The sequence below is a fragment of the Jaculus jaculus genome, chromosome 12 (assembly GCF_020740685.1).
Source record: "Jaculus jaculus isolate mJacJac1 chromosome 12, mJacJac1.mat.Y.cur, whole genome shotgun sequence".
Taxonomy (NCBI): domain Eukaryota; kingdom Metazoa; phylum Chordata; class Mammalia; order Rodentia; family Dipodidae; genus Jaculus; species Jaculus jaculus.
The window spans coordinates 74,531,626-74,585,806 of NC_059113.1; the positions used below are offsets into that span (position 1 = coordinate 74,531,626).

The 54,181-nt window shown below is 40.7% G+C and overlaps 1 protein-coding gene across 1 annotated transcript; it reads left to right on the forward strand.

The window, feature by feature from the left end:
* Positions 1 to 14,126: 14,126 nt before the first annotated feature.
* Positions 14,127 to 40,277, forward strand: Slc25a31 (solute carrier family 25 member 31). The gene is made up of 6 exons (XM_004657094.1): positions 14,127 to 14,367; positions 28,819 to 28,946; positions 34,232 to 34,349; positions 34,920 to 35,074; positions 36,605 to 36,730; positions 40,077 to 40,277. The coding sequence occupies exons 1-6, from the start codon at positions 14,127 to 14,129 to the stop codon at positions 40,275 to 40,277; spliced, it is 969 nt and encodes a 322-aa protein (XP_004657151.1).
* The last annotated feature ends 13,904 nt before the right edge of the window (positions 40,278 to 54,181 follow it).

Genomic DNA, 54,181 nt, shown 5'->3' on the forward strand with positions numbered 1-54,181 from the left:
AGACTACATAGTAAAGTCTAGGTCAGCCTGGACTAGAGCAAGGCCCTACCTTGAAAAACCAAAATGAGCTGGAAGACAAGACAGAAGAAACTGATTGGGCATCCAAAAACTGCTAAGTTCAAAAACTCATGTGAACAGAATATGATGGAACTATGGGACATCCTAAAACAATGAAACATCTAACTCATGGGTATACCAGTAGGGGAAGAAATTCAGTCCAGAGGCATAGAAAATATTTGACAAAATTATTGAAGAAAATGTCTCAATCTCATAAATGAGAGGCCCATCCAGACACAAGACGATCAAAGAACACCAAACACACAGGATCAAAGAAGAAACTCTGTAAAACACATCTCTGAAAACAAAAAGAGAATGCCAAAAGCAGCAAGAGAGAAACAACTCATTACATACAAAGACAATTCCATCAGAGTTACCTGAGATTTCTCAATGGAAACCCTGAAAGTCAGAAGGGCCTGAAATGGAACACTTCAATGTCTAAAACATTGTGGCTTCCAGGCTAGAGAGATGGCTTAGTGGTTAAGGAGTTTGCCCTGCAAAGTCAAAGGACCCAGGTTCAATTCCCCAGGACCCATGTAAGCCAGATGCACAAGGTGCTGCATGCATCTGGAGCTTATTTCCAGTGGCTGAAAGCCTTCTCCCTCTCTCTTTCCTTCTCTCTCTTTTTTTTTTCTCTCTCTCTCTTAAGATAAACTATGCCTTCCAACCCAAACTACTGTACCCAGCAAAAATAAAAAACCCTTCTAACAGATAATGAAGGGAATGAAAAAAATCAGCTATATATATAAACACAAATCCAAACCTATAGGGAATAATCCACATACAAGAGTCAACCAATCTCAAGAGCCTACAAGAAAAAGACCACAATAACCAAAACTAGAGCAGACTCAAAAAAAAGTATAAAGCCCAAGAAAGCACCAAACCTCATAAAGCACTCCTTCATCGCAGGGATTAAATTGAACCTCACAGTTATAAATTTAAATATTAATGGTCTTAACTCACCCATCAAAAGACACAGGCTAACGTCCGGTCAAGATGGGGACCGCCTAGCAGCACTACAGACAGCAAGGAAAACATAGGCAAGTATTCAAGGGAAATTAGAAATTTTTTGCAAGAGGGAGGGCACAGATTAGGGTAAAAGAGGTAACCACACACCCCCGCGACACACGTCACCACCCCACCCGCCAAACCTGAGGCATCAGGCGTGGCCGGGCGCCCCGGCGCGCCCCACAACCCCCGCGCCCCACAACCCCCGCGCACCCCGCCCCCGTCTCCCCCCGCGCACCCCACCCTCCCTATCCACACACAGCAGGGGCGCCCAGAGCACCCCGTGGCTTCCCATGCCCCGGGCACACAGGCGTGCCCCACGACCCCGCACGCCCGGAGACCCCTGCACCCCACACCCGCACGCCTCAAACCCCCCCCACACGGGTTGCGCCCCCCCCCGCGCGCCCACTCCGCCCCCCCCCATGTGCATCCAGAGCGCCCCGCGGCATCCCGTGCCCCTTCTTACCTCAGGGTGCTCCACGCGACCCGTGATCCCCTCCCCCGCGTGAACCGCCCCCGCCCCCACCCCAGCGAGTACAGAGCACCCATGGCGTCCCGCGTCGAACCGCGCCCCCCCCCCGCACTCCGTGCTCCTAGCCACCCCACTGTGCACCGCACCCCTGCGCGCCCCGCGCCCCCCGCGCCCCCACCCCTACGCACCCCAGGGCATCCAGCACCCCCGAACCCCTTGCGCCCCATGGCGCCCCCTGCCCCCCGCTCCCCGCCCCGGCGCCTCCCACCCCCCTCACTCTGCGTGCCCCTCGTCCCCCCGCCACACACGGCCCACGCGTCCTGAGCGCACCCCTGAGTGCCCAGGCATGCCCCGCGACCCCCGAGCCACACCCTCGCGCACCTCGCACCCCTCCCAGCGCCCCGCCCCCCACCGCACATCTTGAGCCCCAGCATGCCTCAGCATGCCCCAGCCCCGCGCAACCCCCGTGACCACCCTGCGCGCCCCGCTCCCCCCAGCGCATCCAGAGCACCCCATGGCGTCCTGTGGCTTCCCGCATCCCGGTGTAACCCGCGCCACCTCCCGCGTCGCACCCCGTGCCCCCCACACACCCTGAGACCCCCGCACCCCCCACGCGCCTCGTGCCCCTAGCCCCCCATGCACCGCGGCATCCCACGCGTCCCGCGCCTCCCGCACGCTCCCCCACGCCCCCCTGCGCGCCCCGTGCCCCCCCCCGCATGCCCCACACAACCCCTGCGCCCCCCAGGCGCCCCACGCCCGCCCACGCCCTGCACACTCCCCCTGCGCGAACAACCCCCCGCGACCACAGTGGGCCCTTGCCCCCCCAGACTGACCAGACCGCCCCACACCACCCACCCCTCCAGGGCACCCCACCCTGTGCCCCCTGAGCCCTCCTGCCTCCCGCACGCACCACCCTGATTGCCCGGTGCCCCAGCGCGCCCCGTGCCGCCCCGCCGCGTGCCCCACTCGCTCCATACACCCCGTCGCACCCTGCACCCCCCGTCCGCTCACCCACCCACACACCCTCTGCACATCCTGCGTGGCTGTGCTCTGATTGGGCACCCACCAGTCACACCTGCCAGCCTGCTGCACTGAAGTTGAGACCTCCTACCTCGCCCTTGTTCTCTGATCCTGTGAGTAGACCAGCCACGTGGTGCTCGGTTCGCAGGCCTGTGGGGGCCCCCCATGCTGTGAATAGGTGGCTGCCAGATCCCCTGCTGCTGTGCTCACATCACTTGCCGCAGGTCAGCCCCTGCTGTGTCTTGATTCCGTACCCACATCATCTGCCTCTCCACTACAATTGCACGTGCAGCAGGCCCACTCCCACAGCAAGAGCCACACAAGTCCACACTGAGTCACTAGTGCCAGCGCAGATGCCATCCTCTACCTGTACATCGCCATCCATCCCCCACCCCCCTGAGGCGGGAGAGCACAGACTGTTTACAGACCCCAGTGTACCCAGCCAGAGTCTGGGCACCTTCAGGGCTTGCTACCTCAGTCCCCTTTCAAGCTGAAAGGCAGGCAGCTTAGGTGCATTACTGGGTGAGAATTTAGGCAACTTTGGTGCCCCTGTCAGGCTATAGATAGGCGGCTTTGCCAAGAGTTAGCAAAAATCCAGGCTGCTTGCAACTGCCCCAGACTGCTTTGGATTCGCATTAAGCTAGATCACAGGCTGCTCCACCCACCTACCTGCCCATACACTGACATGGGTAGACCACAGCGCAAAAGAAACAACACGAAAAATAAAATGGAAGAAAACCCAGACAGATCACCCAGTCCAACAAGGATCACAACTAACCAAAACATAGAAGAGTGTTTAGGATCAGAACATCAAGTGGAAACAATGAACAATGCAACCCTGACCAAACTACTGCTAGAACTGACAGGAAAGATACAAAGGATAGATAATCGTATGGATGCTACCATCACTAAGCTAGAGCAATATGATAAGACACTGGAAGGAATTGAAAGAGAGCTAAGAGAGTTGAGGGAGAGTGAAAAAAAAGAGGACCTTAAAAATCAGCTGGCCATACTAAATGAAACTATAAAGAAATGCAAGGATGATTTCCAAGAATCATCAAGAAAATCAGAAAATGAGACAAAAAGGGAGCTGGACAAAGCGATGGAAGTGATACATCGGAAAGTAGTAGAAAATGCAAACTTAATTGAACAAGTCCAAAACTCACTAGAGGCTCTCAAGAATAGAGTCAGCGAAGTGGAAGATAGAAATTCTGATTTGGAAGATAGGATGGAAGAAACAGTTCGAGAGTCCAAAAATTTCAGTAAGTTCAAAAGTTCCTGTGAACAGAACATGAGAGAATTGTGGGAAACACTTAAACGTCCTAATATCAGAATCATTGGAATACCAGAAGAAGAAGAATTTCAGACCAAAGGCATGGAGAACCTATTTAACACAATAATTGAAGAAAACTTCCCCTGTCTCTTAAAAGAAAGGCCCATCAAGATTCAAGAAGCAAACAGAACTCCTAACCGACTAGACCAAAGGAGAAACTCCCCAAGACATATTATCATTAAGACTCTAAACATTGACACCAAGGAAAAAAATCCTAAAAGCAGCTAGGGAAAAATAGCACACCAGTTTCAAAGGAAACCCCATCAGAATTACTTCAGACTTCTCAATGGAAACCCTGAAAGCTAGAAGGGCCTGGAATGAAACTCTCCAAATTCTAAGAAACTATGGCTTACAACCCAAACTACACTACCCTGCAAAAGTCTCCCTTATAGTAGATGGTGAAAGGAAAACTTTCCATGACAAAACTCAGCTTTACAATTATATGAACACAAAACCAAACCTACAGAAAGTACTCCAGGAAATTCTCCACAGAGAAGAAACAAATAACCAAACGCAAATGCCTACAAGAAGCAGATCACAGCAACCAAACCCAGAGGACATAGAAGAAAAAAAAAATTAAATTCCATGGAAATGCCAACACACCTCTACCACCACAACATGACAGGGATCAAATCAAATCTCACAGTCATCACCCTAAACATTAATGGCCTTAATTCACCCATCGAGAGACACAGGCTAACAGGGTGGATCAAAAAATTAGACCCCTCAATCTGCTGCCTTCAAGAAACCCACCTTACCACTAAAGACAGAAACCTCCTCAGGGTGAAAGGGTGGAAAACAATATTCCAGGCAAATGGGAATAAGAAACAAGCAGGTGTAGCTATATTAATATCAGATAAAGTTGACTTCAAACCAAAAACAATCAAAAAAGACAAAGAAGGCTACTTCCTACTTATAAAGGGAACAATCCACCAAGAGGATATTACAATCATAAATCTGTATGCACCAAACACAGGGGCACCACAGTTCATAAAACAAAACCTACTTGACAATAAAACAGAAATAACCACCAACACCATCATAGCTGGGGACTTCAACACACCATTATCAGTAATAGACAGATCATCCAAACAGAAGCTCAACAGGGAAGTAAGAGAGCTCAACAAAAACATAGAGCACTTAGACCTAACAGACATCTACAGAACTTTCCATCCCAAATCCACAGACTACACATTCTTCTCAGCAGCCCATGGAACATTCTCCAAAATAGACCATATACTGGGTCACAAAGATACCCTCCACATATTTAGGAAAATTGACATAATTCCCTGCATGATATCAGATCATAATGCTATATTCCTAGAAATCAACAACAAAAAAACCAACAAGAACCCCAACGGCAACTGGAAACTGAATAGCACACTCTTAAACAATAAATGGATAGTGGATGAAATAAAAAATGAAATTGCAAAATTCCTGGAATTGAATGACAATGAGAACACATCATACCAAAACTTATGGGACACAATGAAGGCAGTCCTCAGGGGAAAATTTATAGCACTCAATGCCTTCATAAAAAAGACAGAAAGATCCCAAATCAATAGCCTAACCAACCACCTAAAGGCATTGGAAAAACAAGAAAAATCCAACCCAAAGAGCTCCAGAAGGAAAGAAATAATTAAAATCAGAGCAGAAATTAATGAAATGGAAACCAAGGAAACAATTAAGGCAATTGACAAAACAAAGAGCTGGTTCTTTGAAAAAATAAACAAGATTGACAAACCTCTGGCCAATTTGATCAAGCAAAAAAAGGAGAGACTCCAAATTAACAAAATTCAAAATGAAAAAGGAGAGATCACAACAGACATCAGTGAAATTGGCAGAATCATCAGGACTTATTTCAAAAACCTCTACTCCACAAAACTGGAAAATGTGGGGGAGATGGATAAATTCCTGGATGCATATCATCTACCATAGCTAAACTCAGAGCAGATCAATCACCTCAATGAACCCATCACACTCATGGAGATTGAAAAAGTAATAAAAAACCTCCCAAAAAAGAAGAGTCCAGGACCAGATGGATTCCCAGCCAAATTTTATCAAACCTTCATGGAAGAACTCAAACCAATCTTCCTAAAACTGTGCCACACAATTGAAGAACAGGGAAAGCTACCCAACTACTTATATGAAGCTAGTATCACCCTAATCCCAAACCAGGCAGAGAGGCCACAAGAAAAGAAAACTATCAGCCTATTTCCCTAATGAACATAGACGCAAAGATCCTCAACAAAATACTCACAAACTAAATCCAACAACACATCAAAAGCATTATCCACCTTGACCAAGTGGGATTTATCCCAGGAACACAAGGGTGGTTCAACATACGAAAATCTGTCAATGTAATACACCATATAAACAAGCTTAAACATAAAAATCACATGATCATTTCGATAGATGCAGAAAAGGCCTTTGACAAGATACAACATCACTTCATGATCAAAACATTGGAGAGAATCGGCATGACAGGTTCACATCTTACCATAATAAAGGCAATATACAAAGCTCCAAAGGCCCAAATAATATTTAATGGAGAGAGACTGGATGAATTCCCATTGAGATCAGGAACAAGACAGGGATGTCCTCTCTCACCTCTGCTTTTCATTATAGTTCTGGAAGTCCTAGCCCAAGCAATAGGGCAGGAGAAGGAAATAAAAGGGATACAATTTGGAAAGGAAGAAGTTAAGTTAGCTCTATCCGCTGATGACATGATTGTATATGTAAGAGACCCGAGAGACTCCATCCCAAAACTCCTGAAGGTGATTAACTCCTATAGCAAAGTAGCAGGATACAAAATCAATGCACAAAAATTGGTAGCATTTCTGTATGCAAATGACAAAGACACAGAAAAAGAAATAAAGGACATAGTCCCATTTTCAATAGCAACAAAAAAAATAAAATACCTTGGAATAATGTTAACCAAGGAAGTAAAAGATCTATACAATGAAAAAATAAAAACTCTCAAAAAAGAAATTGAGGAGGACTTGAAAAGATGGAAAGACCTCCCATGCTCCTGGATAGGCAGAATTAACATTGTGAAGATGACAATCCTACCAAAGGCAATATATAGATTTAACGCAATGCCAATTAAAATCCCTACAGTGTTCTTCACAGAGATAGAAAAAATGATCTCAAATTTCATATGGAAAGGCAGAAGGCCTCGCATATCCAAACATATCCTCAGCAAAAGAAACACCTCTGGTGGCATCACCATACCCGATATAAAGCTATATTACAAAGCCATAGTAATAAAAACAGCATGGTACTGGCATAAAATCAGGAGTATATACCAATGGAATAGACTTGAGGACCCGGATTTTGGTTCAAGCAACTATAGCTACTTGATATTCGACAAAGGCCCAAACAATATAGACTGGAAAAAAGATAGCATCTTCAACAAATAGTGCTGGACAAACTGGATAACCACATGCAGGAAACTAAAACTTGATCCACACATTTCACCATGCACAACACTCAAATCCAAATGGATCAAAGACCTCAACATAAGACCAGAAACTCGAAAATTACTGGAAGAAAATTTAGGAAGTACTTTCCATGATATAGGAATGGAAAAAGACTTCCTGAATAAAACCCCAGTGGCTCAAGTTCTTAAACAGTCACTCAACCATTGGGATCATATGAAGCTGAAGAGTTTCTTTACAGACAAGCATACAATAAGCAAAGCCAATAGAATACCCACAGAATGGGAGAAAATATTTGCAGGTTATCCAACTGATAGAGGCCTTATCTCTAGAATTTACAAAGAACTCAAAAGTCTAAACAATAAGAAGACAAATACCCCACTCACAAAATGGGGTACAGAGTTAAACAGGCAATTCACAGAGGAAGAGATACAAATGGCAAACACACACCTAAGAAAATGTTCATCATCCCTAATCATCAGAGAAAAGCAAATTAAAACAACTATGAGATTCCACCTTACCCCAATAAGGATAGCCAACATCAAAAGGTCAAATGAAAATAAATGCTGGCGAGGATGTGGAGAAGCAGGGACACTCATTCACTGTTGGTGGGAATGCAGGATGGTACAACCACTTTGGAAAGCAATATGGAGACTCCTGAAAAAGGTGGCTATAGAAATACCAACAGACCCAGTTATACCATTACTGGGCATCTACCCTAAAACCTTCAAACCAAAAGCCAGAGAGATTTGCTCAACCATGTTTGTAGCAGCTCAATTCGTAATAGCTAAAAGCTGGAATCAACCCAGATGTCCATCATTAGAAGAATGGATAACAAAGATGTGGTATATCTACACAATGGAATTCTATACAGCAGTAAGAAAAAACGACATAAAGAAATTTGAGGAAAAATGGTTGAACCTGGAACAGATCATTCTCAGCGAACTTACCCAATCACAGAGAAAAAATCGACACATAGTCTCACTCATCTGCAACACCTAACCTGAATCTGCCCAAGATGCCTTACATACCCAGCAAGCACCTCATGGACTAGACACTAAGATGGATGGGAGGGCGGGGAGGGAATCAAAGGGTGGAAAACAGTAATCCGGACATAAATGGCAATGGTACCATAAAATTCTACTTCCTAAAAGACAGACCAAATGGCTGAACCTTCACTAGACCCTTACAGGAAACACCTGAACTACAAGACACTGGAGAGGGTAGGATCAAAACTGACCTAAATCTTCTACATCTTCCCTCCCTCCCTCTCCCCCTCTCCCCTCTATCTCTCTCCTCTCTAACTCTTGTATATTAGTTATGTTTTTCCTCAATTTCTTAGTGGACACTGACCTGTAACCACCAGTTCCAGCTTGGGCCTACCATCCACAATGAGCTTTTGATCAGAGAAACCTACAAGGTTTCCCAAAACAATGACAGACTTCTGTCAGAGTACTTGATGACCCACCAAAGGCCAGTAGTAAGACCCTATTGCTGAAGACCCCATACACAGCTGACGTGTAAAATGGAATGACATGGCTGGAAGCCAGGAGAGAGTCAGTCCCCAGATAGTCAGCGTGTCTAGTGCCAGAAGGCGCTACATAGGCGACTGGGGGAAATGACCAAGAGCTGTCCAAGCAACACATTGTTTAACCTAATTAGCAACAAATAACCGGATGTGATGCCCACACAAGCGCAATAGTGGTACACAGCCATGGTGAGGAATCAATTGCTCTTGATTTGGCTAACTGATCCACTCAGTGGTACTAGACCCATAGCTGGAGCTGGGAAACAAATCAGAACCATACCCAAACACAAGCCCACTCTTCAATATCAAGCTACCATCAATCACAGGGTATAAGAGGGCCTAAATCTACCATACTGTCTATCAAAAAAGTAAGTCTTATCTCAATTTTCCGGGTGCTAACTTACTCTCCGTTGGAGAATCTGCTTCTCTTTTCCAGATAGATGCAGATCCTAAGAAGAGAGCTGCCCCAACATACCTCAAAAGGGGCCCAACTGAAACTAAGGACAACTAGTGAAATAAGCAAGGGTGATGTTTTCCTGTGAACCGGATACCAGCACAAAGGGGAAGGAGATCAACGCAGAGAAAAATCAACTCCTACCAAAGCAGAGAGCCAGAGCCTCAGAGGCCCCCAACACCTCAGCACTGAAGCAGACCAAAAATGAACCCAACATGGCTCAGGGAAATTTTGCGGAAGAGGGGGCGGAAAGAATGTCAGAGTCACATGTTGGGTCATGATTTGCAGAGACATTTATCATACCAATAACTGGGGGCTAACTCCACAATGCACGACCCATTTTCATTAACAAGGAGGGTCTAATGGGAAGGGGTAGATCACAGATGAGCCTAAATAATGCTACCAAACTGCCTGTATTTACTGAAAAGCAAACTAATAAATTAAATTTTAAAAAAAAATTAAAAAAGACACAGGCTATCAGGATGGATCAAAAAACTGGACCCTTCTATCTGCTGTCTTCAAGAAACCCACATCACCACTAAATGCCTCCTCAGTGTGAAAGGATGGAAAATGAGGTTCCAAGCAAATGGAAACAAGGAACAAGCAGTTGTTGCTATATTAATATCTGATAAAATAACTTTCAAACTGAAAGTAATCAAAAAGGACAAAGAAGGCCACTTCTTACTCATCAAGGGAATGATCCAACATAAGGACATCACAATTATAAATCTGTATCCACCAAACACAGGTGCACCATAGTTTATAAAACAAAACTTACTTGACAACAAAACAAATTAACCCCCAAGCCATCATAGCCAAATTGACCCTATTTGCAGATGATGTGATGCAATAAATGTGACCTGAAAGTCTCACCACAAAACTTCTAAAGATGATTAATTCCTTCAGCCATGTGGCAGGATACAAAAATCAACACACAAAAACAGCCTTAGCCAGGAGTGGCAGTACATGCCTTTAATCCCAGCACTCGGGAGGCAGAGGTAGGAGGACTGCAATGAGTTTGAGGCCACCCTGAGAATACAGAGTGTAACCATGTTTATAGCTTCTCAATTCATAATAGCTAAGAACTGGAATTGACCCAGTTACCCCATCACTGGATGAATGGATAATGATGTTGTGGTACATAAACACAATGGAATTCTACTCAGCAGTAAAAAAAGAAAATGATACAATGAAATTTATAGGAAAAATGGATGAACTTAGAGCAGATCATACTCAGTAAACACACACAACCACAGAAAGACAAATGCTGCATGTTCTCATTCATCTGGGGTTCCTAACCTGGATCAGCTTGAGTTGCTGGCATACCTGATAAGCAATTTGAGGCCCAGATAATGGGGATGGAAAGGCTTGAGGGAGGGGAAGGGTAGTATAGGGTGAAATAAACTCAAAATGGACTGGTACCATAGAAACCTTTCTCCTTGAATGTAGACTAAGAGATTTAATCCTCAACAGGTGTATATAGGGATCATCTGAAAAGAAGGGGACCTGAAGAGGGTGTGATGATGCCTAACCTTAAAAAAAAATTGGCTCTGACCTGTAACTCCCAGTACCAGAAATTGTTGCTACCCACATTGAGCTGTTGATCAGAGATCTACGAAGTCACTAGAACAGGACAGCCTTCTGTCAAAGCACTTGATTACTTGAGGTAAAAGGCTAGACCCTATTGCTGAAGATACCATGTGCTACTGATATAGAACATGGAGAGGACCTGGCTGGAATCCAGAAGAGAGCCAGTACCCAGACAGCCCGTTTAGTGCTGGAAAGTGCTACATGAGCTGCTAGGAGAAAGTGGCTAACAATGTTGTGAGGAAGCAGTGGTCTAAGCTACTCGGAAGCAACCAGCCTGACAAGAAGTATCCACCAATGCCATGGTGGCACACAGCCTTGGTGGGTAACCAATGGCTTTCTGATTTGCTAAGAGATCCCATCAGTGGAACTGCAAACCAGGTCAGAATCCTACAAACACAAAGATTATCCTCTCCAATGTCAAGCTCCCACTAGTCTTTGGCTAAAAGAGGGGCTACATCCATCATGATCTCCCTAAATTAATAATGCTTACCCAATTTGACCTCTGCTGACTTCACTTTCCATTGGAGAATCTGTTTTTCTTTTTCAGAAGATAATGAGACCCAAGGAAATAAACCACCTCTCACATTTCAGCCAAGGCCCAGATGAAACCATACAGGAATTGGGGGAAAGAGCAAGAGTGCTACTTCCATGGTGAGCCTGATAATCAGCACTAGGGTAAATGAGGCAGATGCTGAGGATACTCAACACATACCAAAGTAGAAATCCAGAGGCTCCTAAGAGCTCATCACTGAAGTAGACTTAAACTCACACCCCCAAGGCTCAGAGAATGTTGCAGAACAGGGGGTATAAAGATTGTAAGAACCACAAGTTGGGATGTCATACCCAGATACTTCCATATCTGACTGTTGCTCCACAACCCCATGGGGAATACCAGCAACCCCACTGAGGAGGACTACAGTGGAAGGGGGGCAGGGAGGAGGGAAAAGATAGTACCAACACATGATGCATCCATACAAAGTAAAGTATGTTCTTAATTTAAAAATATACCTCATTTCAATCTGGAGAGATTGCTTAATGGTTAAAGGCACTTCCTTGCAAAGCCTGAAGGCCCAAGTTCAATTCCCTAGTACCCACATAAAGCCAAATGCAAAAAGCGGTGCATATATCTGCAGTTAATTTGAAGCAGCAAAAGGCCCTGGCACACCCATTCTTATATTCATAGTCTCTCTTTCAAAATAAAATATTCTGTGCTGGGGAGATAGCCCAGCAGTTAAAGGCACTTGCTTCTAAAGCCTGTCAGCCCAGGTTTGGCCAAAGTTCAAATCCCCAGTACCCACATAAAGGCAGATCCACAACATGGTACATGCATCTAGAATGTGTTTGCAGTGGCAAGAGGCCCTAGTACAACCATTCATTCTTATTCTCACTCTTTCTCTTTCCCTCCCTCCTTTTCTCTCCCTCTCTCTATCTCCTAAAACAAAAGAAAGAAAAAAACACACTTCTGCATAGGCACTTTCACTTGTGTCTTCCTTGTTTGGATGGACATATAAAAATGAGTTTACTATCAAAAGGAATATGCTGTAATGCCAACTGTCAAGTCAAATGTGAGGTACAGTAAGGAAGAAAAATGCCTTGGAGAAGTAGGGCATGGTGGCATACCATATGCCTTTAATCCCAACTCTTGGGAAGCAGAGGTTGGAGGATCACTGTGAGTTCAAGGCCATCCTGAGACTACATAGTGAATTCCAGGTCAGCCTGGGCTAGAGTGAGACCCTATCTCAAAAACCAGAAAATAAACTATTATCCTGAGAAGCAGCAGAACATTTCTGTTTCTGTCTCCAGGGGTACTTAGGTCCCCTGTGACCAGAGATGGATTTTTACTTTAAAAAGGACAAGCTTAATTGGAGTCTGACTCAACTAATATCTCCCCTAGTTTCCCTTGTGTGATTTTTAATGCTTTGCACACCTAAAAGAAACCTAAACCCCTTCATTTTACATATTTTTACAAATAAAAAGGTGTTCATTTCTGGAAATTGCTAAAGACTTCACAAAGATTTTCAGTTCAGTGCAGTGAGAAGACTAAATTATTTTAAAGTCTGGGAATAAAAATTAATGCAAGTACTTCAGAGTCATTTGACAGCAACAGGTGACATGGAGGAAGAACTCAGCTGAGTAGGAAGCAGCTCCAAATGGATGGCAGCGTGGAACTTGGCAGCTAGCTCCATGTACAGTAACCAAAATACTATCAAGATTCCTGGTATGGAATCCTTGGCTATATGTGGCTCTTTTACTATGGACATTTTTAGTAAGAATATAGCACTATTTAAAATAGTAATGAAAAATTAGGACATAAAGTTCAAAAAAGCCAAAACTCCATCCATCTCAAAATAAATGTTTTTCGAAGTTCTCTATAAGTTGTACAGTTAGAAATAAGGCCGATTTTCTTCTAAAAACACCAAACAAGCATTACAAAGCAACTAGAAATACATATGTGCTACCACAGAGGGATCATCAGGTTATAATTTAAAATTTTAAAGTCCAATATAAGAAAAGTAACCAACATTTTGTACAGGTTAAATGTATACCTGCAGAACCTGCTAGAAGAGGTCATTTGGATTTGATACTAACTTCCAGGTGAGTTCTCAAAATGTGGTGTGAAGGACCATTTCCTATCATTGAGACTCTTTCAGAAACTGATGTTGAGACTTGTCTTTTTCACTTTTACTCTGTCTTGATGACACAGTGTAGTTTTCTCGTTAAGTGTATAACATTGCAAAAGTGGGGGAAAAGCTGTAATGTTTAACTGCTTTTGTTAAGTCAGGTATTGAATTTCTAAGAGGTGCAGGGGTCACTTAGAGAACTAAAGTACATTCTATAAATCCCACATGGTTGGTTAACGTTCTGTTCAAATTTCAGCTGATGAATTTGTTACATGGAGGAAAACTTAAAAAGACCCTCCTACAAACTCACCTCTCAAAACGCGCCTATCCATGCGCGCTAATCCAACCAAGCACAAAGTCCTACACTGCGCATGTGCGTCTGCGGCCACGTGTTGGGCATCACGTGTCAGGCGGCTAGCTGCAGGAGGCCGTTAGAGGCGCCTGCGCAGCTCCTAGGCTCTCCCAGCGTGCTTAGCGCCACCTTCCCGCCAGCGTTGCTGAAGTAGTTCTCTGCCTCACGTCGTCATCGTAGTCGTTGTACACGTCGTCGTAGCTTCAGCCTTGGTTTTGAACGGCCGCCCGTGTTTCCCAGAGTCTGCCGTCATGCATTCTGATCCTCCCAGAAAGCCCGGGAAGAAGGCGGACAAGAGGCTGTTTGACCCCGTGTCATTCGGGAAGGACCTGCTGGCGGGCGGCATCGCGGCCGCCGTGTCCAAGACTGCGGTGGCGCCCATCGAGCGGGTGAAGCTGCTGCTGCAGGTGCAGGCCTCGTCCAAGCAGATCCGCCCCGAGGCGCGCTACAAGGGCATGCTGGACTGCCTGGTGCGGATTCCCCGCGAGCAGGGTGCGTACGCGGCCGGGGCCTCCACAGAAGGGACCACGGGTGGGCGTGCAGCTGGGCAGGGCCGTCCGTGGCGGTTAGCAGCCTGAAAACTGACCTGCTGTCTGTCCTCCCCTGCTGGTGGTGTCAGCGTGGTTTACACCTTTACCCCTGTGTCCCCCCACACAAGGAAGCTGACTTCCAGCGTCCACAGACCCTCTGTTGGAAGCTAACTGTTGCTTAAATATCTAGTAGATGAGGAGTAATATTTTTATTTGAGACAGATGGAAAGTATGTGTGTTATTGGCATGCCAGGGCCCTGCCACTGCAAACAAATTCCCTATGCATACTCCACTTTGTGCATCTGATTTACGTGGGCACCGGGGAATTGAACCTAGGCTAGCAGTCTTTGCAAAGAAGCAAGTGCTTTTGACCGCCAAGCCATATTTCCAGTCCCCTAGAAGTAATATTTTTGTTTGTTTGAGGTTTTTTGTTTGTTTGTTTGGTTGGTTGGTTGGGTTTTTGTTGTTGTTGTTGTTTTTGTTTGTTTTGTTTACTGAAGAGGGTCTTACACTCAGATTAAAGGCGTGCACTACCACCCCCAGCAGTAGTAATATTTTTAAACTGTATTGTTGGGCTCAGGGATGGCTCAGTGGTTTAAGAACGTTTTCTTGGGCTGGAGAGATGGCTTAGCGGTTAAGCGCTTGCCTGTGAAGCCTAAGGACCCCGGTTCGAGGCTCAGTTCCCCAGGTCCCACGTTAGCCAGATGCACAAGGGGGCGCACACGTCTGGAATTCGTTTGCAGAGGCTGGAAGCCCTGGCGCGCCCATTCTCTCTCTCTCCCTCTGTCTTTCTCTCTGTGTCTGTCACTTCCAAAATAAATAAATAAAAATTTAAAAAAAAAAAAAGAACGTTTTCTTCCAAAGCCTACTGGCCCAGGTTTATTCCCCAATAGCAGAAAGAGACCACACTCATTCTTTCTTTCTCTCTCTTTCTTCCTTCCTGTCTTTCTCTTTCTCTCAAATAAACATATTTTTCAAAAACTATGTTATGCAAAAAAGCCTGACCAAAATGCAAAACTTAAGTACACTACAGTATTACTGGATTCTTTTTTGCTGCAGCAACAGCAGTCCCTGTATTTAAATGTTGATTTTTTATTCATCATGGCATTTTTTTCTTTAATACTGAAATTATTTGAAAAATAAATATGAGGACTGGGGAGATGACTCAATGGTTTAAAGACCCTTGCCAAAGGTACAGGCCAGGTTCAATTCCCTACTGCCCACATAAAAGCACAAAGTGTCAGATGTATCTAGAATTTGACCAGAGCAAAGAAAATTTTGCAAGACAAAAATTTTTTTAAAATTCATTTTTAAAAAGATGAAAATGGCCTGGTGTGGTGGCGCACGCCTTTAATCCCAGCACTTGGGAGGCAGAGGTAGGAGGATCACTGTGAGTTCAAGGCCACCCTGAGACTCCATAGTGAATTCCAGGTCAGCCTGGGCTAGAATGAGACCCTACCTTGAAAAACCAAAACAAAAAAAAAAAAGATGAAAATGACTTGTTAACTGCTGCTGAAAAATGATTCCTAAGTTAACTGATGAAATAAGCTTATCAGAAAGCTTGTGTCGGGCTGGAGAGATGGCTTAGCAGTGAAACGCTTGCCTGTGAAGCCTGAGGACCCCGGTTGAAGGCTCGATTCTCCAGGACCCACGTTAGCCAGATGCACAAGGGGGTGCATGCGTCTGGAGTTCGGTTTGCAGTGGCTGGAGGCCCTGGCGCGCCCATTCTCTCTCTCTCTGTCACTCTCAAATAAGTAAAAATAAACAAAAAATTTAAAAAAAAAAAAGAAAGCTTGTGCCATATTTGAGATCCATAGAAAAATCTGTATGAAGTTAGGAAAGAAAATAGACTTACTTATACTGTTTATTGTACATTCAGAACAAGAAATGAAGTGTTTTCAACTCCAGGCAGCTCAGTAGGGTCATCTCAAAATATTTTTTTTTGAAAGTTTGGGAAAGGGGATGCTGGAGAGATGGCTCAGCAGTTAAAGGCACTTTCTTGTAAAGCTTGCCAGACTGGATTCTATTCCCCAGTATACACATACACTGGCACATGTGACACATAGCAGGAGGCCATGATGCACCCGTATTCATTCATTCATGTTCATTTTCTCTCCCAAATAAAGTTAAAGTATACTGTCTCAAGCCAAGTATGGTGGCATTTGAGCCAAAAATGTGTTAACCAGTTTAGGCAACATATCAAGACACCTCATTATAAAAAATAAAATGGAGCTGGAGAGATGGCTCAGCAGTTAAGTTGCTTGCCTACAAGGCCTAATGACTGCAGTTTGATTCCCCAGTATCCACATAAAGCCAGATGCACAAAGTGACACATTCATCTAAAGTTTGTTTGCAGTGGCTAAATGCCCTAGCATGTGTTTTCTCTCTCCCTCCCTCCCTCTTTCCCTCTATCCTCCTTTCTTCTCTCTCTGCTTGAAAATAAATAAATATTTTTTAAAAATAAAATGGAGGAAAAAAAACAGGGAGCATTTTCTTCCTAGGGATGTGGTACAGCTCAAGGTAAAATCTTAATGCAAGCCTAAACTGCATTTAGAATGCTCTTCTGGAGGCTGGGGCAGGAGAATCTGCCTGGACTGCATTTAGAGGCCTTACTAGAAAAAGGATCGTTGTCCATGTGGTGAGCTAAGCTCAGATACCTCCCCCTTCCTGCTCATTTTACCAAAGTAAGTTTTCCCATTTCCCTCAATGTTGAGCCCATCTCTCCTTGGTCTATCATTATTCTAAGACTCAGAGAAGAATGAGCTTCTTGATTGTTAATGTGTGTGCTTTAAGCATTCAGGTAAAGTATTCTGCTCAGATTGTGCTTACCAGTGCTAATATATCTTTTATCTTAAAAGTTTGGGAGTTGTTTTGGAATATTAAAACCAAATGTCCAAAATGCAGGCCTTCGAATAAGATTCTTGTAACTTAATTTTAAGTGCTGTTCTGGTCCCTGTTTTCACCTTCCAAGACACAACGATCTTGTTATTATCTAGTCTTTTATATAGTCATTGTTAAGAATACATTGTACTATAGCCTATGCTAAAGGATCAGTAATTCACAACATGGAGAATATTGCCATCTAGAGGCATTTTTAAAACATGTTGGGGGAATTTTATTTGTGTGTTGAATACAGTGAAATATAATTTCAAATTGTAATGAAATTAAGTATAAGGGTCAGGAATGTTATATGTCATGCTCCTATTCACAGGTCAGTTCTACCTCATTACATCCTAAAAACCTCATGAATCTTGTCTTTTTTTGGTTTATTTATTTATTTTGGTTTTTCAAGGTAGGGTCTCACTCTAGCCTAGGCTGACCTGGAATTCACTATGGAGTCTCAGGGTGACCTCAAACTTATGACAATCCTCCTACCTCTGCCTCCCGAGTGCTGGGATTAAAGGTGTGTGCCACCACGCCCGGCTTCATTTATTTATTTTTTGAGACATGGTGTCATGTAGCCAAGGCTAGCCACAAGTTCACCTTGCAGCTGAAGCTATCTTTGAACTCATGATCTTACTAGCCCCATCTCCTGGATACTCTCATGACAAGTTTGTGCTACAACACCTGATCCAAATCATATCTGTGATTTATCTCACTTGAGTCTTTAATGTCACAAATTCTATTTATGATTCTCTAAGCCTAACACCTAGCTCAAATTTAGTTGTAAACATAAACTGTCTGGGCTATAACTACAGTGATTCCAATATAATTCAGAATTTTACAAAGAGTTGCTCATCCGGAAAATTCATGTAACTATTCTGTATTTAATATTTGGTCTCTCTATATGATATGTATTTTAACTGTTGGACTGAAGGTAGTTGTATATTTGTATATATGCAAAATGTTTATTAAATAAGCCCTTTTTTCAAAACATCAGTGTATAGCTTAATAACCATAGATTCATTATAAGTACAGACAAACATATGACTTATGTGTAGGTCATAGTAATGGCTTTCCAATTTTTAAAATACCTCAAATTAAATAATTAATATAAATAATATGATTGGGCTGGAAAGATGACTTAGCCATTAAAAGCACTTGCTTGCAATGGCTGCTGGCCCAGGTTCGATTCCTCGGGACCCTCATAAAGCCAGATGCACACAGAGGTCTATCATCTAGAGTTTATTTACAGCTGCAAAAAGTTCTGGATTACCCATACTCACTCTTTCTTTGTCTTGTCTCACAAATAAATAAATAATATAATTTAATTTATAGGGTGGGGGAGATGGCTTAGTGGTTAAGGTGCTTGCCTAACGACCCGAATTTGATTCCTCAGTACCCACATAAAGCCAGATATATGCATCTAGAATTTGTTTGCAGTAGCTGGAGGCCCTAGCACCCCCATCCTATCCCTCGGTCTCTCTTTCCCCCTGCCTTGATTGCAAATAAATAAAAATAGGGCTGGAGAGATGGTTTCACAGTTAAAGCACATGCCTGCAAAGCCTAAGGACCCAGGTTCAAGTCCTCAGAACCCAGATGCACATGGTGACAAATGCATATGAAGTTTGTCTGCAGTGGCCAGAGGTCCTGATGCACCCATTCTCTCCCCTATTTAATAATTTTAATTTTTTTAAAAAAAAAATGAAAATAGGGCTGGGAGATAGCTTAGCAGTTAAGGTACTTGAGTGAGAAGCCTAAGGACCCATGTTCTACTCTCCAGATCCCACACAGGCCAGACATGCAAGGTCATAAATGTGCACAAGGTGGCACATGGTTCTGGAGTTTGATTGCAGTAGCTGGAGGCCTTGGCATACCAAGTCTGTCTCTTTCTCTTTCTCTCTTTTACTCATAAAAAAATTTTAGGCCAGGCGTGGTGGCGCACGCCTTTAATCCCAGCACTCGGGAGGCAGAGGTAGGAGGATCGCTGTGAGTTCAAGGCCACCCTGAGACTACAGAGTTAATTCCAGGTCAGCCTGGACCAGAGTGAGACCCTACCTCGAAAAAAAAAAATTAAATAATATAATTAATAAAATACAAACAATAATAATAATGAATTCCTTTAATTTTTATTTTTATATGAAAGTTGGAGACATTATATGATTTTTTTTGGTTCTTTGAGGTAGGGTCTCACTCTAGCCCAGGCTGACCTGGAACTCACTATGCAGTCTCAGATTAGCTTTAAACTCATGGTAGTCCTCCTACTTCTGCCTCTACACGTGCACATGTGCACACACACACACACACGCGCACGCATACATGGGCACACTTGTGCCATGGGGTGAATGTAGAGGTTGGGACAACCTTGGAATGTTGGCCCTCTCCTTACATCTTACTTGAGATGGGTTCTTTCTTATTATTTGCTGTTGGGAAGGATAGACTACCTGAATTCTCCTGACTCCCCTCCCATGGCCATGGGCACATGTGCATGTGTCATTTTATGTCTGGCTTTACATGGGTGGTAGGAATCCAAATTCTGGCAGGATTAAAGTGCAAGTGCCTTTAACCGTGGCGTCCCAGCTCCAACATTTCAAATATGCATGCATGTATAAATAAATTTTAATTAAAATGATTGTTTCAGCCGGGCGTGGTGGCGCACATCTTTAATCCCAGCACACTCGGGAGGCAGAGATAGGAGGATCACTGTGAGTTCGAGGCCACCCTGAGACTACATAATGAATTCCAGGTCAGCCTGAGCTACAGTGAAACCTACTTCTGAAAACCAAGAAATAAAAATAAATAAATAAGAATAGAAGAGGAGCCTTTAATCCCAGCACTCGGGAGGCAGAGGTAGGAGGATTGCCATGGGTTCAAGGCTACCCTGAGACTCCATAGTGAATTCCACGTCAGCCTGGGCTACAGTGAAACCCTACCTCAAAAAAAATTTTTTTAAAAATAAATAACTAAAATAAAATGATTGTTTCGTTAGTTTTAAGTACAACCATTAAAAGATATAGCTTCATTTCTAAGAGCATATAAGAACTTATTAGTCTTTTAGGAGTTACTGAGCCAACTATAAGCCAACTTTGATCTGAACTAAAACAATTTTTCTAAAGGATAGAATAGAGAATATTTTTAATGTTGTAAAGTTTATCTTCATGGACACTATTTTGGGGTATGTTTTATTTATGTACCTAAGTATATAAATAAATAATCAACAAAATAAATCTTGGTGATATTTAATTACTAATTGGAACTAATACCTATGCTTGGGCCAGGTATAAGTTACATATTACAGAAAAGTGGCAGTCTTTAAAAAAAAAAGTGGGCCCAGACTGGCTGTGAACTTAGGATACTTCATATCTCTGCTGCCTAAGCCATGAAATTATAGATAAGCACTACCATCCCCCTCACGCCCATTTCTTTATACATATTAGGACACTATCCATTTATTCTTTACAAGGAAAGAATCAAAACACTTGGCAGTTGTATCACTTCTTTTTGCCCTTGTTTTATTGTAACCAAAAAATACTTCCTGAAATCAAGAATATATTTTTATGTAGAGGTAGTAAAAATTTAATAGCTCTAGTTCTAGAGTCTGATAGACATGGAATCAAACACTAGCCTTTCCCTTATCTTGTAACCTTCTACCTAATATAGTAGTTGTGAGGATTAAAGAGTAATGAATGTCAAAAAAACAACTGTGAGTGTTTAATCAGAATGTATGCATCCCTCAATTTATTTTGTTAGTATATTTGTAATAACCTTGCATTACACAGATCTGAGTATATGTATAGTATATGTGTGGTTTGGTGTTTATGATGGATGGTTTATGCACATATGTATGCAGATGCACATGTTCCAAGTGTGTACAAGCATATGCCAGAAAACAATGTCAGCTGTCCTTCTCTTACTCCTCATTCATGTATTATTTTCCTTGTAACAGGGTCTCTCCCTCAGCCTAGATCTGCTATCTGTCCACAAGTCCCAGTTATTCCCTAGTCTCTCCCACTGCACGTATGCATGCACACATGTGCAAGTACACACACACACACACACACACGAACTAAGGTTATAGCCATGTGTGGCCATGACCAACCTGGCTTTTGCTTTTTAACATGGGTTCTGGGGAGTTAAATTTGGCACTCTGTAGCCAGAGTCCCTTATGCTGAAGCAGCAAATGCTCTTAACAGCTAAACCATCTCTCTAGCCCACATTACACAAATTTTTGTATAATCTTCCTGAGGGAAACTGTGTAGTGCATAGTAAAGTATATCTGAATTAAAGCCATGAAACATGATCCCCAGGAATATTTATCAAGAAAAAGCATCCAGAAACTCACCTTGGGTTTCCTGCTTTACACTTTCATGAGGGACGTTAGAGTTTCTTACAGCTCATTATGCTTGAGAGAAGCAAAAAATAATATAAAACATTTGAATTATTATCTTGGATAAAGAAGTTGAAACATGGACTTTTTATTTATTTGAGGAGGGAGGGAAAGACAGAGAGAGAATGGGTGCTCCAGGGTCTCCAGCTGCTGCAAATGAAATCCAGACACATGTACCATCTGGCTTATGTGGGTCCTGGGGAATGGAATCGAACCTGAGTCCTTTGGCTTTGCAGGCAAGCATCTATGGAATAGAGTAGACTTCACAGGCAAATACTTTTAACCGCTAAGCCATCTCTTCAGCCCAAGATTTTCATCTATTTATTTATTCTGGGGGGAGAGAGAATTGGTATGCCAGGGCCTCAGCCACTGAAGTCAAACTCCAGACACTTGTGCCACCTAGTGGGCATGTATGACCTTGCACTTGCCTCAGCTTTGTGCATCTGGCTTATGTGGGATCCAGAGAGTCGAACATGGTTCCTTAGGCATTGCCAGCAAGCACCTTAACTGCTAAGCCATCTCTCCAGCTCCCCCCTCTCAATATTTTCTTTAGCAAACACTTTAGTTATAGTCTGTCATAGTCTCATGTTAATTTGCATGTGTCTGTCATTAAAACTTCCATGTACATTCATTCAGTACATTAGCCAAGTTATAAACCTCTATTCTAATACATAATATTCATCTTATAAAATAACTGTACAGTCATCATAATTACACAATTATAACTAATAACTCATAATCTGAAATCTATAACATATTGTTGCAGTTAGGTTCCCATTGCTGGCAGAAATCACCCAACCAATAGGAAAATGATGGCGTGAGCAGAGGGTGGACATCACCCCCTGGCCAACATAAGGTAGACAACAGCAACAGGAGAGTGTGCCAAACACTGGCAAGAGGAAACTGGCTATAAGACCAATAAGCCTGCCTCCAACAGTACACTACCTGCAGAAGGCATTAGTTCCCAAATCTCCATCAGCTGGGAACCTACCATTCAGAACACCTAAGTTTATGGGGGACATATGAATCAAACCACCACCACACACATCATGCCAGCAGCTGAATTTAGTCACCTCTAAAGTGATCCACAATGTATAAGCCATATGTGAAATGGGAATATTAGTGCCTTTCTTGTGTGTAACTTCTTAGAACCTATGTTATTGGCTTTTTTTAAGAGAACATCACATAGACACAAAGACACAAAGTATCGATTAAATCATCATATAGTTAGTACATTAGATATCCAGAATTTTGACCTTGTACTCCTTAAACAACATATAACTGTTCACATTTACCCAGTTATATTCCTACCCATCCTCAGATAAGAACCATTCTACTCTGCTTCTCTTGCACTATTTGAGGTTTTTTGTGCTTCCAAATGAAATTTAGGATTGTTTTTTCTATTCCTGTGAGGAATGCATTGGAATTTTAATGGAGATTGCATAAAATGTGTAGAATACTTTTGGTAAGATTGACATTTTCACAATATTGGTTCTTCCAATTCAAGCACATGGGATATTTTTCCATTGCCTTGTGTCTTCTGCAATTTCTTGCTTGAGTGCTTTAAAGTTCTCATTGTAGAGCTCCTTCATGTCCTTAGTTAAGTTTATTCCAAGTTACTTTATTTTTTTGAGACAATTGTGAATGGGAGAGATTCCCTGATTTCATTCTCCACATGCTTGGTGTTAGTATATTGCTTGGTGTTAGTATATAGAAAAGCTAGTGATTTCTGAGTATTTATTTTGTATCCTGCTATGTTGCTAAAAGTGTTTATCAGCTCTAACAGTTTGCTGGTAGAGTTTTTAGGATCTTCTATGTATAGAATCACATCATCTGCAAATAGTGATAATTTGATCACTTCCTTTCCAATTTATACCCCTTTTTTCAGTGTCTCTTGCCTTATGGCTATAGCTAAGATTTCCAGTACTATATTAAATAAAAGTGGGGACAGTAGACACCCTTGTTTTGTTCCTGGATTTAGTGGAAAAGCTTTGAGTTTTTCACCATTTAGTATTAAGTAGCTGTAATTATAATTGTCTGAATTTCTTTGGTATCTGTTGTAATGGTAGCTTTTCCATCTCAAATTTTATTAACTTTTGTCTCTTCTCTCTTTCTTCTGGTCAAATTGCTAAGGGTTTATCAATCTTGTTTATCCTTTCAAAGAACAAACTCTTTGCTTTGTTGATTCTTTGGATTGTTTTTTTGGTTTCTATTTCATTAATTTCTGCCCAAATCTTTATGATTTCTTCTCGTCTACTGATTTTTGGTTTGCCTTTTTCTTCTTTTTCCAAGGCCTTAAGGTAGAGCATTAAATGGCTTATATGTGAACTCTCTAATTTCTTAATATAGGCATTTAGAGCTATAAAGTTCCCTTTTAGGACTGCCTTCATGTTGTCCCAAAGGTTTTGGTTTGTTGTATTATCATTATCATTTGATTCTATGGATTTATTGATTTCCTTTTTTATTTCTTCAATGACCCATTGATCTTTCAATAGTGTACTGTTTAGTCTCCATGAATTTCTATATGGTCTGTAGCTTTTCTTGTTGCTGATTTGCAATTTAATCCCATTGTGGTCAGATAGAGTACAAGACATTATTTCAATTTTTCTATATTTATGTAATTTGCTTTGTGTCCTAATATATGGTCTGTTTTAGAGAATGTTCCATGTGCTACTGAGAAAAATGTATATTCTGCAGCATTTGGGTGGAATGTTCTGTAGATACCTGTTAGGTCCATTTGTTCCATGACATCATTTACATCAGATGTTTTTCTGTTTATTTTTGCCAGGATGACCTGTCAATTGATGAAAGTGGGGTATTGAAGTCTCCCACTACACTTGTATTTGATGTTATCTGTGACCTTCAGTCTAATAGTGTTTGGTTGATGAAACTGGGAACCCCCATGTTAGGTGCATATATGTTTAGGATTGTAATGTCCTCCTGCTGGAGTGTTCCTTTAATCAGTATAAAATGACCTTCTTTATCTTTCCTCACTAATGTTGGTTTGAAGTCTATTCTGTTAGATATTAGGATAGCAACCCCTGCATGTTTCCTAGGCCCATTAGCTTAAAATACTGTTTTCCATCCTTTCACCCTAAGGCAGTGTCTTTCTTTTATTGAGAGATGAGTTTCCTGGGGGCAACAAATGGCAGGATCCTGCCTTTTAATCCAGTGTGCAAGCCTGTGTCTTTTGGATGGTGCATTGAGGCCATTGATATTAAGAGTTATTATTGAAAGTTATGCATTTATTCTCACCATTCTTCTTGTTTTGTTGTGCTTCCTGTTTTCCCTTTACTCGTTTGTTTAGCTGTTATTTGAGTGTGGTTTGTTTTTTCCTGTTTCCTCCTGTGTGTGTGTGTGTTGCTTTCCCTTCGGCATTAAGAATTCCTTCAGGTATTTTCTGCAGAGCTGGTTTAGTTGTCATAAATTCCTTTAGCCTGTTTTTGTTGTGGAATGTCCTTATTTCTCCATCAATTTGGAGAGATAACTTTGCAGGATAAGGTAATCTTGGTTGACACTTGTTATCTTTGAGAACTTGGAATACATCATCCCTAACCCTTCTGGCTTTAGATTTTGTGTTGAGTAATCTGCAGTTATTCTGATGGGCTTGCCTTTGTAGGTGACTTGCATCTTCTCTCTAACTGCTTTCAATATATTTTCTTTGGTTTGTGTGTTTAGTAGTTTAATTATAACATGGTGAGGAGAGGTTCTTTCCAGATTTTATATGTTTGGTGTTCTAAAAGCTTCTTGTATCTGCATTTGTATTTCTTTCCCAATTTGGGGAAATTTTTCTTCTATGATTTTGTTGAAAACACATACTAAGCCTCTGGATTGAAATTCTTTTCCTGTTATACCATGAATTCTAATGTTTGATCTTTTCATAGTGTCCTGGATATCTTGCAATTCCCATTCATACCTTGCTATTAGCTTGTCTTTCTCTTTGTTGGACTGTATTAGATCTTCTACCTGTTCTTCTAGTTTAGATATTCTTTTTTTTTTTTTAAATTTATTTGAGAGCGACAGACACAGAGAGAAAGACAGATAGAGGGAGAGAGAGAGAATGGGCGCGCCAGGGCTTCCAGCCTCTGCAAACAAACTCCAGACGCGTGCGCCCCCTTGTGCATCTGGCTAACGTGGGACCTGGGGAACTGAGCCTCGAACCGGGGTCCTTAGGCTTCACAGGCAAGTGCTTAACCGCTAAGCCATCTCTCCAGCCCTAGTTTAGATATTCTTGTCTCTCCTTCATCCATTCTACTGGAGAGACTTTCCACAGAGTTTTTTATTTCATTGACTGTATTCTTTCAGAGCCAGGATTTCAGCCTGGTTTTTCTTCAGTATTTCTATTTCCTTACTCATGGCTTGTAATAACCTTTTTATTTCATTAAGCTGATTTCCTGTGTTCTCCTTGAGAAGTTTATTTTCTTTTTTGATTCCCTTCATTTCTTCTCTGATTTCTTTGAGCATAGATACCATCATTTTCCTGAAATCTTTGTCAGGCATTTCATCTAAAACAGTCTCATTGGTGATCATTTCTGATGGATTTATAGGTTTTTGGTGGGACTGTATTGTCTTGATTCTTTGAGTTTCTTGCATTATATTTTGCATCCTGAATTGATTTGATGCTTGGGTTTTCTACTTATCTGCAGTGTTCCCAGACGTGACACTCCACCTCTATATATCCTCAGAATATGAGTTCAAGGTGCCAGGTGTAGCTCTTGTCCCCCAGTTAAGCCATAGAAGTAATCCTAGGTGTTGAGTTTGCTTGCTAAGCAAGTATTCTAGTGGACTGGGTGGAATAATTTACGGGCAATTTCTAAACTTCAACTGGGTAACATACACAATCAATATAAACCAGCACAAAGTATGCAATTGTGGGGATTAAAACAAACAGTCATAAAAAGTCAAAATCCCTAAGGGTGTGTGTTGTTCTACACCCTTAATCTTGTCAGCTGGGAGGTAGAGATTTCTGGTCTGAATTGGGTTCCAGGTCAACCAGGATCTGGATCAGACCCTGCCCCCAATAATGACAGAAGCCAAAAAACAAAGGCCCTATACATAAAAAGCATCAAAGGCTACAGTATTCAACCCCCAAATACAGGTTATTTGAAAATGGTAAAGCCAACCATAACCAGCCCTGACAAGGAAAAAGAGATTAGCTCTTGTAGGACTGTATACCTGTTTTTCTTTGTTTGTTTTGTTTTGGTCAGTCAGCCACGTTACCTTTTGGGGTGGCTTCCAGTCTCACCAGTGCTGAGTGCCTGCCTGGACCCCTTCATGTTGTGCTGTGTCGCTGTACCTCTGATCTGCTCTGCTGGTTGTGCTCCCACTGGGGCCTGAATGCTGGAGATTCAGGGTTTTGATGATGGGGGATGAGAGAGTTCAGACTTCTGGAGTCACTTGCACTTTCAGTAGCTCTTTAGTTGATCTCACCTGTCTTTCCTTCAGATTCCTTAAGCAAGAAAGCTGATGAAGTTGAAAAATCTGTTGCTTGGTCTCTGGTGCTGCCACTGCTGCTGCTGCCACCGCCAGGTGCTCCTGGCAGGACGGCACTGGGCGGGCGAGCGGATCTCAGGCTGACATTGCCTGTGGGACTCTGGCCATTTTTCTCCTTTCTGGTAGATCTTGGTCTCTCAGGCTTCTCCGCTGTGTCTTAAGAATAACCTATACTCCCTCACTTTTCAGAAGAAGGGCGTATTTTGCTGGGGTTTTGCTTAAATCCCTCCTAGGCTGGTTTGTCGTGGCTCCTAAGCTGCCATCTTACCCAAAACTGTCTTTTTTTTTTTTTAATTTTGTTTTGTTTTATTTATTTGAGAGCAACAGACAGAGAAAGGCAGAGAGAGAAAGAGAGAGAGAGGGGGAGGGAGAATAGGCATGCCAGGGCCTCCAGCCACTGCAAACGAACTCCAGATGCATGTGCCTCCTTGTGTATCTGGCTTATGTGGGTACTGGGGAATTGAGCCTTGAACCAGGGTCCTTAGGCTACATAGGCAAGCGCTTAACCACTAAGCTATCTCTCCAGCCCTGTTTTTGTCTTTTTTTATAACAGACATTATAACAAAGTACCACATAAGCCAGATGCACAAGGTAACTCACGCACAACCTGGCGCACATGTCTAGAGTTTAATTACAGTGGCTAGAGGTCCTGGCATGACAATTCTCTCTCTCTCATACAAAAATAAAAATAATAAACATAAAAATTCTGTCCATCTTTTAAAATTTTTATGCATGTTCATATGAGTGTTGGTGTGCAAATGTATGTGGGTGTACATTCATGTGTGTGGAGGCCAGAGGTCAATGTTAAGTATCTTCTTCAATCACTCTCCACCTTGTTTATTAAGACAGGTTCTCTCAGTGAACTCATTAAGCCAGACTAGGTAGCCTGCAAGCCCTATAGGTACCCTACATTAGTCATCCCAGCACTAGGATTACAGGCATGTGCTTTTAGATGGGTGTGGAGGTTATGAGCTTACTTCTCATGATTTCATGGCAAGCATTTTAGTGACTAAGTCATCTACCTGGCCCCAGGTCATGTTCTAAATCAACTAACTTACTTCATTAAGTCTATAAAAAATTGGGGGCAGGAGAGCTGGCTAGGCAGATGTAGATGCTTGCTTAAAAAGCCTGATGGCCTAGGTTCAGTTCACCAATACTCATGTAAGCCAGATGCACAAAGTGGCACATGCATCTGATTTCATTTACAGTGGCAAAAGGCCCTGGTGTGCCTGTTCTTGTTATCTGTTTCTCTGTCCTTCACCCCTTTTTTCAAATGAATAAATAAAATATTTTTTAACCATAAAAATTTGAGCTCAGTGGACAAAGGCACTACCTTGCAAAGCCTACTGGCCCAGGTTCAATTCCCTAGCACCCATGTAAAGTTAGAGCATCCATTCCAACATGCCTACAACAATTGGAGGCAAAGCCAGGAGAATGCAAAGTTCATAGGTTAACTAATCTGATGTGGGTTTGCAGTCTAGCAGTTTGTTTACAGTGGCAAGATATTATCTCAAAGGAGGTAAAGAATAGACTCTTCAAAATACTTGTTCTCTGATCTCCACATGCATGCATGGTGCATGCACACATACAAATAAAATTTTTTAAACTATTAAAACAGTATATCTTTATACATTTGTATGTTTCTGTCTATAGGTTTCTTAAGTTATTGGCGTGGCAATTTGGCAAATGTTATTCGGTATTTTCCAACACAAGCTTTAAACTTCGCTTTTAAGGACAAATACAAACAACTATTCATGTCTGGAGTTAATAAAGAAAAACAGGTAATTACATTTTAGTACAAGATTTTCAAAGAAATAGGATTGTTTTATTTGGGGAATAAGTGCTCTAATGGTGGTAAAAAAAATTAAAAAATCAAAGTATGTTAACTGTTATAAAAATTACAATAGGTATTGTTACAAAAATATATAAAAAGTAATTAACAACTTTCACTAAGTCCCCATAACTAAGAAATAATTTGTCTAAAGGTAATATTTCTCTGAGTAAATATTAAATATAATTAGTATTTTATAATTACTACATAAAAACAAGTCTACCCACTTATTCCCTACCACTGGGGTATGTTTTTCCCTAAAGTAATACATTGATTCTTCTTTATGGGTAAAGATTTATTTAGCTGAGATTAAAGTGTATGAGAAGACTAAATCAAACAAAACAAGAAAATGGTAAGTTTATTAAGAAGTCTTTTTATGGGGCTGGAGAGATGGTTTAGTGATTAAGGCTCCTGCCTGCAAAGCCAAAGGACCCAGGTTCGATTTCCCCAGGACCCACATAAGCCAGATGTACAAGGTGGCACATGTGTCTGGAGTTCATATGCAGCAGCTAGATGCCCTGGCATACCTACCCTCTCCCTCTGTTTCTGTCTGTCTGTCTCTCTCTCTCTCTCTACTAGCCTCTTTCCCTCTCTCAAATAAATAAATAAAATAGGGGTTAGGAGATGGCTTAGCGGTTAAGGCACTTGCCTACATAGCCTAAAGACTCAGGTTTGGTTCCCCAGGAACCACATAAGCCAGATGCACAAGGTAGCACATGCTGTGGTTGCTTGTTTGCAGAGGCTGGAGGCCCTGGCACACTCATTCATTGTCTGACTCTGTCTCTCGCTCGCTCGCTCTCCCTCGCTCTCCCTCGCTCTCTCTCTCTCTCTCCCTCCCCCCTCCCCCTCCCTTTCCCCCTTCCTTCCTCCCTCCCTCCCTTCCTCCCTCTGCATCTTTCTTAAATAAATAAATTTTAAAATCATTTTAAACCCAATAATTTGTTTTTTATTTGATAGCGACAGACACAGAGAGAAAGACAGATAGAGGGAGAGAGAGAGAATGGGCGCGCCAGGGCTTCTAGCCTCTGCAAACGAACTCCAGATGCGTGCTCCCCCTTGTGCATCTGGCTAACGTGGGACCTGGGGAACCGAGCCTTGAACCGAGGTCCTTAGGTTTCACAGGCAAGCGCTTAACCACTAAGCCATCTCTCCAGCCCAAACCCAATAATTTTTAAATAAAGAATTATTTTTTTTGCTGGGTGTGGTGGCACATGCCTTTAATCCCAACACTTGGGAAGCAGATATAGGAGAAGCACCAAGAGTTCAAGACTACCCTGAGACTATATAGTGAATTCCAGGTCAGCCTGAGCTAAAATGAAACCCTACCTCGAAAAATTAGAACAGAAAATATTTCTTTAAATTATTTTATTTATTCATTTATTAGAGGGAGAGAGAAAGAGCCAGATTGGGTACAGAGAGAATGGGCATGTCAGGGCCTCTATTCACTGCAAATGAACCCCAGATGCATATGCCACCTTATGCATCTTATGTGGGTACTATGAGTGTGCCAAGGCCTTCTTCCACTGCAAATGAATTTCAGATAAATATGCCACTTTGTGCATCTGCTTTATGTGGGTACTGGAACATCAGGCTTTGTAAGCAAGCACCTTTCACTGCTGAGAAATCTTTCATATCTTTATATTTTCCTCCAAGCACACTAGTCCATTACCTTTAAAATCAACTCACAGTCTCAGCATATGAACAGAACATAGTCCGACTTTCCACCACGAGACTAATTCCAACAGAGTCTTTCCTTCCTATTAAAACTTTACAAGTCAAGCCTTCACAGTCCACAATTCTCTCTGCATTTGATTTTTCAAACTCTCAACAGAACAGCCCACCAAGCTCTGCTTATAACTTGTAAGTCTATTCCAGCCCAAGTCCAAATTCATATATATTCCTCCCACAAACATTTCAAAAGGCCAAAAACTACATGGTCATATTCATTGCAATAACAACCCCACTTCTCAGTACAATTTTCTGTTGTAGTTATTAGCTTCTCGTTGCTGGCACAAACGCATAACTAGATGTAGCTTATGAGAGGAAAGTGTTTATTTCAGGCTTATAGAGTCAAAGGGAAGCTTAATCATTGTGGAGGAAGCTGGCTCACCTCAGCATACATCCATAGCAGAGAGACAACAGCCAGCACAAGCACTCAACTCACAGGGCTCTCTGGACTCAACCCCAAAGTCCACCCCTGGTTACACACTTCCTCCAGCAGGGCTCCACCTCCCAAATGCTCTACTAGATGGGGACTAAGTAGGAAACATAATTACAAACACCTGAGTGTATCAGGACATTATGCTTCTTCATTTTTTTTCACAATTTTTTTCTTTTATAATATGTATATTGTGTATGTATGTGCCATGGTATGCACGTGGATGTCAGAGGACAACCTCAACATCTCAGTCCTCACCTACCTTTATTGAGACAAGGTATCTCTTGTTATTTTGACACTGTGAATGTCAAACTAGCTTGCCTGTACCAATTCTCCTGATTCCATCCCCCCTTCATACTATAAGCACACTGTGGTTATAAACACATGCAGTACTTATCTTCAACTTTACTTGGGTTCTGGAGATACAAACTCTGGTTTTGGTATACATGCAGTAAGTCCTCTTAACCACGAAGCAATCTCCTAGCCCACAATTTTTACTTTGTTAAGCAATTTTATTGAATACTTTTCATTGCCTTTTATGTTAGAGAAGAGTAAAATGGTAACTGGAAAAATTCATCAAACTTAAAATCAGATTTGGCCGGGCATGGTGCCTCACACCTTTCTTTATTTCCAGCACTTGGGAGGCAGAGATAGGATGATTGCCATGATTTGGAGACCACCCTGAGGCTCCATAGTGAATTCCAGGTCATCTTGGACTAGAGTGAGACCCTGACTTGAAAAACAAAACAAAATAAAAAATCAGAAAATTTGGATTTGAGTCATGCTTAAGGATCCACCTGTGGTCCATTCAGTAATCCAGTGGAAGCTAGTTGGAGGAAAACACACCAGTCAGCACACCTGACAGCCCCATCTGTAAATTACAATCCTCAACATAACAGCAGCTTCATGGATTAAGGCTTTGGAGACAGTCTAGTAAACACAAAGACTAGAAAGGATCCACACCTGCTAGAGTACCTGGTAAGAGGTCTGCCAGCTGCACCTCCACTGTAGACCCAGCAGAAGCAACATGATTGGGATCAAGTCCCACCATCCTTGAGACAGGCTTCACATCCCAGAGACTTAGCAGAAGGCCTTAACTTGCTGAAACAAGTCTATAAAGACTGTTAAGAGTTTGCTGGAGAGATTGCTTAGTGGTTAAGGCATTTGCCTGTGAGCCCAAGAATCCATGTTTGATTCCCCAGTACCTACATGTGTCTGGAGTTCATTTGCAATGGCTGGAGACCCTGGTGCACCCATTCTCTCTCTCTGCCCCCCTCCATAAATATTTTAAAAAGAGTTTGCTTCAAATGCAGAGAACAAAGCTGGGCATGGTGGTACACACCTGTAGTCCTAGCACTTGGGAGGCAGAAGGAGCACCACAAATCCAAGGCAAGCTTGATCTGTATAGAAATTTTAGGCCAACCAGAGCTGCATAGCAAGACCCTATCTCAAAACAAACAAACAAAACAATAAGCAACAGTAAGAAAGCAACAAATAACAAATGCCAAAGAATTAGACAAACATGTCTCCAAAGAAAACTGGTAAATCTTCAATAACTGACCCAAAGAAGTGGTTAAGACTATATTTTAAAACTATCTTTAAAAAAGCCCAGTGAGATGGAAGAGAACACAAGGAACTAAATGAATTTCAGAAAATAATGGGTGAGCAAGCTGAGCCTTTTACCTTTTCTTGAGATAAGGTCTCAGTACTATGTAGCCTAGGCTGACCTTCAGCTTGTAATGCTCCTGTTTCTTCCTCCCATATGCTGGTATTACAGTAGCTAACATTCATTTTTATTCATTCCCTCTCCCCCTTCTTCTTTACATTCCTTTCTTCCTCTCTCTGTCCTCATTTCCCCTTCACCTTCACCTTGACCTCTACCTTTCTCACCCTAACACTCCAGGGCTTTGTGGGTGGTAGACCAGTATTCTACCGCTCAGCTACATTCCCATCCCCTGAAATGAGAATTTACATGAAATAAAAACCATTAAAAATCCTTGAGTTGAAGAATATCATGAAAGAAATGAAGAACTCAAGCTACAATAGCTGATTTGATCATGAAAAAGAGAATTACTAAGCTCAAAAATCATCTTAAATTAGAAAAGAAAAATGGGATTGTAAAATTATAAAGAAAGAAATTATAAAGAAAGAGAATTACTGAGCTCAAAGATCATTTTAAATTAGAAAAGAAAAGAGGGATTGTAAAATTATAAAGAAAGCAAAAAGGATTTTGGTTACACCATCAAACACACACAAAGATAGGAATTATGGGAATATAAAGAGAAGCAGGGCGTGGTAGCACATGCCTTTAATCCCAACAGCCAGGAGGCAGAGGTAGGAGGATCTTTGTGAGTTCAAGGCCAGCCTGAGACTACATAATGAATTCCAGGTCAGCTTGGGCTACAGCAAGACCTTACCTCAAAAAACAAACAAACAAACAAAAAAGCCTACTTAAAATGATTATAAACTTTGCAAATGGGAGAAACTCATATATCAAAAACTAATCCTCAGAAGCATCAGACTCAAACTGTCAAAAGTCAAAAACTTGAAAGCATCAAGGAAGAAGAATTTCTTCATGTACACTTTTTACTCACCTCTATTTTTTGTTGACTGTTAATATAGCAATTCCTTATAGCCTTTCTATAGGTCAGTGATTCTTAACTGGGGATTCATGGATGCTTCAGGAATTTCTTAAACACACAAAAAATGTACTTTGTACATATGTGATTTTTTTCCCTTTGTAGAAAATAATAGTATAAATAACAAAAATGTATGCAGTTTAATGTGCTGATTATCTTATGTCTTTTGCTAATTTGGGCTGGTTTTGCTGATGAAAACATTAAAATATCCTGGAACTTCATTAGGTCAACATCTTAACTTTCTCAGATTACATAGTAAGAGAGGGCAAGGTCTGTGATACAGAATTATGTAATGGGGCATATGTTATCATACATGTTTATTTTATTAAAATAATTTAGACCTCTAAACTGTTTTACATTTGTGAAAAGAATTTACCAGCTATCTTAAACAGATCATATGGTTTAATAAAAAAAACTTTTAAAATTAATATGTTGCAGTTCTGGCGGTGGTTCTTGGCAAACCTGGCTTCTGGTGGAGCTGCAGGGGCAACATCCTTATGTGTAGTATACCCACTGGATTTTGCCCGAACTCGATTAGGCGTCGACATTGGGAAAGGTATATAAGTATTGACTCTTCTTTAAGTTTTGGTTAACTTGTGTATCAGCATTGTTATCAGATATAGCCTACAAATTTCGTTCTCAACCAAATGGTAGAATCATCCAGCCTAATGTGACTACTTTTTTCCTTCTCCTTAACAAAAAAAGATGAAGGGATTTCAACAAGAGTCAACACAAAGATTGCTTACAGTATTGCTAGTTTCCCATTCTCAAAGATCATCTGTAGATCCTATTTTTGTCTGCATTATAGTGGTTCCTCTCTGGGTGAGATGCACAATTCTTACCTTGGATTCCCTTTGCTTCTTCCTAAATGTCTTCTAGTAACATAATGCTTCAAGTCAGATTACTTGAATTATTTTTATAAGAGATTAATATTTTAGATATTATCTTTTAAAATATTGCTTAAAGCCTTAATTGTCCTTAAATGTTTGGAAGGATTTTAATTTGTGGCATCTAATTAGGAATATCTCTAGTTAGAAATTTCAGATAATTCTCACTATAACATGTTTTACTTATTTTGAGTTTGATATAGAAATGTTGCTAATAGTTTTAAATGGTTTTATTGTAGGTCCTGAGGAACGGCAGTTCAAGGGTTTAGGTGACTGTATTATGAAAATAGCAAAATCAGATGGAATTATTGGTTTATACCAAGGATTTGGTGTTTCAGTTCAGGGCATCATTGTTTACCGAGCCTCTTATTTTGGAGCTTATGACACCGTTAAGGTAATTTAGGGACTTGAACTTATATGTGTTAAATCATTTCTTCGTAGTGTCCTAATTAGTGTTCAGCAGATACACAACTGTTAAATCAAATGATACAGTAAAACAGACAAGAAGTTTCATTTAATCATGGCTTCCAGCTATAACCATTTTATGATTCTATGTATAAAGCATATATCAAAACATTAGATTTTTGAAGTGTTAACACTATATATCTTACGCCAAATGGAAAATATACCAGTTAGGCTTATGTCATCAAATATTCACCATATAGAAAGACAGGTTCTAACAGTTTTCTTTAAAAAAAAATTTTGTTTATTTTTAGTTATTTGAGAGTGACAGACAGAGAAAGGGGTAGATTAATAGAGATTGGGAACGCCAGGGCCTCCAGCTACTGCAAATGAACTCCAGACGCATGTGCCACCTTGTGCATCTGGCTTACATGGGTCCTGGGGAATCAAGCCTCCAACTGAGGTCCTTGGGCTCCCCAGGCAAGCACCTAACTGCTAAACCATCTATCCAGCTCCAGTTTTCTTTATTATCATCCTATGCAAATAATTAACTACTGTTATCACTCTCCCTCTGCCTTTTTGTAAACTCTTGGAATAGTTATGAGACTTGGGAAGAATGTTCCTTCACCAGCTTACTTAAAGCTTTAAAACTATTCATGTGAAAACAGGCATCCAGGCTGGAAGGACGGCTTAGAGGTTAAGGCATTTGCCTGTAAAGCCAAAGCATCCAGGTTGGATTCCCCAGGACCCCATTAGCCAGATGCATGAAGGGCGCATGCATCTGGTGTTTATCTTCAGTGGCTAGAGACCCTGATGTGCCCATTCTCTCTCTCCCTCTTTCTCTGCCAAATAAATAAATAAATAAAGATACAGTACAAAAAACAGGCACCTTTTTTTTTCAGTCCAGTTACACAAGAAAAAAAAAATGATCATTAGCTGCTGTCATGTTTAGACTTAGATGCTATTAATGACAATTCCCTTGTAATAGCAAATGTGTTCTTTTTACATATATCTTTTAAAAAATATTTTATTTATATTTATTTATTTGAGAGAAAGATGAGCAGAGAGAGGGAGAAAGAAAAAGAGAGAGAGGGAGGGAGAGAATAGGAATGCCAGGGCCTCCAGCCACTGTAAACAAACTCCAGATGCATGCACCACCTTGTGAATCTGGCTTACATGGGTCCTGGGGAATTGAACCTGGTTCCTTTGGGCTTTGCAGGCAAGTGCCTTAACTGCTAAGCCATCACATGTATCTTTAAGTGGAGTCATGCCCCCTTCTTAGCAATCTGCTATTAAGTCGAACTGGTTTGGGGTTTGGTTTGTGATGCTAGAGATCTGTAGCCTTGCACATGCTAGGCAAGCACTTTACCACTCAGATGAATTCTCAATTCCAGCGGGTTTTTTATTACAATTTAAATGTAATTTCATCTTTTATATGTCCATAAACATATACTTTGAATTAAGAATTCAAGATATGGTGGAAAACTTAGATGGTTACATACTGCATACATTTTTCTTCTAGGGCTTATTACCAAAACCGAAGGAAACACCATTTCTTATCTCCTTTTTCATTGCTCAAGTTGTGACTACATGCTCTGGAATACTCTCTTACCCCTTTGACACAGTTAGAAGACGTATGATGATGCAGGTAATTTATACGTATTTATTTGTTTTCTTGTTTTGTTTGGGTTTTTTTGTTTGTTTTTCAAGGTAGGGTTTCACTGTAGCCCAGGCTGACTTGGAATTCACTTTGTAGCCTCAGGATGGCCTCAAACTCGTGGCAGTCTTCCTACCTCTGCCTCCCAAGTGCTGGGATCAAAGGCATGCACCACCACACCCAGTTAATATATATATTTGTAAGCTTAACTGAATGCTGCTATCTCTGGTAGACAAGTATAATTTATTAAAATTTCAAAGAAATTTTAGCTAAAAAATGAACATCATTTGTTTAAAATGCATGTTTTATTTTCTTTCCTACCCTAAAATAGCCATCAGCTAGCAGAGCTTCCTCCTCATCTGATATGAAAACCAAAATGCCTCCTTCTATAGAAAATACTTCTGGGAATGTGGAAGGGGTATACTAACAGATTGAATAAACTGTTGGGTTAGGGAGACCATTGATATAATCCTCATTTGTTATAGTGTATTTTAATAACAGTAAATAATTTTGAACTCCAAAAATAAAAAATATTCTTTTGATAAGTTATACTTTCCTAGGAATTTATCCATTTTTGCAGAATTGAAAAATAATTTTCAGGAGCTAGGTGTGGTGATGCACGCCTTTGATCCCAGCACTTGGGAGGTAGAGGCAGGAGGATCACCATGAGTTCAAGGCCGCCGTGAGACTACTGAATGAATTCCAGGTCAGCCTGAGCTACAGCGAGACCCTACCTTGATAAAGCAAATAATAATGATAATAATAATAATAATAATTTTCAGACTGGAGATACTGCTCAACAGTTAAGGCTCTTGCCTGCAAAGCCTAAGGACCCATGTTCAACTCTCCAGGTCCCACCTAAGCCAAAAGTGACCCAAGCATACAAGGTTGCACATTCACACAAAGTGGTACATGAGTCTGGAGTTCAATTACAGTGGCTGGCGGCCCTGGCACACCAATTCATTTTCTCTCATTAAAAAAAAAAGGCCAGTCTGTTGGGCTTGCCTTAAAAAATAAAATGTAAAGAAATTATTTTCATGAAATTGGTTATATATTGCTCTTTCTTTAATCACTGACAATCTACATTTGTTTGCCTTGCCATTTCTTTTTTTTTTTTTTTAATTTTTTTACTTTATTTGAGAGTGACAGACACAGAGAGAAAGACAGATAGAGGGAGAGAGAGAGAATGGGCGCGCCAGGGCTTCCAGCCTCTGCAAACGAACTCCAGACGCGTGCGCCCCCTTGTGCATCTGGCTAACATGGGACCTGGGGAACCGAGCCTCAAACTAGGGTCCTTAGGCTTCACAGGCAAGCGCTTAACTGCTAAGCCATCTCTTCAGCCCTGCCTTGCCATTTCTAATAACCTTGGGGCCATTTTCTTTTCCTCTCAAATAATATTTCCAGAAACATACCACAAAGTATTTCAAAAACTTGACTTAACTTTTTGTATTTTCTTAATTTTAGTATTTTCATATATTCAGCTTTTGACTGTATATAAACTTTGTTGTGCTTGTTTTGTGCTTTTTAATTTATTTACTTGTGAGAGAGAAAGATGAGGTAGGGAGAGAGGGGCGCACCAGGGTCTCCAGCCACTGCAAACAGACTCCAGATGCTTGTGCCCTCTTGTGCATCTGGCTTACATGGCTCCTGGAGATCCAACCAGGATCCTTTGGCTTTGCAGGCAAAAGCCTTACCATTAAGTCATCTCTCCAGCCCTGTTTTGTACTTTATTGCTAGTGATACTGGTTGTTTATTCCTCAGTTTCTTTCCTAATATTAAGGTGATTAATGTTCTTCTAAAATTTCACTGACACTACCTTACAAGTTTAGCTGAGGAGTCTTGAGGTTATTTGATTTAAAATTTTGTCTAAGAAGTATTTTGTCCCAATACTCAAACATTTTGTAGCAATTCTTTTGCTCTTAATTTTTTTTTATATATACATTGGAATTTTATTCAGCTGTAAAGTAAAATCAAGTTCTGACACATGCTATCACATGGATGGACTTTGAAAACATTATTGTTAATATGCGGAGTTTGACAACTCTTTTTTTTTTTTAAATTTTTATTAACATTTTCCATGATTATAAAATATATCCCATGGTAATTCCCTCCCTCCCCACCCCCACACTTTCCCGTTTGAAATTCCATTCTCAATCATATTACCTCCCCATTACAATCATTGTAATTACATATATACAATATCAACCTATTAAGTATCCTCCTCCCTTCCTTTCTCCACCCTTTATGTCTCCTTTTCAACTTACTGGCCTCTGCTACTAAGTATTTTCATTCTCACACAGAAGCCCAGTCATCTGTAGCTAGGATCCCCATATGAGGGAGAACATGTGGCACTTGGCTTTCTGGGCCTGGGTTACCTGACTTAGTATAATACTTTCCAGGTCCATCCATTTTTCTGCAAATTTCATAACTTCATTTTTCTTTACCGCTGAGTAGAACTCCATTGTATAAATGTACCACATCTTCATTATCCACTCATCTGTTGAGGGACATCTAGGCTGGTTCCATTTCCCAGCTATTATAAATTGAGCAGCAATAAACATGGTTGAGCATGTACTTCTAAGGAAATGAGATGAGTCCTTTGGATATATGCCTAGGAGTGCTATAGCTGGGTCATATGGTAGATCAATCTCTAGCTGCTTTAGGAACCTCCACACTGTTTTCCACAATGGCTGGACCAGATTGCATTCCCACCAGCAGTGCAGAAGGGTTCCTTTTTTTCCACATCCCCGCCAACATTTATGATCATTTGTTTTCATGATGGAGGCCAATCTGACAGGAGTGAGATGGAATCTCAATGTAGTTTTAATCTGCATTTCCCTGATGACTAGTGACGTAGAACATTTTTTTAGGTGCTTATATGCCATTCGTATTTCTTCCTTTGAGAACTCTCTATTTAGCTCCTTAGCCCATTTTTTGATTGGCTTGTTTGATTCCTTATTAGTTAACTTTTTGAGTTCTTTGTATATCCTAGATATTAATCCTCTATCAGATATATAGCTGGCGAAGATTTTTTCCCATTCTGTAGGTTGCCTCTTTGCTTTTTTCACTGTGTCCTTTGCGGTGCTTGCTCTTAATTTTTCACTTAATTGACATATGAAATTGGATCATGGTCTGTGTGATGCCATTCTTTGGCATTTGGTAAGGCTAACACACATGGTCAGCAAAAGTATCTGCAAAGAATGAACATTTTTCAACCACTAGGCATGCTACTCAGAACATGCCCATTCATAGTGTTAATGTGATCTGTCACTAGTACTGATAGAAAACTTTCCTAAAGGATAACAATATGATAGAAAATTATTTGTCTTTTATATAGAGTGGCGAGTCTGAACGGCAGTATAAAGGAACTTTAGACTGCTTTATGAAAATATACCAATTTGAAGGAGTCCCTGCATTTTTTCGTGGTGCCTTCTCCAACGTCCTTCGTGGAACAGGAGGTGCTTTGGTTTTGGTTTTATATGATAAAATTAAAGAATTCTTTAATATTGATGTTGGAGGTGGTTCATCAGGAGATTAAATTAAGAAATGCATGCAATTTACTTATGAAACATACTAATTACGAGATTGCATTTGCATATATTTTGATAGTATATTATTACTGTCAGTATTTCTTAAAGTGCTAAGTCTGCAATAAAGCAAAGATTTAAATATTGAAAGTCAGATAAAGTCAGGTTTCCTTTCCATTTAGAATCACTTAATGAGACATTTTATAGATAGTATATGTTTCTGTTAAAATTCTTATATTTGTGATGAAAATTATATAATGTTGAAATCTAAAATGAATCTTCTTTAAATTTCTGTTTAATATACTTGTCTTCCCATCTTTAAAAATCATATGGTATAACATATTTCTAAAAGATTTATCAAGAGTTGTCATCATTATATCTTTGGGTGTAATAACCTTTCCCTACACCTCTGTTAATATAACCCAAGTATTACTGTGTACTATACTTACAGTATCATAGCCTTTGTCTTTTTTAATGTTTAGATTATACAGAGTTGATAATGACTTAAATGACACTGTAAAACTATTTGAAAAATAAAAGATATAAAATAGTTTATCTGATCATCTTTAAGTAGTCTTGCTAGTATGATTATCTTGGAAGAAGAAATAATAATTTTTAGTTTTGTATTCTGTATTGATAATAAAACAAGTTCAAAACTTGTAAATGAGCCTCTTGTACTCTGACACAAACTTTACTTACTAAGCGCAATGTACTAATGCTTTTTAAGTATGGTAAAATTTTTGTTGATTTGGAACTTGCCTAAAGATAAATCACATAGCTGGGCATGGTGGTGCATGCCTTTAATCCCAGCACTCGGGAGGCAGAGGCAGGAGGATCGCTATGAGTTTGAGGCCACCCTGAGACTACATAGTGAATTCCAGATCAGCCTGGGCTAGAGCAAGACCCTACTTCGGAAAAAAAAAAAAAAAAAAAAGATAAGTCACAAAAGCTGTTTCTCAAGCTGGGCATGATGGAGCATGCATATCATATAATCCAAGCACTCCCAAAATTGAGACAGAAGAATACAGTTTAATCTAGCCTGGACTACATAGAGCCTGGCTCAAAACAAACAAAAAATATTTGTCTGTAGAGAAATATAAGGAACATTTTCCAAGGCTTTATAGAACATTTTTTTCAGCGATGTTGTGGAAGAGAATCCGTTTGAAATCCTCAAGATGTTAAAGTTTTAGTAGGGAAAAGAATGTTAAGCTAGTAGAGATAAACTAGTGAAATTTTTGAGGCTGAAAGCTGGCAGTATAGATTGAAGTAAGTTTTCTGATACTAGAACAAAATATATTTCAGTGATAATAATCCAAAATTTATTGGTAGCATTGCTCAAGAAAAAAAATTAACTCTTGGGAAATTCTCAACATTATTTCTTGTTGTGGTTAACAAAACACAGAAATAAAAACAAAATGGAAAAACATTTTTCTTTTTAAAATATTTGTTATTTTCTAATTATTTGTTTGAGAGAGAGAATGAGCATACCAGGGCCTCCAGCCACTGCACACAAACTCCTGGTGTACTCTGTGAATCTGGCTTACATGGATCCTGGGGAATCAAACCTGAGTTATTTGGCTTTACAGGCAAGCATCTTAACTGCTAAGCCATCTCTCCAGCCCAGAAAATATTCTTCTAAGTTATCAGAGCAAAAAAAGTTAAAACAATCATATATTAGGGGTAGTTTCCCAAATACACTATATTGTTTGATAAAGATTAACTAAACTTAAGTTGATAAACTAAACCCTAGTAAGCATAGAAGATGTGTAATTAGGACAAAAGAAAATAATTTGTTACTTAGTATTCTAGACCATTAAAATTTATATTACTTTATTGTTTATGTAACATTACTTGCAGGGAACAAAACCACAATGTCAGTTTCATAAGGAAATAATTCTGCTAAATGTTAAAGCTGATGATGGAATATGAATGTCTAGAATATACTTAACTTCTTGTCATTCTACCTTTATATGATACTGAGTTATTTTTACATAAAGCCATCTCCATGCAAATATATAAATGTACTTAGAGAATATTCCTGCCCATGCCCTGCTACCCTTCCTCTTTCTCAGCCTTCCCTTCCCATTAGTCCTCTTTATTCACCTTGACAACTTTGTTTCTACTTCTGTGTAATCTGAACACATGATTTTTATAAATCTATGAAATCCAGGGAACCATAAATGGAAGAAAATGTAGTAGGTCTTTTTGAGACTCGCTTAATTCACTTAATATTATTATCTATAGTTACATCCATTTTCCCGCAAATGCCATCGCTTCATTAGGCTTGATGGCTGAAAAAAATCCATTGTGTATATAAATCACAGTTTCTTCATCCATTCCTCTATTTTCTTTGTAATATATTTTCCCATTAATTAATTAATTAATGCTCATTAATTCCTTATTACTACCTGGAAAGTTACTTAATTTTTTTTATTGCAGAAAGAGAGAGAAAAGAGACAGAGAGAATGGGTGTTGGGTGTACCAGGGCCTCTAGCTGCTGCAAACTGACTCCTCATGCATAGGCCACTTTGTGCAGCTAGCTTTACATGGGTACTGGGGAATTAAACTCAGGTTGTTAGGCTCTGCAGGCAAGCACCTTAACTGCTGAGACATTTCTCTAGCCCAAAAGTTACTTAGTTTTTAATGCATAACAGTAAAATTGCCTTCTCTGAGAAGACCTTTATGTCTCAAAAGGACTAATCAGTGCAGAAAATGGTGCACTGTTTCTGGTCTTTCATACATCAAAGCATCTAGGTTTCTATGCTAGTCTGTCAGAGCACTTAGGACAGTTCCTACTCATTTTAAAACTACTTATGCATCTGTGTGTTCAAGGACTTAACTAGTATGAAACACAAAAGCAAATATAGACTATACTCAGAGTTTAATAAAGTCATAATGTAGTTAAGTGGATAATACAAATAGTAGTGAAAAGACCAAATAAGGTACAAAGGAAGGAAACAGCCAACTAGTGGCTGCATGATACTTATGGTGGCTTGAATGTAATAGTATGTCCCCATAGCTTCAGATTTTTTTTATTGAAATTAAGCTTGGGCTGGAGAGATGGCTTAGTGGTTAAGCACTTGCCAGTGAAGCCTAAGGACCCCGGTTTGAGGCTCGCTCTCTCCCTCTCTCTCTCTCTCTCTCTCTCTCTCTCTCTCTCTCTCTCTCTGTCACTTTCAAATAAATAATACACAAAATTTTTGAAAAATAAGCTTACTGCTTAAGTCTCCAGCAACTTGCTGGAAGTAGTGTTACTGGAAGTGGATCTTTAGTCTCACCCTAATTTGTGTAAAGAGCCATTTAGCACTCTAGCTGTTCATATTTGCTGGGTGTTTGGTGATGTCTCTTTACTATGGATCTATGTAAATGAGCCAACGTCTTCCACCATTGATGGTGTTCCTCTGAATTCTGTAATCATGAAATAAACCCTTTCCTCCCATAAGTTGCTTCTGGTTAGATGTTTGTCCTAGTATTGAAAGGTAACTGCGTCAATACTTTAAACTGAGTCTTAAGCAACTTTGGAGGTTTTTGACATATCAAATGGAACAATATCCAAGAGAGAGATGACCCCAAACTTGGCAAAAGTCTACTTATATTTAAGCAATACCAAGTGATCAAACTGGCTGAAATGAAAAGGTAGATATAGAAAAGGTGACAAGCAAGAGAGTTGGAGAGGCTTGGGGTTTGTTTTACACTGCTAGGACAAAATTGTTTTACCATTTTACACTGCTAGGATTCTTTGTGTGTATATGGTATGTGTATATAGTGAAGTACATGCATCCCATATACATGCATGAAAGAGGCCCATGGAGAATCCTTGGAAAAGAGGGCTACTCTATCACTCACTTTGCTTCCTTGAGACCAAGTCTCACTGAACCTGGAGCTGCTATGTTTGGTCAGACTAAGTGAGTAGTAAGCCCCAGTGATTATCCTACCTCCACTGACCTTGAACTGGGATTACAGGATTGATGGCTATGCTCAGTTTTTCGTGGGTTCTGGGAGTGGAACTCAGTTCCTCATGTTTGTGTAGCAGGTGCATTTTGCCCACTGAGTCATCTTTCCAGCTCTCTGGACAAGGTAATTTATAAAAACTATCTGGCAGTTAGGGAGACCTGAAAACCAGGAACATGCACAAGTATTTGTTGTTTAGTGAGGTTGCATCCTCCCAAGGGACAGATTGCTGTGTCCTCTCATAGCAGAACAAGCTAGCTAAAACTGTGTGAGACTTCTTTTATAACGTCTTTAATTCCATTAATGAGAGAAGAACCTTCATGATCTAATCACAGGCCTTAACTCCCCCCCCCCTTTTTTTTTCCTTTTTGGTGTTTCAGGTAGGGTCTTGCCCTAGCCTAGGCTGACCTGGAATTAGTCTCAGGCTGTCCATGAATTCATAACAATCCTCCTACCTCAAGTCTCCCACATGCTGGAATTAAAGGCATGCACCACCATGCCCAACAATCCCCATTTCTTGAACTACCACAATGGAGGGGAGGGGATGCATTTGGACATTAGCTGAAACAAGCTGTGGAGGATAACTGTCCCTATTGTTTAATAGCAAAGTCAAATCAATGCTTTAGGAAATAGCTTGGCAATATAATAGGGGAAAAGATGAAAATAGAGATCAGAGAACAAATCAGAGCACTAATCCAACTGAAACAGAGACTCTAGATGATCAAGTATTTTAAGTGGATGTGCTAAGTAGTAATATGGCTAATTTTTCTGAGGCTGTTGCCCCTCCCCCATGGACATAAATTTTATCCAAAGGGGTTTGGCCCAGTTTTCTTAGTAAAAGGGGAAATTCCATATGTCAGAAACAAGGTACTCAAGAACCTGTAAAGCAATTGGGATCTACCATTGTAGTGGCTGTCCCATTTCAGAAGTATTTTTTGACACCCATGTAAAGAGGAGTTAAGACTCGGTGGGAAGGATATCCTAAGGCACAGTTCCCCATTACCCCACAGGGACTGACTGAGGCCTTCATGACTCTACAGTGAATGCCATAACCCCACTGAAGAGGGTCTTCAGGTTGCTGGGGTGAGGTGATTTTTAAAAAAGCTTGTTCTAATTAATATAAAATAAAAATTATTATTAAAAAGAATTTGGACTCTGGTTAAAGTAGGGAGTTAAAAGGGAAGCTTACATCAACCACATACACATACTGCTCAGTAAAGCTAAAATGTGTGGAGGACTGTTTAAAGGGACTGGTTGCACACCTGGAATCCTAGCACTTACTGGAGGCAGGAGGATTGCCAAGTTTGAAGCCAGCCTGGTCTACATAGCCAATTCCAAGCCAGCCTCAGGGCTATACAACAAACAGATATCCACAACAAGCATAAGCAAATGACCCAAGCCTATTCTGTAAGACAATGTAGAATGAACACATATATACACTACACATATATGTAAATTTTTAACTATATAATAGAATATTCATACTATAATACAGGGACCCCAAACTTATGAAACTGCTAAGATCAATAATATTATCTGCTACTGTAGAAACAAAAACAGGATTACTTTATGACCCAGCTACCAAAAAAAAAAAAAAAAAAACAGCAACAAGGTCTCCTGGATGCATGTGAAGGTGGGTCTCAGAGCTGTTGGATGCAGCTTCTCCACCTACTGCTTTGAGGGCTGTGTATCAATGGGGGCAGTTCCTGCCAGTCCTTGATGTGGCTGCATGCTTAATCCCTACCCTCCTCTACTGCTTACAGTAATTTTCCACTGGACCAGGCCCTACTTTCTGCTATAGCCTATTGAAGTTGTGGAGATAGTTTTCTTTTTAGAGATGAACCTGATTATGATGCATGAGCATCACAGAAGAAATTCACATGTAAACCAAGCATCCCAGCATTCCTGAGACTGAGTTACAAGGTCACAAGTTGGAGGCTTACATTAGCTACATCGCAAGTGGGAAGCTACTCTGACCTACAGAGGTCCTGTCTCAAAATAATTTGTATCTATAGCTTCTAAGGATTGGACTATGTCATTTTCAAGGCTGGTAGCTTCAAAATCACCATGAGTTTAAGACATATCTTCACTCTAACCACATGTCTTCAAACATTGACAAAGTGCTGTTTGAGCTCCTTTGTGGGTTGAGTTCCCTGTAATATACTTCTCACTGGTATAGTAGCCAAAGGTATAAAGAAAAATTCTTCCCAAAGGGTAATGGATCTCTAAAGGTGAAAATTCTATTGAGTCTTTCTTACCAAATTAAATATCCTTGGAAAAAGCAGCCAGTTCTGTGATGTTTGACTTTAGCTTTGTAGCTGGGAATCATTGGCACATAGGACAATACTGCTTACTCAGGTCCCTGTTAGTCTGTAACATTTAGTAGGGATGATTCTCATGGAGTTTCTCATGTTAAATTAGATGATGTCTATCTACAAAGCTGTTGAAGTTTTATTGGATTTTGCCTACAACGGCTAGTTGAAAGTCTATAAGAAATTAGGAAAAGTTTTCTTTTTTCATTTTTTTTGAAGTAAGGTCTCACTCTGGCCCAGACTGGCCTAGAATTCACTGTTTAGTCTCACGCTAGCCTCAGACACCATAGCAATCCTATCTCTACCTCCCAAGTGCTGGGATTAAAGGTGTGCACCACCATACCTGTGACAAAAGATATTTTGCAGCAAAAGAAAGCAGAAATGTGGACTAGGTAAAGCCAGTCTGTGGCAAGTATTACCTAGAATGGGTGTGACCAACTGCATTTTGTATAGAAAATTAATGAGAGTCCCATTTGTTGAGTAAAGTTGATTCTTAAATACAGGAGCACTTGTTACAAATTTCAGAAGATAGGGAATTTCCTAAGCTTCTATGACTTAGAATGGAGGTAACACTTGAAAATGTTTATTTTCCCACTGTATTAGTTACTTTTCATTGCTGTGATCAGGTTCTTGGCAGAAACAATTTGAAGGAGCATGGGATTATTTTATCTTAGAGTTGAAGTTACAGTCAATGATGGCAGCAGGAGCTTGAGGCAGCTGCCTACATTCAATGCGGTGAGGAAGCAGAGTGATGAACATTGCTGCTCAGTTCACTGATGCTCCAGCCCAAGGAATGGTGTCACCCACATTTGGATGGATCTGCTCACCTCAGTTTTACCTAATCTACAAAATTCCTTACAGATATTCTAGATATTTGTTTCCATGATGATTCTAAATTCTGTTAAATTGACAAGAGACTAGTTATCACACCCCACAGCGAATTATCTACAAAGGTTATCAGTTGGGTGGAGTGATACATCTGGGAGAATGGAGGGAAATGGTTGAACAACTCATGGAAGAGGTTCAAACCTTGTATGACTAAGATGATGACAAGTTGCTTGAGTCAGGCTTATGTGGACCTCATGATGACTACCTTAATTTTGTGTAGAAAAATCCACTATGGCCAGTAAGCATCAGAAGCATTGATGGGGGGAAACTAGGATGAAGCTAAGAGAAAGTTGAAATAGGAAGGAGGAGAAGTGGAGTTACTTGACAGGCATCTTAAGGGACAGAACACATGGAGGAAGAATCATGGGCGTAGGGAGGACATTTACACAAACCTGATGACAACATGAATCAGTACCATAAATGCCTTTTTTCCTGGAAAGCAAAGTAAAAGATAAAACCCTAAATAAGAGGGAGGGGTTATCTCTCAGGAAGAAGGGCCTTGGAGAAGTTAGAGGAGCCTAATGCCAAAACCATGAGTGCTGGCTTACACCTCACAGTTAGCTGTTGGTCAGGGAGACTTATGGTGTTCCAAAGACAATGCATGATATTGCCAAAGCACTTGGTTACTCACCAGAGCTAAATGGTAAGATCCTATTGCTGAAGATGCTACAGGCAGCAGAGATAGGACATTGATCACGCTGGAACTTTGAAGGAAGCCAGCTCTGTGCTGGCTAGCCTTCATAGTGCTAGAATGTGCTGTGCAAACTGCTGAATTCATACCTAGTGCTAAAAACCAGGTCAGAATCCTAGGGACGTAATGGCCATAGACTTCAGAGAGGAGCTCCCACTAGTCTTTGGCCAAGAAGAGTAGCTACAACCATCAAAAAAAATCTCAATTTTGCTTAATCCCTTTAATCCATGCTGCTCTCACTCTTGGTTGGAGAGTGAGTGAGTTTGTTTGTTTTTTAGTTTGTTTTACATGCCAATGAAAATGAAAGAAACAAGACCTAGCAATACATCAAGAAAAGATAACCAACCGATTGACTAACATGAGACGATTCACCTCTAGCACATCTGCCAGAGCCCAAAAGACATCACAGAGGAAGTAGTGATTTAAACATAAATGCTGCTCTCACTGCTAGCCCGACATCTAGCTCCAGGGAGATGGGATTAGACACTGAGAATATTCAACTCATCAAAGCAGAAATCCAGATGTTGCAGAGAGGTCAATACTAAAGTACAACCAAGGCTCAGGAAACATTGTGGACATAGAGGTGGAAAGATTGTAAGAGCCATGGGGTGGGCAGGAGTATTCTAAGGTATTGCCCCCCACACCTCCATAGACAGTGACTGCTGCATTCATGGTGAATACCAACAACTCCGTTGAGGAGGACTATCAGTGGAATGGGGTGGGGAAGGGGATATAAGAGGATAATACAAGGGGAATGGGACCAATACATAATTTGTTCATAAAGTAAAGATCATAATAAATAAACTGTGTCCCAGAAAAAAAAAAGAAAAAGCTACTATGTGAGAATGGACATAAGCAGATAAAAATTTCCACTAGATGTCTGTTCGTTTGCTATGGTACAAAGCCCTAAGAATGAGTGGGAAATTGTGGCTTCAGAAGAGACTTCAAATATCATGACTGGCTATGAAGGATTTTAAAATATTTGAGAGAGAGATAGAAAGAGGCAGATAGAATGGGCACACCAGGGCCTCTAGTCCACATAAGCTGAATGGTACATTCTGTGTAACTTTCATAAACAAAACAGCCCATTGCAATAGAAGTGGCCAGAAGAATGTAAGAGCCAAAGAAAGGATAGGACTCCTTACAATGCAGTCTTCCAGACACCAAATGGCCTGCATATCCATGACTTCACAGTACCTGGCACTACTTACATAAGACCAGTAAAACAGGAGGAAAAGATGGTGACATCAAAATAAAAGAGACTGATTGAGAGGGGGAAGAGATAGGATGGTGAGTGGAGTTGTGAAGGGGAAAGTGAAGAAAGAGAGGGTTTATTGTCTATAATTATGGAAGTTGTCAATATGAAGAAATTTTTTTAAACAGCCCACATAGCTCACCAATAACTACTACAAAACTAATTAAGAGTTTAAACTCTGGCAGGGGGGTAGGGGCTGGAAAGGTCCAAGTGGGGTCAGGGGAGGGGAATAGAAAGTTTAAGTTTTTTAGAGTCACCTGGACAAGATGATAGGCAGCCCATATCTCCATGTGTCCTCAAAAGTTCTGAAGTTGCATGATCCGATCTGAGGATAGCAGAGATGGATGCCATAGCTGCAGGTGTCTATAACAGGTGTCTATGACTGAACACTTGAATGCTGTGGTCTACATATAAAACATTAGTCCCTCTCAAGTGAGGACATCTTATAGCCTGATTTTAAATGACTATCTCTGTGTAGTAGGTGGATCACTCAGATGACCTAAGTTAGAAAGATGTATGATCCAAACATCAATGACTAGATTCCTATTCCAGATTTGAGAACTATTGTTATGTAGGAAAGTGCTCTCAGTAAAAAAATAAAATAAAAATTGTACATTGCTGGTGACTCTGATTCATCTAATTACACAGTAAAGAACAATGAGAGATGGCCCAGTGACCTAATGACCTGAGTTAGATTCCCCAGTACCCATGTAAATCCAGATGCACAGTGATACATGCATATGGAGTTTGTTTGTAGCAGCAGAGGCCCTGGGGCACCCATTCTCCTTTCTCTCTCTGCTTGCAATTTTTTTTTTTGGTTTATTTTTATTTATTTGAGAGCAACAGACAGAGAGGAAGAGGCAGAGAGAGAGGGAGAATGGGCGCACCAGGGCTTCCAGCCACTACAAACGAACTCCAGACACGTGCACCCACTTGTGCATCTGGCTAATGTGGGTCCTGGGGAATTGAGCCTCGAACTGGGGTCCTTAGGCTTCACAGGCAAGTGCTTAACCGCTAAGCCATCACTCTAGCCCTCTGCTTGCAATTTTAAATGAAGTATTTTTAAATTTTTATTTTATAAAAGGTTGTACTGTTTTATCACCTCATCTCTGTTCATCCCATTTCCCTGTGGATCCTCCTCAGTAGGGTCACTGGTATTCACTGCAGTTATAAAGGCCTCAGACATTCTCTGTGAGGGAGGGGGTATCATGCCTCAGGGTATTCCTACTGTAAGGTTCAGGAGTGACCAAGGACCACAGAGACCACTCTGAGGCAAAGATGGAAGTTTTTATTCTGGGGGGGGGGGAACACAAGCTGCTAGGATTGACTGTCAAGAGCAGAGCAGTCAGCTTGGGGTTACAGATAGTGGGCTTTATAGGCTCTTCAGTTGGAGGAAGGTGAGGAAGGGAAGGAATTTCTTTGTTGGGGCAGTAAATCTCTGTTCTCTACATTAGCCATAGGGTGAGACCATAGGGTGAGACCATAAGTAACCCAGTGGGAGATAAGGGGGCAACCTGGAACCTTGTTAGGCAGGGGAGGGATAATGGCTGGACAATTTCTTGATGAATGTGGATGATTGACTTTGCCCTTCTGCTGTAACTACATTTTGTCCTGACCTAACACCTACACACTCTGGATCTTAAAATCTTTCAGCTCCCTCTTCCATTAATAATGTTTCCTGAGCAATGGTGGCTTGTTAGCAGTCTGATTTAGTGTTGAGCTCTCTGTAGCCTATGGGCATCTGCTTTGACGGGTTTGATTGACCAATAGGTCTGCCACCATCACCCTGGAGCTAACTGTCAGTCTAGCAGTGAGAGAAGTACTCATGTAGCTACTTCTTCATTTTCTCATGGGGCCCTGCTGATGTAGAGGTGGCATGTCTTACAATAGGCAGTCAGGTATCTTTTCTTGTATTAATGGATCTTGGATCTCCTCTGTTTTTTCTACCATCTGTAAAATAAAACAGATTCTTCAACCAAGAGTGAGAATGGCTTGGATTCTGTCTGGACAGTTGCATTGTAAGGAGTGTTATCCTTCCTTTGGCTCTTACATTCTTTCCGCCACCTCTTCTGCAATGGATCCTGAGCCTTGAAGGGTGTGATAGAGATGTTTCTGTACTGGACACCCCTCTGTCACTTCATCTCAGCACTGTGTTGCCTTTTGGGTCATCGCAGTAGTCCCCACCATCTGAAAAGAGAAGCTTCTCTAACCAGAAGTGAGAGTAGCATTAACATATGAATATGAACATTTAAGCATAGTGCTTACAGGGCAATTTGATGAGCATAACATATGCATTTAGCCAGACAAGAGCAGGCTTTATACCTGTAAGGCTTATGATCTCCCCTGCCATAGGCTTTTAATTAGATTTTCAGTACCAGGAATATATTCCCTCCTATAGAGCAGGCTTCCAAAGCAGTTAGATAGCAGTTGGTTTCCAGAGCAGACATGCCACTATTGCACCCGTTCAGTCATTAGGCCTGTCTAGCCAAACATGAGGCTTCCAGTGACCGCTCTTTTCACCACGGATGACTTCTGTCTCCCATAGGACTGCATGAAGTTCAACTTTTCCCAGCTTTCATTTGTCTAGTCTATAGGGATAAGGTTTTCAACACAGCACCAGCTTGATTTCTCAGTGACCTTGCAACCCAAGCTTGTGAAGTCTTCAGCAATAGGGTCTTAACATCTGTTACTCTTGGGAAACCAAAGGCCTTGGCAATAGCCTGTAATGTTCTGGAGGCAACAGGGACCTCCCTGGACGACAACTCACTGGAAAGTATCCCATCCCTGGCACTGAAAATTCTAGTAGTAATCTATGGCTTCTGGATGTGCCATTATCCAAAGAAATAGGCTTTCATATGTCTTATTCAGAATATCTTGAATTTTGATTGACCCTACCCCTACCCTTCTCTTACTCAATCTCATTCCCTGGCCATTCCACTCTCTGTAATACATTCTTCTACTTACATATATATAATACCATCCACTAAAGTTGTACTTCCTTCTCCCTCCCTTATAGCCTTTTTCTAGCTTACTGGCCTCTGCTGCTGATTTTTGGTTGCAGCTCACACACAAGTCTAAACATTTGTAGCTAGGATCCATATATGAGAGAGAACATGTGACATTTGGCTTTCTGGGCCTGAGTTATCTCACTTAGTATAATCCTTTCCAGATCCATCCATTTCCCTGAAATTTTCATAATTTCATTTTTCTTTACTGCTGAATATAACTCCATTATGTAAATGTACCACATCTTTATTATTCACTCACCTGCTGAGGGACATCTAGGCTGGTTCCATTTTCTAGATACTGTGAATAGAGCAGCAATAAACATGGTTGTGCAAGTATCTCTAAGGTAGTGAAAAGAGACATTAGGATATATGACTAAGAGTGCTATAGCTAGAACATATGGTATATCTATGTTTATCTGTCTCAAGAACCTCCAGACTTACTTCCACAACGACTGTACCAGACTACATTCCCACCAACAGTATATAAGGACTCCCCTTTTTCCCACATCCTTGCCAATATTTATTGTCATTTGTTTTCTTGATAATAGACATTCTGACAGGAATGAGATGGAATCTCAAAGTAGTATTAATTTGTATTTTCCTGATGGCTAATGATGTAGAACATTTTTTTAGATGTTTATATGTCATCTGTATTTCTTCCTTTGAGAACTATCTATTATTTAGTTCCATAGCTCTTTTTGGTTTTTGGTTTTTTGAGGTAGGGTCTCATTCTAGACCAGGCTTACCTGGAATTCACTATGTATTCTCAGGGTGTTCTTGAACTCACAGAGATCCACCTACCTCTGCCTCCCGAGTGCTGGGATTAAAGGCCTGCACCACCATGCCTGGCTCATGGCTCTTTTTAAATATACTTTATTTATTTATTTATTTATTTATTTATTTATTTATTTATTTATTTATTTATTTATTTGAGAGAGAGAGAAAAAGGCAGGGAGAGAGAGAGAATGGGTACACCAGGGCCTCCAGCCACTGCAAACAAACTCCAGATGCATGTTCCCCCTTGTGCATCTGACTTACATGGGTCCTGGAGAATTGAACCGGGTTCCTTTGGTTTTACAGGCAAATGCCTTAACTGCTAAACTCTAGCCCTCATAGCTCATTTTTTTTTAACTGGGTTGTTTGATTTCTTATTGTATTGCTTTTTGAGTTCTTTGTATATCCCGGATATAAATCCTCTATCAGATGTATAACTGGCAAAGATTTTCTCCTATTTGGTAGGTTGTCTCTTTCTTTGCTTTATCCACAGTGCCCTTTGCTATAAAAAAGCTTTGTAATTTCATGATATCTCATTGGTTGATTAATGGTTTTATTTCCTGAGCAACTGGGGTTATATTCAGAAAGTCACTGCCTATATCAATATGTTGAAGGATTTTCCCTACATTTTCCTCTAGCAGTTTCAGGTCTGATATTAAGGTCTCTGATCAATTTGCACTTGGTTTTTGTGCGTGGAGAAAGACAAGGATCTATTCTCATCCTTCTATGTATAGATACCCAATTTTCCCAGCACCACTTGTTGAAGAGGCTTATCTTTTCTCCAGTGAATATTTTTGTCATTTTTGTCAAAATTCAGATGGCTATAACTGCCTGGCTCAACATCTGGGTACTCTGTTCTGTTCCATTGATCTACATGTCTGTCTTTGTGCCAATACCATGCTGTTTTTGTTACTATGGCTTTGTAATATAGCTTAAAATCAGGTATGGTGATACTACCAGCCTTATTTTTGTTGCTCAAAATTGTTTTTGCTATTTGAGGGTTTTTTGTGTTTCCAAATGAATTTTAGGATTGTTT

Excerpts from the sequence above, each read along its gene's own strand:
- Slc25a31 (XM_004657094.1), top strand. The coding sequence starts at position 14,127 with ATGCATTCTGATCCTCCCAGAAAGCCCGGGAAGAAGGCGGACAAGAGG. Across the intron at positions 34,350-34,919 it reads AGGCGTCGACATTGGGAAAG|GTCCTGAGGAACGGCAGTTC; the intron begins GTATATAAGTAT and ends GTTTTATTGTAG. Across the intron at positions 36,731-40,076 it reads GAAGACGTATGATGATGCAG|AGTGGCGAGTCTGAACGGCA; the intron begins GTAATTTATACG and ends TCTTTTATATAG.